The sequence below is a fragment of the Lotus japonicus genome, chromosome 2 (assembly GCF_012489685.1).
Source record: "Lotus japonicus ecotype B-129 chromosome 2, LjGifu_v1.2".
In the NCBI taxonomy this organism is placed as follows: Eukaryota; Viridiplantae; Streptophyta; class Magnoliopsida; order Fabales; family Fabaceae; genus Lotus; species Lotus japonicus.
The window spans coordinates 71,083,387-71,154,953 of record NC_080042.1 but is presented as its reverse complement, the minus strand read 5'-3'; the positions used below and the strand labels follow the sequence as shown (position 1 = coordinate 71,154,953).

General features: G+C 36.6%; 4 protein-coding genes, 1 long non-coding RNA gene and 1 pseudogene across 10 annotated transcripts in view; 2 read left to right on the top strand and 4 right to left on the bottom strand.

Moving 5' to 3' along the window:
* LOC130739222 (protease Do-like 1, chloroplastic) overlaps nucleotides 1–4,424 on the top strand; it is a 4,795-nt gene extending 371 nt beyond the window's left edge. Inside the window, exons 1-8 of the mRNA XM_057591473.1 lie at nucleotides 1–122; nucleotides 209–331; nucleotides 868–1,039; nucleotides 1,685–1,722; nucleotides 2,447–2,645; nucleotides 2,773–2,925; nucleotides 3,231–3,365; nucleotides 4,113–4,424. The exon at nucleotides 1–122 is cut by the window's left edge and continues 371 nt beyond it. Of these exons, the coding sequence (XP_057447456.1) occupies nucleotides 1–122; nucleotides 209–331; nucleotides 868–1,039; nucleotides 1,685–1,722; nucleotides 2,447–2,645; nucleotides 2,773–2,925; nucleotides 3,231–3,365; nucleotides 4,113–4,190 (1,020 nt within the window). The 3' untranslated portion in view covers nucleotides 4,191–4,424. The remainder of the gene's footprint in view (nucleotides 123–208; nucleotides 332–867; nucleotides 1,040–1,684; nucleotides 1,723–2,446; nucleotides 2,646–2,772; nucleotides 2,926–3,230; nucleotides 3,366–4,112) is intronic.
* A 14,548-nt stretch (nucleotides 4,425–18,972) lies between these two features.
* On the top strand, nucleotides 18,973–21,855 carry LOC130735629 (uncharacterized). 4 transcript variants are annotated; one of them, XR_009018520.1, is made up of 4 exons: nucleotides 18,973–19,241; nucleotides 19,582–20,455; nucleotides 20,554–20,833; nucleotides 21,388–21,855. It is a non-coding gene; the product is annotated as an uncharacterized LOC130735629 (long non-coding RNA). The 4 variants fall into 4 exon arrangements; XR_009018519.1 differs by having other exon boundaries at nucleotides 18,973–19,671; nucleotides 20,389–20,455; XR_009018521.1 differs by having other exon boundaries at nucleotides 18,973–20,248; nucleotides 20,389–20,455.
* A 1,758-nt stretch (nucleotides 21,856–23,613) lies between these two features.
* Nucleotides 23,614–24,045, bottom strand: LOC130736968 (60S ribosomal protein L26-1-like; annotated as a pseudogene).
* Nucleotides 24,046–27,318: 3,273 nt separating this feature from the next.
* Nucleotides 27,319–31,008, bottom strand: LOC130739221 (carbonic anhydrase, chloroplastic). Of its 3 annotated transcripts, none has more exons than XM_057591470.1 (10): nucleotides 30,727–31,008; nucleotides 29,765–29,817; nucleotides 29,445–29,594; nucleotides 29,307–29,355; nucleotides 28,842–28,958; nucleotides 28,691–28,744; nucleotides 28,511–28,596; nucleotides 28,035–28,140; nucleotides 27,743–27,901; nucleotides 27,319–27,516 (listed from the first exon to the last, which is right to left on the bottom strand). In XM_057591470.1, the coding sequence occupies exons 1-10, from the start codon at nucleotides 30,919–30,921 to the stop codon at nucleotides 27,478–27,480; spliced, it is 1,008 nt and encodes a 335-aa protein (XP_057447453.1). In that variant the 5' UTR covers nucleotides 30,922–31,008; the 3' UTR covers nucleotides 27,319–27,477. The 3 variants fall into 3 exon arrangements, with proteins under 3 accessions (XP_057447453.1, XP_057447454.1, XP_057447455.1); XM_057591471.1 differs by having other exon boundaries at nucleotides 27,702–27,901; nucleotides 30,727–31,007; XM_057591472.1 differs by lacking the exon at nucleotides 30,727–31,008 and adding an exon at nucleotides 30,028–30,149.
* Nucleotides 31,009–35,135: 4,127 nt separating this feature from the next.
* LOC130735628 (uncharacterized) lies at nucleotides 35,136–36,234 on the bottom strand. The gene is made up of 2 exons (XM_057587555.1): nucleotides 35,476–36,234; nucleotides 35,136–35,362 (listed from the first exon to the last, which is right to left on the bottom strand). Exons 1-2 carry the CDS (start codon nucleotides 36,007–36,009, stop codon nucleotides 35,195–35,197), a joined length of 702 nt encoding a protein of 233 aa, XP_057443538.1. The 5' UTR covers nucleotides 36,010–36,234; the 3' UTR covers nucleotides 35,136–35,194.
* Nucleotides 36,235–51,930: 15,696 nt separating this feature from the next.
* Nucleotides 51,931–54,242, bottom strand: LOC130736967 (aquaporin NIP1-2-like). The gene is made up of 4 exons (XM_057588741.1): nucleotides 54,152–54,242; nucleotides 53,123–53,211; nucleotides 52,656–52,880; nucleotides 51,931–52,241 (listed from the first exon to the last, which is right to left on the bottom strand). The coding sequence occupies exons 1-4, from the start codon at nucleotides 54,240–54,242 to the stop codon at nucleotides 52,215–52,217; spliced, it is 432 nt and encodes a 143-aa protein (XP_057444724.1). The 3' UTR covers nucleotides 51,931–52,214.
* Nucleotides 54,243–71,567: the final 17,325 nt, after the last annotated feature.

Here is a 71,567-nt window from a genome sequence, read left to right as displayed (position 1 = left end):
GATTCCGCCTCCGCCTTCGTCGTCACGCCGCCGAGGAAGTTGCAGTCCGATGAACTCGCCACTGTTCGTCTCTTCCAAGAGAATACTCCCTCTGTTGTCTACATCACCAACCTTGCTGTCAAGTAACATTTTCAGTGTTTATTGTTGCTGTTTTAGGATACCCTTTTGCTTTGTTTTGTGTTTTTGAATGTGGGTTTTTTGTGTTTAGGCAGGATGCGTTTACGTTGGATGTGTTGGAGGTTCCTCAAGGATCTGGGTCTGGATTTGTTTGGGATAAGGAAGGGAATATTGTGACCAATTATCACGTTATTCGGGGTGCTTCTGATCTCAGGTTGGTTGCTTCTGCATTAGACTTGTACTCTATGCATTTTGTTTCTAGTTTGACATGTCTGATTTTGAGTCATATGATGCTGGCAAGTGGTAACTTTTATGTTATGCACCTAAATCTGTACATGTTATATATAATGTAACTCATCTAATGTTAAATGGATGATGTAATTTAACTTATGAAACAAAAGGGAGTTGGTAATAATGTTGTATGGGAGCACAAACACTTCAAAATACTAGTTATGTCATAGCTATGTTAATACTTTTATTTTGTAAGACATTTGAAGGACACTTGTATTTTACAGTTTTTTCCTCTTTTTCTAAACTTCTATACCAAATAAGTGCAATACCACAGTATTTAGGTAAATTCTAGAATTTTGGGACTTGGGATGCCACAATAGTTAGATAAATGGCAGACTTTAACTGAATTCATTGAGGAGAAAGTTTGACAGTAGCTAGATACACATTTTGGGACTTGGGATGGCTTAAAATGTGAGCGAATTTATTTCTTTTGTTCAATGAGATGCTAGTTATGTGCAGGGTCACCCTTGCTGACCAGTCAACCTATGATGCAAAAGTTGTTGGTTTTGACCAAGACAAGGATGTTGCTGTGTTACGTGTTGACGCGCCAAAAGACAAGCTGAGGCCTATACCTGTTGGGGTCTCTGCAAACTTGCTTGTTGGTCAGAAAGTGTATGCTATTGGGAACCCGGTGAGATGTCCCTGCATATTGATGCATGTTGTATTGTAAACATGTATTCTCTATGATTTTTCCAATCTAGAGATGTGATGACAATCGTGTTTGAATTTACTATTAGTTAGAGCTTCAAAGAAAGTTAGAATTTTTATAATCAACGGGATTTCAAACTTTCCTAAATATTTTTTTAACAGTTCACTCGTTTGATCTAACATATAGTTTTTGTAATTATGTATTCATTTAGTCAGTGTAGCTTGCTTCTGTTGTAATTCCGCACTGTCTCTGCTAACATTTATGTTAAACAAATATTGGAGATCTTAGTTACTGATGCCTCTGATGGAAACCTAGATTTGTAGCCCTTTCTGTTCCTCAAAATCTGGATGAGTTCCGTTCTGCATCACTATCTAAAAGTATTGTGTGGGTTTCGCTTTTTTTTTAAATGAGGGACTCACCTACTAAGAGAGGGATGGATAAAAAACCAGAAAATATGGCTGGTACCTAGTTTTCTTTGGACCTTTTGCCTTGTGAATTGCTGCCATATGCTTTATGTAGATTTTAATCATTCCTGACTTGAATGCTATTTGTTGTTGTCTTGTTGATGATTGAATACAGCATTACTGACTACGTCATGAATATGACAATCTGATTCTTATATTGCAGTTTGGACTTGACCACACTCTTACAACTGGTGTCATCAGGTATGAATTGAAAACCTTGAAGTGAATATTTTAATGTAACTTTTCACCTCCTCATCATTCATCAACTATGAAAAGAGTTTCTACTTTGCTATTCCTTTTCCTTTTCTCATGTGGGTTATACATGCTAAAACATTTTATGTAGGTGTCTAAAAATAGCAATGATAGTCATCTTGTTCTCAATGCATTCCGAATATCAATTTTTCTAATTAGCAGCACTAGGGATGACGACCGGAAGACATTGACATTCATCATTTTCATTAACATCTGTCTGATGTTTATGCAAAATTTAAGTAAAATAATGATAAATGAGACTGCATCCATTGTACTAAAAATAAATAATGTGACTGCTTCAAGTTTCAATCTGCATACAATTACTCACAAATAAAATAAATGAGGGGGAGTAGGGTTCAAGAATTAGACAAAAAGACATTTCGTATTATAGAAACTCTTGTGAAAAATCGTATTGTTCTTCAAATGGTGCACCTCTAATCCCTTTGCTGAATTAAAGACAAGTCATAGTTCCTGCAACATCTTCTCTTCCTTTTCTTTGAAAGTTCAACTTTAAGCAAGACAAATCATATGGTAAATCCATATTGTTTTTTTAAACGTATGCATGTTAAACACATACTATACTTATGCTGAAAAACCCGGGTGAGAAATGTTTGATTTATTTTATTACAATTTTCCTTTTGTATTGATTGCATTTTTTGATACATCTCAATAGTGGACTTCGGCGAGAAATTAGTTCCGCTGCTACTGGTCGTCCAATTCAAGATGTTATACAGACAGATGCAGCTATTAATCCTGGTAACAGTGGAGGGCCACTCCTAGATAGTTCTGGAAACCTCATTGGGATAAATACAGCTATATACTCCCCATCTGGTGCATCCTCTGGTGTTGGATTTTCTATTCCAGTGGATACTGTGAGCTTTGAATCTTCTCTTTCTTTGCCTAATTCTTCCTTCACAAAGACATCTTTCCGTTTAAACACATCTTTCTTTTTTCATATTTTCTATAATAACTCACGTGCTTTTTATTTTATATATCTAGGTAAATGGCATTGTTGACCAGTTGGTGAAGTTTGGGAAGGTGACAAGACCTATTTTAGGTATCAAGTTTGCTCCAGATCAGTCTGTGGAGCAGTTAGGGGTAAGTGGAGTCCTCGTCTTGGATGCTCCTGCCAATGGTCCAGCCGGAAAAGCAGTAAGTTAATTCTTTATATCTGTAAATGATGAAGTTCATTCTTATTAGAGTCAAGCCAAAAGCTCTAATAGTAGCATGGATTACATATTAACATAAAAACATCCTATTTACTTCCACCAAACCCACTCAAGCTTGTCTCAAATACTGGTCCAAGGACCTATACAACACTCAATTTTTCTTATGTGAGCTTCATTTATATGGTGTCTTATTTTATGTCACTCTTTGAAATGGTTGAATTATTCTTTTACAATTTTCCAATGGTTAGGGATTTGGCTGATGGAGCTGGTCAAATTTCTATTTTGTAGGGCTTGCAATCAACAAAGCGTGATTCATATGGTAGACTCATTTTAGGAGACATCATAACATCTGTGAATGGTACGAAGGTTACTAATGGAAGTGATCTGTACAGAATTCTTGACCAGTGTAAAGTGGGTGATAAGGTATGGTGCTGATCCATTTTCTCTGTTACTCTTGTGTCTCTTTGGAATGTCTCATTTGTTAATTTCAATATAAGGTAGCTTTTTCCATTTGAAAAATTCTTATTAAAATCCTGGGGTTTCCCATAAAAAAATGGAACATGTTCAAATTTGATTGATCTTTATGTTTAAGGATATGGTTGACACAATAATCAGCAACAACAACAACCAAAGCCTCTTTTCCCATTAGGTGGGGTCAACTATATGGACAGCATTATGCCACAATGTCCTACCATGAATTAAGTCTAATGACAGGCTATGTCATTCTAAATCTCTCTTAATTGTTTAACCTACAACTTTTCTTGGTCTTCCTCTTGCTCTAGTTGTTAGATTATCTTTTATCTGGTCTACCTTCTTTACAGGTGCTCCTACATATCCAATCCATTGATGACCAAACCACCTAAAGACAAGACCGCTATCATCTTTTATACAATGAGAGCTACCCCAATTTCCTCTCTGATGATTTCATTCATAATCCCATTGTCCTGTGTGATCATTCCTCCATCAGATTATAACATTAGCCTTACTTTCTCGTTGGTTCTTTACCGTCCAATATTCTATCCGTGAAGATTTGTAGGGGTCTTATAGCAGTACAGTAAAAAAATTCTTTTAAATATGTAGTTATAGAAGTTCCTCTACATATTAAGTTACATTGCCCAATCTGAAGCTGATTAATTATCCTAGTTTGATACTTAAGATGTTAATATTCAGGTGACTGTGGAGGTTTTGCGAGGTGACCACAAGGAGAAGATCCCTGTCATCCTGGAGCCAAAGCCAGATGAATCATGATATGCAAGTCATTCAGCGTGTATATACACATTTCTTGTGCCAGGGAATGCAGCTGTTTTGTGTGTATTCTTAGGTTGTTTCCCTATAAAGGATCACCTAAATGTAAATATGTATGTACTACAGGACTGGCACCTGATCGATCTTCCATGAACTTTTTGATTACTGAACTTGTTGTAACTAGTCACGTCTATTTGCTCTAATACAAGTCCAGAGAAAGGGGAGCTTGATAAGAAACATCATGTTATTCAATCTATGCTCATTGCGGTTAAGATTAGTTCACTTACATGGAAAATGATTATGTTTGCTTTTTCTTTTAGGGTGAAATGATTATTTTTTCTTTCTGTTATCAAATTTTTAAAAGAGAATTCTAAAAAGATTTGTTTTGTTTCTGTATAATTGAAAGTAATAATTATGCCAAAATTGTGAAGCGCGCAATATAACGGCGCCACCTCACATTTTCTTTTTTAGCAAATTTTGCCACCTCAGACTTTAGAGTGACGTGTCAACATATCTTACCCTGCTTCATTTTACAATGTCTAACCTCGCTCCATCGACCCGTCATATCATTCCACTCCCTCGACCATTCCTAGCCTGCCCACAGAAAATCTACACAAAATTGACTGCTTACGACGTTTCTTTCCTCTGTGATTGCAATTCCTCCCAAATCTGTAACGGCCCAAGCATCCAATTCAGAAGCGAAGATGGAGACTCTGTTGGCATAGGCGCAAATGAGGCCTTTCCTCTCACAATTGACACACGCACCTCAGGCGACAACCATCATAATGTAGGGACATTGCGTTTCCCACACCTTCTTTCAACTCACGTGAAACCAGCACTTTTGATTTTGATGAACCACTCCAATTTCACTCCTTGCATACTGTTTCTGTCTGAGACACGATGGAGTACTCAGAAAACTCGGGCCTGAAAACTCAGTGAAGATACAACATAAGGTACACTACACTACCTACTAATACTGTATTTCTTTATGTAATCAGTGGTTCTTGGACTGAGTTAATTGTCTAAAAAGCTAATGCCATGCACGTAATTCCTCTTGCATTTGGCAGAAGAGGAAAATATCCTAAGGTTGATGAGTAACTCATTCCAAAAGCACGATCCAAGCCTTATTTTATTTTGATGGCTTTTTGTCCATAGGAGGTAATGGCTGATAAGGAATTTTTACATATAAGTTACAATCTTCTTTTAGCAGTTTTTCCCCATACTATTTTGGCCTTTTTCATCTCTTCTCTTAAGAATGTCTCTTATTGATTATACAATAAGAGTTAACACACTTATATATCTAAGAACAATCTGTTAATTCCTGGCATTCACTTAAATAGATATTGTGTTGTAATGTGTATCGATGTACATAGACATGCAAATTGAATTTACTTTCAATCCACATTTGTATTATTTCTCTTTGTTTGTTGTTGCACTACCATTTTTTTTTTCGTGAATCTGTCTATTGATACATTTATCCCCAATTTGAATATGACCTTTGTAGATTGAGGAGCAAGTTAGAGAGGTTAAAGAGGCGCATGCAGATGGTTGCAAATAAACCGGATACACAAACTGCACATATGGTAGAGATTCTTCCATGTCTCGGTGAGTTTAATTTCATTACGGAACCAACGTTTGGAGAGAGGTTCAAGCGAGGAGGAAATGAAGAAGTCGTGGAAGGGAGTCCAAAGAGAATAGAGCTGTTAGACCACACAAAATGATGTTGCTTCGAAAGATTCTATTTTTGAAGGCCCATCTCGGAAAGGATGCAGAATTGCTTGCTCACGCTTTCATTGGAAATGCTTCTTCTTCTGATGGTATGTTTTGAGACTTTTTTTTTTTTTACATTTGTTGCTTGATTTTGGAAATGGATTAAGTGTCTTCTTACAGCTAGCTATATTATATTGGATGTAGACTCTGTCACATGTTCTTGATGACAATTTATCAATGTCTTTTATTTTTGTGTTTTTGTATGATAACTATAGTGTGCGTGAATTTTTTTTTCCTGGTATTAACGAATAGAAACATTTCTCTCAAGTTCAGCTTCCTTAGAATCTTCTCCAGTCTGCTCCTCAATAAAAATCAAGTAAATCATATCTGGTATCATTTTCTACTTTTCCTCCGTTAGGATCCTCAGATTTATCTCACAGAAAATAACTTTTATCAAGGCAAGTCATTAAAAGGATATATATTAGAAAGGGCTAAAACAATGTCAATGTACATTTTCCTCAATGCTCATGGGGAACAGTCGACCAAGAAGCATGGAAAGAATATCATACCTGCAAATTTTTATATTCATCATAAAGGAAAATGACAAAAAGATCTAAGATTAACACTTTAACTGTGTCTAACCCTTTGGAAGACAGCTTCTCTATATCAGGAAATAAGACATCTGCAATACAATGTGCATGTACTCTTTAGTGGTTCACGATAAGTAAGTTTGTATTTGTAAAGGCGTTTTCTGTGGTGCCCGCAATTTTTTTATGGGTAGCGTACAGGAGTTTGACTGACCAATTACATTATTTCATTTGTTTTGATTTTTTTAAATCCTGGATAATAGTACCATATTTTCGTAAATCATGATTCTACCCCCTAACTTCATTTATTTTTAAGTTGGTCCTTAATCTGAGGTAAAAGAAAACAAAAACTGAGTTAAAAAAACCTTGCTAGATTTTACCAACTGTGTTCATGAAAGATTAGATTAGGTTTTATGCTAGAGGATTTGTTCTTGAATGGCAGATGGTTGAGGCTCTGGGCCATTTGCGTCACCGTCGCCGCCGAGTGTGCTTTGAAGCTTTAGAAGCCGCCGTCATCGTCGATGTGTTCACCGTTGCCTGAGTCTGTGTTCTTCAGGTGGTGCGCGGAACCTACAAGGGAAGAGAAGGGAACGTGACTCAGGTCTACAGGCGCAAGTGGCTGATCCACATCGATCGCAAGGCCAAGGGACGCCGCCGCCGCTGACAAGGAGAAGGGTACCCGAAGTGCTGCAAGTCTGGTTCGATCAGGTCAAATTTCACAAACAGACACCAGAATCTCGATTTCATACTCGATATGTTCAAATCAATGGCTATTCACGTTGAGCTTAATTAGGTTTTCAACAAACAAACATTCACTCACTTGAAAGATTAATTTAGGGTTTATGGTAGATGGCTGAACCTTGTTTTGTGTCAAATTAGCAGTCTTAAAACTCAGTCGTTTTCCTTTTTTTTGGTTTAGGGGTTTCTGTTGAATTCTTGATTTGTTGTTTCTGTTGAAGTAGCCTGTATGTGAGAGTAACCCATCACTCATTGCTCTATTCAATTTGTTCATAGCTTGTTAATTGAATTGCTTTCAAGTTAAAATAAAATGTGGATTCCTGATGCCATGAGTTTGGTTTCAATTGAGATCTATTAGCAGGGATCTTATTTTTGAGATATATAACATCATTATCATGTTCATATTTGCCAAGTATCTATGTTGTTTGGCCTTTTCTGATTTAACAGTGACTCACTCTTGTGAATTCAGCTACTTGCTTTAGACTCTAGAGGAGTTGAACTCAGGTAGTTGAGAGCTTTCTGGCATGACTCACTTGAATTAATATTTTTTGTCATTTCTTAATTTTTAATTTCTTAATTTGGTTACTCGCTGAAGTGTACTGAAAGGCATTAACTTATGTTATTTTGTATGCATAGTAATTCATGACCAATAACCTTTTGATTTGAAAGCATCATCTCAATTACTAGCTAGTGTGTGTCAATGCCAAAGGTGGTACTTCTTGCTCACCTTAATGGATTCATCAGAGACTCTACTCTCATATTTCTTCTTCACTTTTGTAGTAGTGTTGGTTCTCATTTAATGGTATCTATGCATGCTTAATTTGTTCCTGACCATCTTATGATAAATTAGTGAATTGAGTGTGAAGAGTTTACTTAAGGCTCTAACGTTGAAGAGGCACTTAAAGTAGCACCATGGTTTAGGTCTTGAACTGTTGAACACTTCATCAATTCTTTTATGTAAACCATGCTTACTGCATAAATCATAACAGGTTAGGAGATGATTCCCCTTCCTAGGTGCCTCACTTTAGCTTTCAATTGATGGCCCTTAGTTGAATTGCATTGCTGCTTGCATTTTCTGTTTGAAATTAGATAAGTTGCTAATGATGAGAAAACTGCATAATTTTTTTATGTTTATTCTCTTATTACTTGATTATCTTGCTAATGATGAAGAAATTGTTGAATGAATAGAAATAGGCCCGGTCAAAATTTGGTGCCAAATGCAGTCTTATTTCTTATCATTCTTATACATGTGCTAAGTAAAAGCTTGAGCATTTTCTTTTTTTTGCAGTACATGCTGGGTTTATATCAGAAATCTCTGGATTATAGTCCCTTCCGAGTTCCGAGAGACGCTGCTTGGAACAGTGTGAGAAGGAATGCTTGACATGGTATGGGAATTTAATCGACACGGAGAAACTAGTGATCAAGGCCAAGCACTTGTCCTTGATACTGTTCTAGGAAAATTGAGATGAGTTCACTTGTCTATGTTTATGACCTTACAATGTTCAAATGTCATCTAATGTTAACGTATTTCTGTTTGATCTGTTAAAATGAGAACGGATCCTCTCAAGTCTTTTCTCTCAATTTTCTGCAGTGGACATTTGTGGCGGTTTCAAACCGCCACAGATGTTGCCAATAATTCGCATCAACATTTGTGGCCGTCTTGCAACATTTTGTGGCAGCTAAAAACCGCCACAAATGTCCACGGCAGAAAATTGAGAAAAAACTTGAGAGAATCACCCATGGGGGTCTTTGTTGGCTAATTATAGTGTCCATATTGTATTGGTAATTATTGGACTACCTTATTTCGATGTTGTTACCACAGTATAATGTTTTTTGTATTCTCTAAAGTTCTACTTGTAGGAGTCCGAACCTCCCGCAAAATACAAGATTTTTCTCTGTAGTGTTAACAGTGGCGGAGGCACAGGGGTGACTTCCCCTGCTTAGTCACCCCTGGCTTTTTAGAATTTATCAAGCAGAAAAAATTGAGGCAGAAGAGGACAGTGCAGAACGCTGAACGCAGAAGAGAAAACAAGGACAACCAGAATCTGATTTTGTTATGAGAATTACTGATATGATATAAAAATATAACAACCCTCCCTGGTCATGTTTTGTATATATCTGTAAGTGAGAGTGTGAGACCAACCCCTTCTATGAGTTCTTTCTCTGCTAGGCGGCGCCCAACTTCTCCCCATCTTTCTTTTAGGTTTTATTTTTACTATTTCTTTTGCTTCTATATTAAAATATTATTATAAGAATTGGTCAATTTGAGATTTGGGCTATTAGCCCTTTTTGTCTCAGGGCCTTACGGCCTGGTGCTGTTCCACCCCTATTCTTTAAGAAATATTTTTTTTGGTAGGTATTCTTTAAGAAAGATAATAATAATAATAACTAATTACTATGTAAACTATTAATTATTTAATTAAAAATAAGAAGATGATAACAGTGCTTGTTTTGTTTCATCGTAAATATGGGATTCATGTGTCATGTAGTTACTTATTTTTTTTTATGTATTTCCATTATATAAATGTGTTCAATTCTTATTTTCATCAAATCTCAATAAAAACTACTCTTTTATTCAAATCTAAGGGTGGAGACTTCATACATATTTTTATTTATTTTTTGAGTTTTTCACCGTCCCACCTTGGACTCATGCTGCAACACTAAATATATGATACTTATTTTTAAATTGCTAATAGTAATTCAGTTTACAATAATTAGCCACCATTATTAAAAAGTTAATTAAAATTAAGTATAATGAAAAGAGGTATAAGGTACTTCAAACCAATATTTGCTACAAATTATTTCATCATTGAGAATACTCTTTGGTTTTCCTTTAATATTGCCAAGCTTGCTACAAATATATTATACATGTGGAAATTTGAATTTTTTTTAAGCAACATATCATTTGGTCTTTAGTCACCCCCACAATTATATTCTGGCTCCGCCCCTGAGTGTTAATACATATACCGACGGAAAACAAGCCGTAAGAATGTCTTAAAGTATTATTTATTTATGTCACTACAGGCTATAGTAATGACAATTATCCGTAGGTATAGTGACTTAAATTCTATAGAAGAAAATGTATACGGGGACACCTAACTACCAATTTTATGTTTAAATTTTTTAAAAATAATAAAAATAACGTTGATAACATGTTTGATTATATTTTTAAAAAATATATAATATTGAAAAAAAAAATATAGGCATAATAATGAAATATGATCAATACATAAAATAAAAATAGGCATATGTATCTCTTATTGGCACATTGAAGGTTTTTTTTTTGGACAGTTCTCATTGAAGGTTAATGATGCTTTAGGGTCACTTGAATTCTCTTATTAGGTCAAAGTAGCCCTTAATAGTCCATTGAAGCTTAAAGATACACTTGAGAAACTTGACTTTCCTCATTGGGTCTAAGCATCTCTTATTGGCTCATTTAAGCTTAGACGGCGAAGCCAGGATTTGGATATCGGGGGGGCCAATTAGATCAAACACAATTTTACCGAACGATAATCGAAACGGACTCCACAGTGCAAATCAATTGATATAATCAATTTTTATAAGTAGAAGAAATATATAATTAGTTTGAAATTGAAAATCTAAAATAAATAACAATCCAACAAATGTGTTATCATCTCAAAAAAGTGATGGATTCAAAGAGTAATTATATGTTTATAAATAAATTAAATCGTAATATGACCATAAAGGCTGTGCTTGGCTTAGTGGTAAATCAATTGAAAGTATTGTTGTGTGTCCGGGGTTCGAATCCTTGCCAAAACTTTTTTTCCGTATTATAAATTTTTTTTGTTAGAAATTTGAATTTTAAAATGTGGCAACTGGGATTCGAACACGGGACGAGTAGAGGGACGATCGACAAAAACTCCGCTACGACACTTTGCTTTTTTTGTATCAAACTACCTCGATATGTATATATTTAATTTCTTACGGGGGCCATAAGAAAAATTACATAGTATCATGATAAAAATCGAAAAGATGCACTTGAGACACTTGACTTTTCTTATTGGGCCTAAGCATCCCTTATTGGCACATCGAAGCTTAAGGATGCACTCGAGACACCGGACTTTTCTTATTGGGCCTAAGCATCCCTTATTGGGTCATTGAAGCTTACGGATGCGCTTGAGACACTTGACTATTCTTATTGGGCCTAAGCATCCCTTATTGGCCCATTGAAGCTTAAGGATGCACTTGAGACACATGACTTCTCTTATTGGGCCTAAGCATCCCTTATTGGCCCATTGAAGCTTAAGGATGCACTTGAGACACATGACTTCTCTTATTGGGCCTAAGCATCCCTTATTGGCCCATTGAAGCTTAAGGATGCACGTCAAACACTTGAATATTCTTATTGGACCTAAGCATTCCTTATTGGCCCATTGAAGCTTAAGAATGCACTCGAGACACTTGATTTTTCTTATTAGGCCTAAGCATCCCTTATTGGGCCATTGAAGCTTAAGGATGCACTTGAGAAACTTAACTTTTCTTATTGGGCCTAAGCATCCCTTATTGGGAAATTGAAGCTTAAGGATGCACTTGAGACACAAGTGATTTCTCTTATTGGGCCTAAGCATCCCTCATTGGCCCATTGAAGCTTAAGGATGCACTTGAGGCACATGACTTCTCTTATTGGGCCTAAGCATCCCTTATTGGCCCATTGAAGCTTAAGGATGCACTTGAGACACTTGACTATTCTTATTGGGCCTAAGCATCCCTTATTGACCCATTGAAACTTAAGGATGCACTTGAGACACATGACTTCTCTTATTGGGCCTAAGCATCCCTTATTAGCCCATTGAAGCTTAAAGATGCACTTGAGACACTTGACTATTCTTATTGGACCTAAGCCTCCCTTATTGGCCCATTGAAGCTTAAGAATGCACTCGAGACACTTGTTTTTTCTTATTAGGCCTAAGCATCCCTTATTGGCCCATTGAAGCTTAAGGATGCACTTGAGAAACTTGACTTTTCTTATTGGGCCTAAGCATCCCTTATTGGGAAATTGAAGCTTAAGGATGCACTTGAGACACAAGTGATTTCTCTTATTGGGCCTAAGCATCCCTCATTGGCCCATTGAAGCTTAAGGATGCACTTGAGGCACATGACTTCTCTTATTGGGCCTAAGCATCCCTTATTGGCCCATTGAAGCTTAAGGACGCACTTGAGACACTTGGCTATTCTTATTGGGCCTAAGCATCCCTTATTAACCCATTGAAACTTAAGGATGCACTTGAGACACATGACTTCTCTTATTGGGCCTAAGCATCCCTTATTAGCCCATTGAAGCTTAAAGATGCACTTGAGACACTTGACTATTCTTATTGGACCTAAGCATCCCTTATTGGCCCATTGAAGCTTAAGAATGCACTCGAGACACTTGTTTTTTCTTATTAGGCCTAAGCATCCCTTATTGGCCCATTGAAGCTTAAGGATGCACTTGAGACACATGACTTCTCTTATCGGGCCTAAGCATCCCTTATTGGCCCATTGAAGCTTAAGGATGCACTTGAGACACTTGACTATTCTTATTGGGCCTAAGCATCCCTTATTGACCCATTGAAACTTAAGGATGCACTTGAGACACATGACTTCTCTTATTGGGCCTAAGCATCCCTTATTGGCCCATTGAAGTTTAAAGATGCACTTGAGACACTTGACTATTCTTATTGGACCTAAGCATCCCTTATTGGCCCATTGAAGCTTAAGAATGAACTCGAGACACTTGTTTTTTCTTATTAGGCCTAAGCATCCCTTATTGGCCCATTGAAGCTTAAGGATGCACTTGAGACACATGACTTCTCTTATTGAGCCTAAGCATCCTTTATTGGCCCATTGAAGCTTAAGGATGCGCTTCAGACACTTGATTATTCTTATTGGACCTAAGCATCCCTTATTGGTCCATTGAAGCTTAAGAATGCACTCGAGACACTGGATTTTTCTTATTAGGCCTAAGCATCCCTTACTGGGCCATTGAAGCTTAAGGATGCACTTGAGACACTTGACTATTCTTATTGGACCTAAGCATCCCTTATTGGCCCATTGAAGCTTAAGAATGCACTCGAGACACTTGATTTTTCTTATTAGGCCTAAACATCCCTTATTGGCCCATTGAAGCTTATGGATGCACTTGGGACACCTGACTTTTCTTATTAGGCCTAAGCATCCCTTGTTGGCTCATTGAAGCTCGTTGAAGTTTAGATAGGATTAACACAAGAATAAGTATAACTCTTAGTTAGGATTGACCTAAAATACTTAGGGTATTAGTGAGGAATGTGCAGATCTCTTAGCTAGAGTTGACATAAAAACCTCTACTTTGAACCCTGATACGAAATGTCCTCATGCCGATGACTTCATATGAACCAAATAATGTAAATTCAAGATAATCATTACACAAAAATTGATCGAACAATAAGTAAATCGAGAGGGCTCGACCCTAGCCCATGTCCTACATGCTACCTCTTAGGTGTATGCTTAAAAGCATCCTTCGTGGGCTAGCTGTATGATGTCCGAGTCATATGGTTGAAGAGTCGATCGGAGCAAATCGTCAACATGAAATATGAAGTAATGAATTTTTAAAATAAGTAAATATTAATAAAAATAAATCGTCGACATGAAATAATAAGTAACTCATTTTCTAAATAATAATGTCGATCTTTTTTAAAAAAATATATGAGAATTTTGGCGGGACATTTTTTTTTTTTGAAACTGGCGGGACATGTTGGCGCTAACGTAATTTCAAAGTTTTGAAATCCATAATATATAGAAATAAGAATAGTTCAGGGTCTCACTATTTCAGGTGGCATCTCACAGGCCTTCTCCACCACTAATCCACGTGGCAGTTCAAGCAATTTTTTGACCTTTTTCGTTTTTTTACTTTTTCATTATCTCTTAACTTTTCCTCCGAAATCTCATCCTCAAATCACTACCTTCTCTCCCTCTCTATCTCCGGTTTTTCAAAATGACCCAATCACTCATTGATGGTGGTGGCATAAGTTTTGCGTTCCGTGACAGTGTTGAAGATGTCCGCCGATGATACCAGCAACGAGGAAGACAAGCCCACCGATCAGGGCGCACACATCGATCTCAAGGTCAAGGCCCAGGTTTGATCCCCTCAATTTCTACTGTTATCTTCCAATTCAGTGCAATTTATGGCCATGCCTTCTCCTCTGCTTATCCACCATTCACCGTCGTTTCTTCGCAGGTGGCTGGAAGCCCATTCACAGTTACGCGTTCATGCCTCAAACCGTGAATCTTAGCCATCATTCCCATCATCCCCTCCCTCCGTTTTGTTATTGTCGAAGCGTGCCATCTTAGGATTGTTTGTCATTCTCACGCACTGCCGCTGCTCTGAAGACCTAATTTTGAGAAGCTTAAAGATGAAATAATAAGGTATTATACAGCTGGAAAATGTTTGTTTTTTCTCTACATTGTCCTCTTTAAGAGGTTAGGGACCCTGGGAGTAGAGAGAGATTAGATTTCAAGTTTAGAACAAAAAATTCATCAAATGGATTTCCAAGCAAGTAATTTAGTGGACATGTTTCCATTATATGATTTGATGATTTGTGACTGAACATTTCCTTTCTTGCTGGTACTGATAAATTGTATGTGAGAGGTTTTAACCAAACACTTCAACTTGTGCAGGTACTGATAAATTGTAGAAATAACAACAAGCTTTTACACCGTGGTTTGATTTCTTCTCTCTTCTCTCACTGCTTCGATGCTTTTTTTTCTCTCTATGAGCACTCTAAACCCCCTTTTGTTATATTTTGATTTTTCAGATGCTTGCTTCAATTTTAGTCTTCACACCAATGCACTGCTGGATATATTCAAGTTTCATTTTTTGGACAATTTACAGCATGAACTATCAATAATGATGTTAGTGGCAAGGTAGTTATTTAACCTTTCAATTTAGAATTTTTCATAGCTTTGGATCCTTTGATTTTTCCACATCTGAATGTTTATAGGTTAGTTTTAGTTTGGATTTGCTGAAAAAATTTCTGTATATGGATCCTTGGATTTTTTCACATCTGAATGTTTATAGGTCTGTTTTCCAATACACAATTTGGTCGAATAAGGGAAGGATATGTGGAAAAAATTCTGTCTCTGGATCCATCTTGGTTTTCTTATTCTGCATATCAACTTGGTTTTCCTTATTATATGGACTTTTCTCATCCAGCATATCAAATTGGTTCTTATAATGTTGAAGATGAATGTGATTATTGAAGGTTTAATCATTGATTCTTCTTTACTGAGTGGTGTGGTACAAATTTTTACCCTTTAGAGAATAGATTTAAATTGGCATTAGTCTCATACATATCAATTGCTGATTTTTATGAGTCTTCTAGGAAACTTGCAATTTTAAGTAGTTTTGCAGTTTGACTTATGTCTATACTCAGTGACCTGATCACTGTACGGAGAAGAAATTTTCTCCATTTTTGTATTCACCAAAGTCCTTGAATACAACTAATCAAGGTTTTTTCTTCTTAACTCCTATCAACGTAGGGTAAGACATAAAAATTAGTATATATTTGTCCATATTTATCAAGCTGCTTTGTATTATCAAAATATAATTGCTATCTTTCTATCTTGGTTTGTACTTCTGTCCAAATCAGTTAAATGATGGGCTGTTACTTATCTTATTTATTTGTGTGTTGATCAAATACAGATTGATTTAGCAATGCTTAATGGATAGATTTTGTGCCAGGTATAATTAATTTGTTTATAACTATTTTTTTTTTGGTCCTTTGGACTGTTTTCTTTTCTAACATGAGGGCCAGAATACATATATAACTTTGCTTTGAATTTTCTGTAGCCAGATGCATTTCTTTGCTCTGTCAGTGACATGAAAGCCAGCAACACAGGGAGACAAAGGGGGCAAAATGTTATTGCTGGTCCTGAGGTGAGATGTTTCGAATTATAGCACATGATTTCTATGTTTCTGATTTTTTCCTTATGATTCTACATACACAAAATCACTGTAAAATTTGTTATAACCACTTCCCTATCAAAATTTGAATTTCAAAACTCCTTCAAATTAGGAATTTCAAACCTTGCCTATTTTAACCACTTCCCTGCTCCATCTCAGCCTCAGGAATCTTATTTGATAAACTATCTGAGTTAATTGTCACTTATTATTTTGATAAAATTACGTTTGACTAAATCACTAATAATTTAAATTTCCCTCTTTCCTACAAAAATCAAACCTTGCCTATTTTAAGTGAGAAATTTAAATTTTAAATTTCGAGATATTAGTATCAATTAGTAAATTACAATAACTAATTGTTCAGAAAAATAAGTCCGGAATTTCAAACCTTGCCCATTTTAACCACTTCCCTGCTCCATCTCAAGAATCTTATTTGATAAACTATCTGAGTTAATTGTCATTTATTATTTTGATAAAATTACGTTTGACTAAATCATTAATAATTTAAATTTCCCTCTTATCCTACGAAAATCAAACCTTGCCTATTTTAATCAAACATTTGACTACTGTACTTGATACAATAAAATTTCTTGCACTCTATACAGGTTTGATTTCATCTTCTCCTTCTTATGATTGCTGGAAATTTGGTCCACATGGTTCTCTCCTGCATTGCAATGACGTATTTAATTTACATTACAGGTGGGGCATTTAACATGATGAAAAACAATGGACTTGGATGGCCGCAACTTAAATTGATTGGTAACAACAAAGATCTCCATGTGCCTACTCTTCTGTCTTACTACATGTTGTGAGTTCCTTATCTTTTACTTGGGTTCTAATTATTAGAACATTCTAATTTCATTGTTACTTTCTTACCACCCGTGCATTTAGTGATTATTACGCAGCAAGCCATCTTATTGTTATCTAGCATTATAATTGTTCAGATCAGAGCATAGCCTAAATAGAATTCATAAATTAAATCATGATTCCAAATAGGTGATGATAGACTTCAAGCTCGCTCTAGCAATACCATAGTGGACTTATTTAAATGCATTTAGTGATTATTGAGATTAAAAGGGTCTTTTTACAAGACATTTGTGGTTCTATTTTCTTAGCAGAAAAATAAAACAAAAGAATGATTAAGTTCTGGGATATTCACAACTCTTCAGCAATTTAATGTTTATAGAATATCCTTTATCATTGATTAAGTTCTGGGATATTCACATCTCTTCAGCAATTGGCATATAAGATATGGCATTGCAAGCAAAAATCATACTCTTAAAATATTAATTGCCTATTCTGTTTCATCTTCATGTCATAGTGGTGTCAACTTAGTGAAGAATGAACTTTGCAAGTGCATGGCTGAGGATATCCAAGATTAATAATACACATGGAAACATGATATTTCTCATTTATCAGTCCAAGAACAAGAGTTTTAATTGGGGGGACAAAATTAACCATGTAGTCATAAATTAAAAACACAAATGATCACCTCAAGTTTGGCAAAACCATTAAACAACGAGAAGAACTAAACAAATAACACTGCATATATTATTTTAAATTAAGTGTAATGTGAGTTATATATTGAAAAGAAATGCAAGAGGAATTCATAATGTCCTAATTAGAACAACCATCTTCCATCATCAGATGCGTTCTAGACAGAAGAAATGCTGATTTAAAAACTTCAATCAGATCCATTCCAATAACTTAACCAGTTTAATATGCATTTTCTGGTTTTCTAACTTACCTCAAGTATTCAGTAACCTCATCCTAGGTGAACTGATAGGTTTATGATATGTATTGTTAATTGAGCATCTTGGATCATGTTTGTACTTCATACTGAACCTGGAATATGATCTTTTTGTAAATATAGATAAAGTCACAATGAAGTTTTGTACTCAACCTGGAATATGATCTTTTTGTAAATATAGATAAAGTCACAATGAAGTTTTGTTGTCACGAGCTGTGGTTGAGCTTGGTTTCCCCGAATCTATGACACGGGCAGGTCATCATGTTATTTTGTGATGAAATTGATGGTTCTGAAATTTTCAGGGAGAAGAAGTTGCCTGCTGTAGCTATTGACGCTAAATTATTAATCTTATACTACATAATAAAGACACAACATGGAAACTCTCTCTTACACAATCATTCTCTTATATATTTTTTCCAATCTATTATAGAGCTGTGTAGTAAGGATGAGCCGGCCACTGTCAAGTGATCATGTCAAACAACGTGAAATTCACAATGATGATGCTTTTGAAACATGTAGCAGAATGACCCTTTTTCTTTTAATTCATTATCAGACTATGAAAGCAAACATAGTTTTTTTTCTTGCTTATAAATGTGCATTGGTTTCAATATGATGACATATTTGGAATTAAACTTTGGAACGTGACAATGTGCTTAAATGGACCTATTATGGTGTCTTCTAATTTCAAGATCTTTAGATAATCCACGTGTCACATTTTATAGTATGTTTACAAAACAAGTCTTTCAAAAAGAGGATACTCATGTTTTAATGTACAAGAAATAGTCCATTAACCTTAACTTTTAATTTTAAAGACAAAATGTCTAATTAATACTAAAAGCTTAGATGTTGATAAGTGTATAATAACGTTTCCACTATTTCAGTTAAACTTGCATTTTTTTTTGAATAGTCATTGTTATCTACACTTAACTCCATTTACTTTATAATTTTTAAACCATATCAAAATAATACTAATATATACCAAATTTCACCCGTGAATGCACGGGTATAAAACTAGTTGTGAGGAAAATTCCAAATTCATTTAATTTTAGGGAAGAAACCTAGCAGCCCAATTCCATAACCTCCTTCCTATCCAGCGCCGCCACCCAAGTTGTTGCCCTCCCCCAGCCACATCCTCTTCACCTTCCTCAACCCCCAAACTCTTCTCCTTCTTTCCTCCTCCTTGCATTCGCTTCCTCCTTCAAATCACCACGAAATCGCCGCACCACCACTCATAGACCAGCGCTGTGCTCTTTCTCGTCCGTTTCTCTCTCTCTCGCCACCACCGTTGAGGGAGTGGATTTCACCGCCGTTATGGACAGAAGTAGCTATGGGTAGAGTCTCGTCCTCGATCTCCGCTGTCGCCCACTTCCACCACCATCCTCTTTACTCTTTTTTCACTTTTAATCTTTGTTTTCTCACTCTTTTTTTGTTTATTTAATCTCATTGTTTTAAAATCATTCTAATGAGCTATGTGCCTATGTCTACTATTGTATGTTGGTTGGTATTTGAGTTCTATTTTTTAAACCTGTTTCGAATGCTAATCTAATCGATAGTCAAATTATGGGTTTCAAGATGAGCATAAATTCAGGAAGAAAATCCATTGAACTTTGCAATATAGGGCAGCCAAATGCATCTGTAACCAAATATCTGACGATATCTTCACTTTTAAAGCAATTTGTGCAAACTGGGAGCCAGAGTACAGCGGCCATGATCAAGTGGTACTAGAAGGCATTCATGGGGCACCTTAACTTTGCTAGCATGGTACACTTCCACGCGCTTCAGTTTTGATACCAATATACACTATCTTATTCATGTTCATTGCATATAGTCTGAAATTGTATTGTATTAATGTAGATCTTTATCCCCACTAAGAGCATCTCCAATGGTAGGAACTTATTTTGGGACTTAACTCAATTCTTGTGGGCCCAAATTGCCACATAAGATTTAAGACACTCATAAGGTCTTCATGCACATTTCACTCTAGTGGTTGAGATCTTATTTTACTTTTGTCTGGACACACAGTACCCAATATATTTATATTATTAATTTTCTTCCCTAATTTTCACTCTGAGTATGGTATTGAAGGAGAGAAAAAAAATATTTTATTTAAGATCCCACATTTGAGAGTACCTGAGCTAAGGCACGGATCTTAGCTTTTGCTAAGATCTCATGCCATGTAGGATAGCTCCAATGGTGGGATCTAATAAGATCTGGATCTTATTTTAAGGTCCCAAAATAAGGACTACATTGGAGATGCTCTAATGACAACGGAAAGATCTAAGACTTCATTGTTTACCACTGTCATTCCAGATGGTATAGGTGTCCAGAGGAATGGATTGTAAGTTTCAATGTCTCTTTCTAATATATTAGAATGACGATATCTTAATTTTATCACCTTTTTAAGGGATGGATCATACCTTGCAACATGTCTATTTAACTTCATCACAATTAAGATTTGTTTTCTGTTTGTGTTTCTAGAAATAATTGTGGTGTTTGGGTGGCAAAGTGGATGATGGAAATGGGCAAGAATGGATATAGAATTGAGGTAAAATCAACTAATTTGGGATATTATAAGCTTTACATTTATCTTTAAAAATACTTTTTATAAGTCTACATGAACTGATAATTGATTATGCCTTTCAGGTTGACAACGGCACCAGATTGAGAGTTGCTCTGGACATCACACTGCACCCATACAACACCCACCTAAGTGCCATTATGTAGAAATCAGGGAAATATATGGACTTGTGCAAGGCTAATTGAACTGGCTTTTTTTTGGGTATATGTGGTCTGCTATGCAGACCATTTTTTTGTAAATCTGGTACAATTTTATTTTTTTATGATGCACAGGTTACTCAAATTGATGAAAGCATATGAAGAGCTCATATTTAATCTTCATGAGCATGTCTAGCCCATTCTTAAGGTCGGTTCATCTTTACCTCAAACTCAGCAGCTTTACATATAATCATGTTTTAGTATGCCAATTGGGTGACTTATCTTACTTTGCTCTATATATTTCCTTAAGTTCAATTTAAATTGATTTTTAGTATAAGTTCATTGGTGAAGTAACCACAATTACTTTTGGCATTACATAACTTATGAATTAACCTGTGTTGATACTTGATAGTTGATCCTATGGATAGAATTATTTTGGATGGGAGAATTATTTTGTTCTTTTCTCACATATATGGATAATTTGTTGGGGTGTGCACATGTGGGGCATTACATCATTTTTTGTTTCTCTTGACTGAAATGTGCCTTTGATTTTTTTAACTAATGATGTGATTCCGATTCACTCAATTTGATTAGTAGTACTATTGTACTTCAGTGTTGCTTATCACACATCAGAGCAAATATCAGAAGTGTTTTATGCTGATAGGCGCGATCAAAATTTGATGCCAAATGCAGTCTTATTTCTTATTTCTTATCATTCTTATACATGTGCTAATTAAAAGTTTGAGCATTTTTTTTTTGCAGTACATGCTGGGTTCATATCAGAAATCTCTAGATTATAGTCCCTTCCGAGTTTCGAGAGACGCTGCTTGGAACAATGTCAGAAGGAATGCTTAACTGCTCTCATACAACCCATACAGTTGCTGATGTGAGGAGTGGTGGAAGTGGGTGTTTGACATGGCATGGGAATTTAATCGACATGGAGAAACTAGTGATCAAGGCCGAGCACTTGTCTTTGATAGTGTTTTAGGAAAATTGAGATGAGTTCACTTGTCTATGTTTATGACCTTACAATGCTCAAATGTCATCTAATGTTACCGTAATTTATGTTTGATCTGTTTATAACATGTCTTTGTTGGCTAATTATATTGTCTATATTGTATTGCCAGTTATTGGATTACTTATTTCGATGTTGTTACCACAGTATAATGTTTTTTGTATTCTCTGAAGTTCTACTTGCAGGGGTTAGAAACGCCCGCAAAAAAAAAGAAAACCGCCGCAAATTACCAGATTTTTCTCTACATATACCGACAGAAGACAAGTCGTAAGAATATCTTGACGTATGGTTTATCAATAAAGATTTGTGGGCCACGCAACATCTCCTTTTGTGCTGGTTTTGAACCGCCACAAAATTGACCAAGTTGCTTTTCTGTCAATTTCCAATTTTGAGGCGGTAACTTTGGCGGTTCTCCACCGCCACAATTGTGCTTTTCTTTTTTGTAGTTTGTAAATCAGAATTAATTATTTAGGAAGACTAAAACACACTAGTCCCAGGATAAAAAAACAAAGATGGTTATACGTTTATCAAGATGAATCAACTTTTTTCTTCAAAAAAAAAAAAAATGAATCAACTTATATAAAAAACAAAGACTCATCAAGATGAAGCCTAACACAAATATAGATGGAATTCAGTAAATGTCATGATGATGTGTGACTGGAAGACATTTAATAAACCCAAAAAAAGATACCGATTTCTGTATTTCTGTTTGGAACTATCAGGGTGAATCTTAATCCTAAATATACATCAACCCAATAAGTAACGCTTTTAAAGGGGTAGGAGGGGATAATAAGAGTTAAACATCCTTTACTTTTTAGTTTTGAGACGTTTACGTTTTAGTCTCTTAAAAATAGCTTTGCTGTGCTTTGGTGACGTTAGCCAAATCATCATTTGGTGTGCAAGATCCACAAGAACCCTAACCACTGTCTTTCTGCTAGAGACCCTGATATGAAAATTCTATGCTAGAAGCAAAAGAACTTCTTCACATAAAGTATACACATCTATCTATTGTACTTTAAAAATAGATTAATCATCACATTGTTAACCAAAGAAAACTGTCAAATATCCAGTAATACAGTGTTAACCAACAGAAAACTATAAAATATCCTTTAACAGAAATGAACTGAAGATCAGATACCCGACATCTAGCATGGCAGACCAAGCCAACACACAAAAGTATACAGTAATGCAGAGTTAACCAAATCAGGTGCAAAACTCAAATTCCAAACATGTATCACCATGAGCAAACCAATGAAGAATCTTAACCAAACAATAAAACCTTTAAATTAACTTCAAACAATGTAAGACTCAACCTTTAGTTGAAAGCACAGAACAAGCCAATAGTAACGAAAAATCCCTAAACATGTGCATTGCTGCATTGCATCCAAAATGTTTTACGCAAGTCCACAAAAACAATATTGAGATAATTGGATTTCCCACAATACACTTGGACATCCATGCAGTTAAATTTCCACTACTGAAATCCATTGCAGAGAACACATTTCAGTATTTCACCACCCCTCATCTATAACCCTCACCCTCATCTATAAGGAAATGCAAGTATTCAAGTTCAGATAAATAAGTTGAAAACAACAATGGCCAGACAAAGGCACTCAAGTAACTGTAAAATTGTTAATCTCATCAGGCCAAAACAACAACAATTGAACACAGTTTTGATATGCAGCAAAACAAAATCACAGTAAACAGATTTGCATAATTAACTCCTCTACTAAAGTAACACAAGATGATCCACAATTGCAAACTAATAAAAAATAGGCTTCACTATCAAAATGGATCAGAACATCTCTAATTTAAAGGCTACAATTCACCCAAAATTACAGATTGAATACGGGTTATTCAGCATAATTGCAAGCTGTGAACAAATAAACAACTGGATTCATAAACGCATATGCAACAAAATTAAAATAAAAGCTAATGCTGATAATAGAAGTATCAAAAGGTTTGATTTAACATTAAAGCAAAAGATAATAACCCATAACGAATAGCTGAGACCCAAAAAGAGCATATAGATAGTTTTCTAATATCAAATGAAAACAAGAACAACACTCAGGAGCAAACTTGGTACTCTTCTCCTTATCAGCAGCGGCGCGTCCCTTGGCCTTGGGATCCTTGTCGAGCCTGGGCTTGGTGACCACCACCTTGGAAGGGTGGATCCCAACGTTGACGGTGGAGCCGTTCACCTTCTCACGGGTGATGCGCTCGATGTGGATCACCCACTTGCGCCTGTAGACCTGAGTCACCTTCCCTTCTCTTCCCGTTGTACTTGGAGCGCAGGTCGGCTGAGAGCGGTGCGCTCATGAGGACGCGCGCGGACGCTCGACGGCGCTGTGAAATGAGCCTTGCGGCTCTTTCGCCTGCTGCGCGAGACTAGGGTTGAACTTCATCTTCTTTTCCTTTTCCTTTTCCTTGACAAGTTTGTGGCTATTGTTGTTCCAACTTCCTTCAGAAGTTCTTTTAGAAATGGTACGTGAAAATTTACTGAGATAAGTGAAAATGACAATGGGATCATTAATTAAGAAACTAGATAGAAATGGGGTCGTTTCATAATTAATGAAAGTATAAGGATATATTAAAATACAATATAATTCATTTATTGTGCCTAACTATGATTGGTCTATGACATTCCTGTACCTACCCATGTTCAAAATTGTGGGCACCACAGCAAGCACCATTTGTAAAACTGTGATTTTGATTTGTTTATGCGAGTGTTGGAGTTTTACATGAACTTGGCTTGTCCTTACTTTTAGGGTCCGGCAAAAGTAGAGACGGAACCAATCCTCCATCCTATTTTGAAAGTGGAGTTTAAATTCAAAAGAGAGAATCATAAAGTTAACTTTCATTGTCCAAGGTTTTAATTTTCTTATTTGTATATCAACCATTTAAGTCACTTTATGATATAATTTTAAACAATCTTTCTACATGTGAGTAGCATTATACACATATTTTCAACACACTGGAAGCACTATGTGGTCATTGTTTATCTTTCACTAATTATACTATCTGTTTTTCCTTCATCTACTTATTATATTCTTTAACAGGAAAATGCTTTCTTTTCTGAACTAACAAATAAATGCAAGGAAAATTAAAAAAAGTAAACACTATACTCCCAAATCCTATATATACTCTACAGTTACATAATTTATCCAATATTAAATCTTGCATAGAAGATGAAATGCATAATTATGTCCTCAGTCTTTCCTAATTTGCTTCTATGTTAATTTCACTTTTTCAGGTACCAATATACTTGAAACCATTTAAAAAGCATGGTCTTTGGACTTCTCAGAGCTGCCAGGACAGGTACGAAATGAGTTTAAACATGAAAGTTTCAAATCTAACGGTGCTTATTTTTTTTTTGGTACATCGGAAATATAAATTGCACCTGCCAGGAATCGATCTCTAAACCTCCCCTACCCAACCCGTATGTCTCAAGCATCTAACAATCCTTATCAATATCTCTCCACTAATTTCCTTTCACTTAGTATTTGGTAAAATTAAACTGAGAAGGTACAAATATTTAGTCACATATTATGACAAATAAATGCCTTAATTAAAATCCATTACAAAAAATTACTAATGATCACTATTTAAAACAGGCATGTTACATTTTCATGCACCACAAAGGACATATACATTCTGGCCATAGTAAAATTATTATAAATAGTCAAACACAACACACTCACTATTCACAATAGAAATTCATGATCTTTACTTTCCCCATTTCAGGAAAAATACCCACAGAGAAAAGTACATATGGAGCACAATCTACTCGAAAATCTCACTCATGACTGGTTTGTTATAGTTCGATACCCACAAAACAATACCAAAGATAAACAACTCAACCATTTAATCATATTTAAATAATTGCTTCTATAATTTGAACTAAATACTAAATATATTTCCTTTGATTATAAAAGGAGCCCGTGTCTACACAACAAATATCATCTGATGATAAAGAAGAAGAACCATTGGTGTTTAAAAAGAAAACAAGGTAGCACCGACAAAGCTTACACAACGTGTATCATTTGATCATGAAGAAATCAACGCGATAGATGACATTACATCCTCTGATGAAGAACAAACTTCAATTCAAATCTACAAGACAAACACATCTAAGAGAACCACAGTTCGTAGTACGAACACCGCGAGGAAGCCAAAAAGACAGGAAAAGAATAAAAAGTGCAATTCTATGTAACGCTTACATTCTATTTCCTGCAATTTACATCATGTATTTGACCATTTTATTTCTAAATCAAAAGTTTATTTTATTTTCAATAAAATATTTTAAATCATGTAGTAATACATTTCCCCCCACTAATGCGCGATATGTAGTGATACATTTTGTATGTCCTAACAACGATCATTACTATGGTAAAGAGCTTTCGGGAAATTCACAATATATTGAGTCAGTTGTATTCGTCCGCGCATCGCGCGGGTCTTAGTCTAGTTGAAATTTAAGTCTAATCATTAAATTTACGGATTTGATTTTAAATGTTGGAATATTATAAAATAAAAAGGTAGAGGTCTTCTCTTTGTACATGTAACTTGAGAGGCAAGGCCCAAGCAAAAGAAAGACTAAAGGACTACACTAGGAAGAACAGAGACCCAAGTCACCCAACCCATATAGTCGTCCTGAATATTTAGTTTCTTTCATTTAATTGAATCTTTGAAATTGGCCAATTGCACAATGTCTGTGAGGATATTGTGGTCATGGTGCAGCAAAACCTATTATATCTTTCTTTTCTGAGAAGTTATAGTCAACTGGAAGTCTATGTTCTGATGCACCTTTGATCATATGGATCTTTGTAAATTAAGGGAGTTTGTCCAAAACTTCAAGCCTCAAAATGTTTTGGCATCGCTTTCCCTATTTATCCACCGCCTATTATATAGTAAGTAACTAAGTAGCTATAGATTGGTTCATTCTGTTTGCATATTTACTTATTTTATATATATATATGTATATATATATATATGTATTGAACCCAGTAGCTTACTTTTAAGTTGCTGCCCTGAAAATTCTGAGTTTGCATTCTCTTTTCTGCAGCAGAGCATTCACTGAGGTATGTCATTGTCTCCCATGTTTCTTTTATATTTAAAACTGCTTCCAGCATTGAAATTCCTACACATTGTGATTGTCTTATCTGATAGAGGAGAAAAGCTTGCCTAGGTATTTTTTAGTTTTATACCAAACATGTTAAAATATTAATGCTATGGGAACTTCTAACTCTAGTTGTTTATTGTATAAAACAATAGTTTTTTCTATGAGACACTTATGGGCAGGAAAGAGAATAGCTGCTTTTGCAGTTCTGGTCATGCCAAGTGTTGGTGGCATGCATGGCTTGAAAGGTGTTAAAGTCACAAGCTCCTTGATCTGTTCACATAAATTGTGATGAAGTAGAACTCTTGCAATCAGGAGGTTGACAATTAAGCTTTTTGTTTAGGCTTGATGAACCTTAATATCTTCAAAACATGCCCCTACTAATTATAAATGATAGAAAATTTACCTCTATTATTATTCTGTAAAATACCACCATTATTATTGGTTTGATTACCTTAGCACATTCAAGTGTTTTTTCTTTGTATCTTGTAAGAAAAGAAATCGTTGAGAATTGTTGAAATAAATCAGAAATATATTTAAAGGAAGTTGTGGTGTCGCCTGATAATGAAAATTTTGTCCCAATTGGATTTACAACTCTTATTCGAAGAAGACATACATGAACCCAGTTCATAGTTTCATACATATAGATAGATGATATATATGAATATCATAAGATGAAGGTAGCCTCTTCATTGCAGACACAGGATCTCTAAGCATGACCCTATAGCTTCCAATGCAGAATTGTGGCCACATCTTTTACCTAACAAACAAGAAAATTGCAGTGGTGAAAGACCATACATTATGATTACACAGTGCTCCTAATTTTCTTTGCACAAAAGGAACAACTTCAATATGGAAAGTGATGGAGAATCTCCATTTACATTTATTAGGAAATATAGCTTGTAAAGAGGGTAATCACAGAGTACATTTTAGAGAGGAGAATACTTAGGGAACCAAGATGAGGTCATTGATAATGGTTTTCATACGGAGAAAGAAGAAGCAAGGTCAAACTGGAGGCTCCAGAGCTCAAATGATCCCTTAACAAAGTCATAGTATCCTCCTTTCAGTGCCAAAGTTTTGTTCACAAGGCCCTCTCTCACAAATGGGTAGCTTAGCAGGTTTCCAAGGGAAACATTCACAGCTTCCTGCACAATATAATCCAACTTAACTTGTAAGTAAATTATCATGTATGTAGCTATTGTAGTTGAACATTATGTACAAATTAGTGAAAGATAATAGAAGATATGAATCAAGCTTGTGGCTTTTATTGTCTCATACCTTCTCACAGTGTGTGCAGAGCTCTCCAAAAGGTGCATCCCCATGTTTTGCCTTCACCTTGGCCTTTGCAGGTAAACCAATGCTGACCCAGTCCTCAATAAAATCACTGCACACAAAATCAGAGATAAAAGAGTTAAGTTTCTTAATGAATCATGTCGGGATATATATAGAATGTCTAGTTCTCTCTACCAGAACCAACTATTCTAAAAGTTTAAGCTGTTTATGATTCTATATTATGCTTCTAATACGCCATAACTCATTGGACTTGAAGCGTGACCAATGCGAAATTATACTTCGGCTGAAATTCAACTTTTTATTAGAATAATGAGAGCCAGTAAGGACTGAACTCTAAACCAATTGGTCAAAGAGGACCTGATACATTTTACCAGACACTCAAGAATTTGTGCTTCAATTATAATGTCAAGGTGTAAAAAATTGCTGAAGGAGTGTAATTTTTGTGCAAAGTAATGACTTACGTAGAGGTGGTTCCATCAAATGGGAAAGACAAAAGCCCCTTAATACCACCACAAGCACTGTGTCCAATGACTACAATGTTGGACACCTGAAGGAAAATCATTTGGGTTAAAAATTCTTGATAAATCCCAGAATCATCAATGTTGACAGTATGCTTGAGATTGTGTGCAGTTTTGATATACCTTGAGATGAAGAACTGCATACTCAATGGCAGCCCCAGATCCACTGAATTTTGCCTGTATAAAATGAAGAAAGTAAGCATTTTAGTGAATTGGATTAAGACAACTAAACAAGGCAAAAAAGGCACTTTTTTTGTATGTACTGAAAAAAGACCTGGTCATATGGTGGAACCATGTTAGCAACATTTCTGACCACAAAGGCCTCTCCAGGCTGGAAGTCCAGCACATGAGATGGGCAGACTCTTGAGTCTGAGCAAGCAAACACCATATACTACAAAGAAAACCAAGCAAAACAAAGTTAGGCTTCAAGAAATAAAAACTCTTCAATCTAATAGTTTGTTAGATTATGCGGTTGGAAGCTTCATAATCACTTCTAAAGAGAAACTACAAAGCATAGTAACTTCTGGGATTGACGTGCTTTGATTTAATTGTGTCCACCGCCAATCCAAACATACTATCAATGCATGTTTAGCTTTACAAGTTCTCAAAATCATGATTTAGGAAAAATTAACAGGTTATTGCTACTTTTGCCAAAACCATGGTTCTGAGAGGTCTCCAGTGCAAATTCAAATTTCAACAGAGTTCCATTGTGTAAACAATTCGTCACAAAGTTAAGTACCGGTGGGCTCTGGCCTTTGGCAAGTTCTCCATACAAAGCTGGATTTTTGCTGTGGAAAAATAATGAGAAAGAATGAGAAAGCTTAAGCCAAAAGAAAGATAGACTATTATGAAGGTAAGGTATAATATAATGACTTACTCATATTTCTCTTTCTTGAAGTAAAGGAAACCAGTTTTGATCCTGTCTGAGGCTTCAGATGATGGGATGCCATCAGATGATGTTGTCCCTAGCTGAGCTGTTATCTGTTCAACTTTTTCAGCTGCTGTGGCCTTCAACTCATTCTTCTCCCTACATTAGAACACAATGCAAATGAACTTAGCGCATGTTTAGAAATCTTTCTATAATTGATTTTGAAGTCAAAATTAATTCTCGAGAGAAGCTTGTGAGTAGCTTCTGTGTATCCGAATTGATTATGTGAAATGGTGCATGCTTCGAACTATAGAGTGCTTGAGGTTTACCTCAACAATTTCTGGAGTTCTTCAATAGCTTCCTCATAGTTCTTTCCCATATCCTAAAAGAAAAAGAAGTACATGTCAGTTCAGTTGAAACTAAAAAGTTACCCTGAAAAGGTAATGAGAAGTGAAAAGTAATTTTCTCATAAATATAGGGAAATTTTAGGACTATAATAAGTCTGTAACTATAATACATAAAAAAGAAAGGAAAACTGAAGGGTAATGCGATTTAGAATTCCACCAAGGAAATAAAAATAGTGTAAACTTACACAATTTATAAAAAGAAAATAGTATTTTTTACTGTGCCTGAGGATTAATTAGTTGCTAATTTGGTAAAATTGGTTTTGAATGGACCCTTTCTTCTAGTGATTTGCTGCTTTATTCGGCTAAGTATCCTCCAACTAACACAACTACCCATACATCCAAATTCATGTTATATATATAGTATTTATTTTTTGTATAAATTTTCTTCTTAACAAAAAATTGTTCAATTGTATGGTGCTGACTGGTGACACATACTAGTGCATGAAAATATTCATGCCACACACCTGTCACTCAAACCTAACTAATTAAGGTACCAATTTGATAGATCCCAAACAAAAATCAAATAGGGCTCCACGTGACAGCTCAACTTTAATTAGAAAAACCAATGAAACATGGACACTGATAGATTGGTAACCACCTGATGGCCAAAAGGAAAATGATTTATAGAAATTCACATAGTACATGCATTCGACGCACAAACACATTGTTAGGTGCAGACACCCGACACACAAATACACATTATTAAGTGTACATATTATTTGAGTGTGTAAGTATCATTTCTCACATAATTTATGGTAATTCAAACACACATTTGGATCCAAAAATGCAATTAATATCATGGTTTCTTAAGAAACAAACAAACGAAACGAGAAATATAATTTCAATTTGTAATTGATATATCAAGATGTGTTTGATATGTTTACCAAAGTGGGGATGATAGGAGCAGGGGCAGCAAAGACAGGCCTGTCTTGGATAAGAGAAGGGAAAGAAGAGGAAGATGAAGAAGAAGGAGAAGAAGCAGAAGCAACGACTAAGGGACGTAATGTGACCCTCTTGAGAGAAGTTTTGGCAGGGGAGATAGAAGAGAGGTAGAAGCCGTTTATGGTAGAGGTCGACATTGTGCAATGAAGACTCAAATGTCTACGCTATATAGCAATTGTATGTAGTAGCTATGTGTGTGACATGATCAAATGGCTATTCTATCCCCCATTTTTATGTGAATACAAGGTAGATAATGAAAATGAAAGTCAAGCCAAGGAGAGCTTCACTCCTATCCTTTTAGATGAGGTTTGGATGTTGGAGATTAACTACGAGAGAATGACCATAACTCAAATGTCAATTTGGATCAGGAATAGGATCACAACCCATATCTTGTCTTGTACCCTTTGTTTTTCTATCCCCCATTATTTACCTTCACACAAACATATAATCAAACTCTGCGCACATTAAATTTGATCTTTGAATTCTTGATACATTGTTGAATATGGACCATTCCCTTGTTTGTGTGGATATTATCTATGAGATTCACGTTAATTCTTATGTGAATTTAGATATAAAATAAGAAAGAAATTGTGGTAGTGAGTATTCCAAGGGAGTTAAGAGCTTTGGTTTATTATTGCTGTAGGGTATGGTTGTTTCCTTTCCTTTCAACTTGTGTGTCCATGACATACAATTGCACGCAATGCTGGTTTGCCACGTATTTGAAAATTAGTAATTAAATACAATCACTTACCCCCCAATTGAAAAGGACAAAACATTGCAGGGTATATTGCACTCTTGCAGTAACTGTATGTTCTATTCACTGCTTTTGCTACAAATTTGGAGGGTTCATCCATTCATAACATTTGTATATGCTCATGTCAGGTATAAAGCAATAGTGTGGCCAACACATTTTGGCTATCTTACTTTCTCTTAGTAGATTATATGTTCAATTTCCACCATTGATAATTTCCATTATTAATGAGAGCGTTGTATTAATGGACAATCTCTAAATATATCTCTAAGCGACCAATATATAAAGCAAATTCTAATTTAAGCGTAATATATTAAGGATATGCGGACCATAAGTTATAGAAAGTTATATCTTTAACTAATAGCAAATATATTAGTTGCTTCATTATATGGCTGAAATTAGATATATGCATCCTTTGGACAAAGAAAAGGGAGAAAAAAATAAAGAAAATAAAAATGAAGTACTAATGTTGAAAAATAAACTTGAGCATGACATGAGTAAAGAAAAAGGAAATGCTTTTTGATACCAACTTACCAAGGACATCTGAACCAAATGCAAGAAGAATATGAACCTGGCTTGTATTCCAACCCATCCTTTTATTGTTATTTTGCATTTTTATAAGTTGAGTAATTATACGTTAACATTCACTTTGACATACGTTTTAGTAATGATTTTTAATCATTATAAATATTAGCGGCAGTTAAAAATTATCGTCAAAAAGTGGATGTTTGGGTACCATTTTTGTTATTAATATTTATTTTTCAGAAAAAATAGAAGAGTTATTTGCCCCTTCTTGCCTAAATCATCCATACCAAATAGCATTACTGAAAGAAGAAAAATAACCATGGCATAATTATATATTTTTTAATTACAGTCTTCTAGTCATAGAATTATAAATTTTAAATAGGTATATGTAAGGCACAGATATAATGAATAATATACAGTTTCTTTCCATTTTTCTCTGTCTTTATCAAGCATTAAACTAATTAGTTAAAAAATCTAATGCCAAAATGGACAAATATATTTTAAAACAAAGTGTTTGAGGTAATTCACTGTTTAAGCATTAATTAAGTTGTAGATTCAACAAGAAAAATATTGATAATAATTGAATATAAAGCCTTGTCTATCCTCTACTAACCAATGGTTCATATGTGATGGACCTGACAAGCAATGGATAGATAAAACCTATCCTTAGAGCAGATAATTTGTGGCCCTGGGTCAATTTTTTGTCTTTGTGGCTCTCTTTGGATTTAAATTCTGCCAGTGTTGTTTGTGTTGGGCTTATATCTACACAAACAAGCTTCATGTATAGATTCATATGCAGCTCATTTTTCTAATATAGTCACTATTTCAGTTAGTCGTACTACTAGATAATTTTCACTATATAGGGGTAGACAACAAACTTTTCTAAACAAATTAATTCCCAATTGAACATGTGTTCATTCCGAGAATGTTAAATTAGTAATGGTTATTAATTCTGCCTTCCTTTTATTTTAATTCAAATAGCTAGTTTGATGACACATAGCATGGTGATATGTAAGTAAATTAGATAACTATGGTCCTGAATATTGTGCTCATCATAACAAACTACAAGAGAGAGAGAGACAGGGAAAGAGCTAGAGAAACATACATTCTGTTCCAAGGTTGCACCAGAACCAGTGGCCACTTGCCATGAGAGGAACACTTTTTGGTCATTGTAATAATTAAGAAGCAAGCCAAGTTGAAATTGCAGGTGTGGTCACGGTTACTGCTGGATTGCAGAATTACAGACAAGTGCGGGTTGATATGGCCGTAATTGTAATCCTCATGCTGAATCAGTGACTCCAAAATCCGTTACGCAATTGCAGCCACAATTCAGAACCATGGTAGAGATTAATGTCAACAAAACTGGAGTATCTGAGGAAAGGTTAGTGCTGCTGAGTGCTGAGTAGCTAGGAAGTGAAAGAGAGGAGGTGTGGTGTTGGGTTTTATGATGAGTGATGATCAACACTAGTTGTTATTGTGACAGTGGCATTTGATTTTGATGACAACATTCTATATACACTATGGTGTTATTATGTCAACACATTCTTGTCCTGTTTCGGGAATATAATTAGCTGGTGTCAATGAAAATAATAATAGTTTTAAGAGATTGTCTAACTTATATGAGGTTATAACCCATTTTAGATGAGTTATTTATAAAAGTTCAAGTATAAAGAAAGAGTAATGTAGTTCCTATCATGGAAACCATAATTTCAGATTGCAGATTTCTCGCATCCCCACATACATAATTTCTCTTTTAGTTCCTCCCGTAGACAGACAAATAATGTGCTCATACTTCATCTGTAAAAGCACAGTTTGGAATTTTCCATTTAGTTGTAAGTGGAATGACCCACCAGAGTGGTAAATTTTGATTTTGGCAGCTGATTTGCCTTGTATTCATTATCTTAATTAAATTGATTTTGAAATTTTGATCAGAGTGTGCAAGAGGGCAATTCCAAAGAGTTGAACTTTCAACGATATGATTTAAACAGTCACTTTTAACCACTGGGATTAGTAATTATTAGGTGTCTTACAGTCTAGTATTCATTCTTATTTCAATTAATAAAATCTATGTTGGTTTTTTAAAAAATACTATTCGTCCCACTTAGAAAGGGGTCATTTAACTAAATAGATTAAGTCACACAACTCCTAATTTTAAATACTTGAATACATATGATTTGCATATTTTTCTATCTTATATTTTTCTCATCACAAGTGAAAACATATGATTTTAACACGCTGCTTAATAACTGAATGACCACAATGATTTTATATGCCTATATCTAAGTTGACTTCATTTTGATAAAAGAAAAAGCATTATAGGTGGAAAATTATAAAAATATGTTATATTGGCTTTTTGGTTCAGCTGAGACCAAAAAGCAAGAGCATAAAGAAGGGATGCTTCCATATTGTTTTCTCATGTGTAACTTAACTCTTCTTCACCCTAGCACCTACAATCATATGCATCGCCATTATGATAGTAGTAACATGTCAATGTTAAGGCAAATTGGTGTAAAAATCACCACTTGTAAATTTGTTCAAAAATCCAGCAAATCATGTTTTTAGTAGCTATGGTTGATCTCATCTCAAACACACCACACATGCACCATGTAATTGCCTAGAATGGCCCTTTTAACTTTGAGTTTCCATTTAAAATTTGGAAAATGTCTGTTTTGAATTTTGACTTTGTGATAATTAGTTTTTTGGTACATCATAAAAGATAAATTACACAATAATTTAGATATTGGTTCTTGGACATTCCCCCAACTCATATGTAAATAAATCTTTCTGGAATTGATTCTTTCGTTGATGATAGTCATACCAAATTCTGAAATCTGGTATATATTTTCCCTTACTCCATAGTTAATTCCAATGATGTATTAATTGTTAGTATTAACATTACCAGATATTGAATTCCGGTATGCTTGAAAATCAATCTGAATTTTCATTCTGGTACCAAGACTTACATTATTAAGTATTAACCACAGTTTTGAAGTTTGAAAAGATATTGCTTCTTACTTATGAAGTTTATCAAGCATAATATAAATGTTGAGAAATTCTTGTGGACAATATATGATTAAAAGAATACATAAAGATTATACATTGGACAAATACAATGTTAAATTACAAATATTTAATTATTCGTAATGTCTACATCTTGACTTAAATTGTTTTCTTTCTACTTGCCATTTGAATTGTTGTATGCGTTTCAAATATGGTAACTCCCAATGACGAGCATGTGCATGACAATGAGTGTGCCATTTCGAGGCAATAGGGGGTATTGGGTGACCATCCTTTAAGTGAACCTATGTATGAAAACAGAAATTGTGTTAGTAAAATGTACCACAAGTAACTAAAGTAGTTTCAAAATAAAATAAAAATAAATTATTGTCGTATATGTAAATAAAATAAGTTATACCTGCACAAAGTGACAACTATTAACAAGTCCAACAGCAATAATTTTATGATTGCGCATAGGTGATGTGTGACCTCTGAGTGGGAAAAATGTTATACATCCACAATTTGATAGTACAAGAAAAACCAATTTAAACTTTGTAGCAATAAGATATCCCATATCTGGAAGAGACATCCATTTATCCGGTGTCACCAACATCCCAGGAATGGTGTAGAGTGAGTCAAGTAGTTGATTGACACGTTCAATGGAGCCATACAATGCAACATACTCATGATGAAATTCTTGGAGCTCTTTAGCCAAATCAATTCGAATCTGAGCCCAGTTGTGTTCCTCTTGACCTAGTAATGCAGCAAGAGCTCTAAATCCACAATTTCCATCCGGGACAACATCAATGATGTCATTAATGTAACAATGAAGCTCTGGCGGAAACTGGTTAATGTATGAGAAAACTTTAGTAGATGGAGCCTTTATGCGCTTAAATGTTGTGAAAGGAACATTGGTTGAAGGAATAGGTAGTTGAGAGGAAGAGACATACATTCTATGGTGCTGAATATTGTGCTTATAACAAACTACTATAGAGAAAGAGAAAAAACATACATTCTGTTCAAGGTTGCACCAGAATCAGTGGCTAGCTTGCTAACACTTTTTGGGTCATTGTAATAATCAAGAAGCAGGCCAAGTTGTAGAGATTAATGTGAACAAAACTGGAGCAATTAACTGATGAAGATTTTTGTTTTTTGAAGAGAATATTGGTGGGAAAGGTTAGTGCTGCTGACTAGCTAGGAAGTGAAACAGAGGAGGCGTGATGTTGGTTTTTATTATGAGTCACACTTGTTTGTTAATTGTTATTGTGTCGACATGCAGTGGCATTTGATTTTGATGACAACATTTTATGTACATTATAATGTTATAATGTCAACATAGTCTTGTTCTGTTTCGGCTTTATAATTGGCTAGTTATATATATATAATGTGTTTTCTTTGTTTCATTTATCTCAAAAGATTATAACTCACTGTTATTTATTTATAAAGTTTAAGCAAAAATTTAGTGGTACGTACATTGTTATTATAAAAAAATATGGAAAATGCTTTATTTTTGTTTTAACGTTAATTCTACCCTTTTTTAGATAAAAAGATTAAATGATAATGAGCTATAGTAATTTTTTTTGGTCAAATAGTAATTTCCTTTTAAATTATACTTCTTAGAGTTGGGCCAATTGGGCCAGCTGTCAGGCCCAGTGGTTCCTGCAGCAATTAGCTAGTTCCAGACTTCCAGTTTTTTTTTTCAGACAAAAAAAAAGAGACTTCCAGTTTTCACTTCTCATTGGAGAAAGCAGAATATATATAGGCCGGTTTTATTACTAGTTTCATTTTTCAGTAAGTTTTTTTTATATGCAAAGAATATATTGATTAAGCATAAGGGGTGCTAATCCATATACATTGAGAGGGAAGAAAAAAGAGAGAAAAGAAAGTAGCAAGCTAGTGTAAAGTTACACCAACCACAAAAATAGACAAGCCAAAATCCACCCTACAATGAAAACAAACTAATTCAGAATACCGTAACGGTGGGCGAATCCAGACCTTATATATCAGTATAGCTAAATATAAAAGAAATTATAAACTAAAATATATTGAAAATATTTTTTTTCGAAAAAGATAAATATTATAGAAAAAACCATGAGAAAAAGTTTCTCATGGAAATAGAAGAGATTACAATTCAAGAAGGACTAGGCTTACAACAAAATATAACAAAAGAAACAAAGTGAAAACAACAGTACAGTAAAGAAACAAGAACAATAAAACAGAGAAAATACAATATGAAAACAACAATCTATACTACACTAATAGTGAAGGTCGAAAAATAGGAGGTGCATGAGAAATCCACAACAGCACATAGCAGGTTACAACACTTATCAAAGCACAGAACACATGAGACTTGACAACAAAGTGTAACTTTACTAATTTGTGATCTTATTGGAAAGTTCTGCTTACACATACTGCTACCCACAAATACCAAACTCAAGCAAAACTGTCTATACAAGAAAAATAGAAGAAAACTAACGAACACAAGGAAATTGTGAATGTATAAGAAAAGACTAAAGAGAGCTATTGCAGTAACTTGATGTTTAAAACTTAAACAATAATTTCATAGTTTAGATATTTGTGAATGTACATATAGAGAAATTATATCTCTAAGTAATTTACAAACTCCTTAAACTATTTTAGAAAAATCTCCTGGTTTTATTAGGATTAGATGTTGGGTCGTCTCCTTTGGGTTATCTCTTAATTTCTCTTCTGTAAATTGTGATTTTTAATTGTGAGACGTTAAAAATAATTTGCAATTAGAGACATGAGTAAAATCAAAACAATAAACTTTAGATTGAAAAATAACTTGCAATTAGATGTTGGGTTTTCTTGTCAAACATATAATTTTTTTTTTTGAAAAAAGAAAAAAGAAAAACTGGCCACACCTAGCCTTCAAGTAGATCCGTCCATAACCGTAAGTAACCAAAGTAGCAAATTCCCCCCCCCCCCCCCCTCCTCTATGTGACTGACTATATTAAGAAAAACTATCTTAAGGTAAGAGGAGTGCTAGTAACACTATTTCTCTATTCTAATGCTTTCTGTTTAGCACTCCTTGCAACACTATTTCTCTATATATGTCTAGGCTTAATTGCACTTTTGGTCCCTCATGTATAACCATTGTGTGATTTGAATCCTTCATGTTTAAAACGAGCGATTTTGATCCCTCAAGTTTTAATTTGTGAAAATTAGATCATTCCGTTAGAAGGACATCCAATTGCTTACAGAATATGCTGACATGTCACTCACTAATGATGTGGATCTGATCACATATGCCACTGGATGCCATGTAAGTAAATAAATAAATTTTATAAAGAATTATAATTTATTTTACTTCAAATCATTAATCCCCATCTCCGTAAAAAAAAATCCCCATCTCCGTCAAGAACAACATGAACAAACCCATTATAGATTCAAAAGCAACAACACTTCCAGAAATTAAAAAATTGAATCATTTTCTTCAACCAATCAACAACCTGCACCCACCACAAAGAACCCATAAATCCGGCAAGGAATCCATAAATCCAGAAAGGGGTGAGGGTATAAAAATCCAAAAACCCATAAGTCTTGCTGTGAGAATCCTTGTGCAATTTTTCCTGTTTGGTAAATCACAATTTTATTGAAGGGATTCCCGTATAAAGGGGGAAGAAAGAAAAGGGGAAACGTGGAATATGCAGCAGATCTCCTTCCTTGTCTTCGATTCACCACCTCAACCTTTAATCCCAGTTTTGAGCCTTCCTCAATTAGATCTAGACCACACCCACCAAGCCACCACCATCGAAACCCAGTTCCCAGAGAAGAAGCGATGAAAGAAAATCAAGAACAAACTACGCACACTCAAACGCAACTAGTACAGGCCAGGGAGAGAATGTTCACTCATCTCAGATCTAAGGAGGAGAAAAAGAAGATAAGAGGTTGAGAAGAGAGTGGAGGTGGTACAGTCGTGGATTGATTGTGTTGGGTTTGTGCAATTAAGCCATATGTCTAATACTTTCTGTATATATGTTCCACTAAAAAAAACATTATCTTATTAATTAGTTGAAATATATGTGCATTATATTAATTTAGAAGTAAAACTCATATTTTTAGTGGACTTCACAAAAATTTCAACTAATTAATGAAAGTGTGTTGAAAAGAAAATCTTAAAAAAGTATTGCTACCTACCTGCCTTATTCTGCAAATTAAAGTTGTTGGGTGCTGGCATTCAATTGCTTTGTAATATGAAAAACTAGTGATTATACCCGTGCGATGCACGGGCTCTAAATCATTAATTTTGTTGAAATAATTGTGATTCATTTAATCCAACAATGGTTTATTATTTTATTATCATTTATTAGATCCCAACTACTTATATATTTACATTAATTATTTTTTCACAAAGTCAAAACTAAGTACACAAACAGGAAACATCAACACATACAATACACTAAGAAACATAAAATACGCTAAGAAACATTGAATCAAAGTTATTACATATTTCAATTGAAACTATTAAACCACCACACACTCAAGGGTTTCGAACAACTACAACTTGAAAAGTATCAGACACTTACAGCTTGAAAAATCTCAACTGATCGGTGAAATTGAATATGCTTGCCCTGCAATACTCATACCACCCGATGCCTATCATGCATTTAGGATACAAAAGAGAGTTCATTCCTGAGTTGACATGTACAAAAGGTGTTCTTACATACTTCTTATTTTGTTGAACCTGAAGGAAGGTGCATAAAATTCACATAATGTGCTTAGTCGCTTAAATTGCTTAGCTTAATGGAAAGGAAGGAAGACTTAAGGTGACTGTGGTTGTGTGCTTAGTTGCTTAAGGTATCATTTCCTCTTTTAGTTGCTTAGCTTAATGACAATGACCTTGAAAATCTCATGGATCAAGTCCTTGTAAAGTGAACACCGAATTCAGAGTTGTGTTAGTGCAACAATTCACCAATCTAAATATCAAAGATGAAACAGAAAAATATTCAAGTCTGCAACCAAAAAGAGCCTATGTTAGAAACCTATTGACAAATATGAATTTCAAATGCAAATGTGAAAAAAGAGACCTAACAACCCAAAATAAAGCAATAGCACAGAACTTTACGAAGCCTGATTTTTAAAAGCCAAAAACCAAACTCACTTTAGTAGTTATACCTCATGCTCCCAATGTGAGCTATTTAAACAAAATGCATATCATTTAATTTTTTGTCATATGAATGTGTGTTTATCATTTAGAAAGAAGATAAATAATTAAGAGTGGATTAGTGGTTAGAGCTTTAAAAAATTTGCAAGAAAACTTAGGTTTATAATAAGTTAAAGTATCGAACATAAAGCTAAAGTAAATATATCTGATGAGTATAAGGATGCAACTATGAGTACAACTAATACCTATGGATGTGACTTGGATAAGGATGTAGCTCCAAGACCATAACTCCATGTGTCTGTTTTTCACATGAAAATCAAGAAGAAAATTGAACTTATGAGTACATAGAATAATGAGAAAATCATTTAAAACTTAAAAAAAATTCCATAAGATTGACTCACCACCCAGTGCAAGGAAGCTTGAAGGTATGAAAAACGGTAGAAAGGGGGGGTTTGAATAACGTTTTCAGTATAAAACTTCCACCTTAAAGATTTTGACAAATCTTTCGAGAACTTAAGTGCTAAAGATAAGAGATAGAGAAGCACACAAGGATTTTATCCTGGTTCACTTGATGAATCACTCAAGCTACTCCAGTCCACCCGTTAAGGTGATTTCTTCCTTCTTAGAATGAAGGCAATCCACTAATCAGGTAAGAGTTACAACTGCACTTGAAACCTACAAGTGACTAACAATTACACTGACTTAGCTCACACTAAGATTCACTCTCTTAGTCTTCTCTAGGATCCGATCAACCTTGATCTCCTAAAGGAACTAAACAAACTGTTTATCAAAGAATTGTTTACAAGAGATTTGCTTCTAAAAAGCTAGTAGTAAACTCAATGAATTTCAGATGAAAGAAAGCTTAGAAGAATTTGAATATGTCTTGCGCGTATGTGAATGCTTCTCGCCGCTTCTTTCAGTCTTCAGCCTCTTTATATAATCCAAGGATTAGGGTTGAGCGTTGCATGGAAAATGCTACCGTTGGAGGGCAGTTCTGGAAAATCCAGCTTCTGCTATGTCTGAGACTGTTAGGTAGGTCGTCAGGAAGGTACAGTTGCTTTTGTACTTGGATAGCGACTTGACCTTTAAACCTAGGAGACTTCTGATCAGGGGAATGCTTCATATTGGAACTTGTGAAGCCGGTTGATCAGAGTCAGAGGGAAAGCCCAGATCCTCTGATCATTGTTTCTTCTGATTCTGAACTCAGAGGGAAGTACATGGTCTTCAGAGTATCTTGCTTCTGGACATCAGAACTTCACTAATCAGCTTCTGGATCTTCAGAGTCTTCTACACCATCAGAATATCTGAGCCTTCAGTGTTTCTTGGTTATCTGACTTTCTGGATCTTCAGAACTTCTAGTGACTGAGTCCACATCAGAGTTTGTATAACTTCAGAACTTCTGAAGCTTTTCCACTGTTCATACTGAACATGGTGAATGCGAAAGCGTTGCTTGGGTCGCTCTTTAACACAGTGCTTCTGATTTGTGTGAGATTGAGTTGAGGTCAGAGCCTGTAAATAGCACACTCAGAAAAACACGTTAGAGTACCACAATTGTTCATATCAAAAGATTAACTTGTAATCATCAAAACATAGAGTTGTACTACTAGATCAAAACTTGATCTTACAATCTCCCCCTTTTTGATGATGACAAAACTAAGATTTTTGATGAACAATTCTTAAACATTAAACTGAATTCACTCAGAGTTTAGAGATATAGAATAAGACTTATCCTGATGTGAATAGTTTATCTTGCTCATTCTGAATTCAAGTCACTTCTTGATTCTGAGCTTAGCTCCCCCTGAATCTAATACTTGATGAAAACATTAGTAAAGTCTAGATTCTGAGCTAAATGATATAAGAGTTCAGAGTGACAAACTTATGACATAGATGAAAATAGAGTAATCAGAGCGCATAAGTAATCAGAGTCAACGGACAAGGTATCAGAGTCTTGGGTATCAGAGTCAAACTAGAATCACTTCAGAAGAAGTGAAATGTATTCCTTGTATTTGCCCAGTGACACATCTATGGTCATAAAGGTGGAACTCTTAAATTCTCCAAAAGAAAAATAAATCACACTAACACATCTTACACATCAAAAACTGGGTTTACTCCCCCTTTTTGTCATAAGCAAAAAGCCTGGGGTGTGAAAAACTTAGCTTGAAGTACAAGGTACTCCCCCTTAGAGAAGGTCTAAGTTTAAAGAAAGGGAAAACGATGCAAGAATCAGAGTTAGGCGAAATAAATAGAAGAGTTAATGCAAGATAAGAATGTTTACCACCGGCCAAGGGAGTAAAGAGGAGGGTCAGTTACCAAGAACTTAACCTCGAGAAACTGTAGGAGCATTAACTGTCAGAGAGAAAGTGAAGCCTATATAAAGCGTTGGAGAGAGAGGTAAGCTTCACAACTCGAACAATTTTCAGTAAAAAAAATGGCATCATATATCGTAGCACTAGAGGAGCTGAGAAGGAAGGCCTTTGAGGAGGACTTGTTCCTGAACATCAGGCATCCAGAGGGTACTAGGACCATGTCAGAGCTAACACGGACACTGCTGGAAGAGGACCTGCATCCAGAGTTGAAGAGAGACCTGAGGGAATTTCTTGCTTTCGTGGAGGAGGTGCAAGAACTCAGCCAGCTTGAACTCAAGCTGCTGGAAGAAAAAGAGATTTTTGAAGAGAAGCTCAAGACTGCAGAAGAGATTCTGGAGAGGGATGAGCTAAAAGACAGGCTCAACAACATCCAGTATGCACTGGAGCGTCTGGAGAAGGATAGGTCAGAGCAGCGCCAGGAGTGCAGAAGAATGAGGAGGGATCCTCCATTCTAGACTTTAGGAAAAGAATGTATGATGTAAACATAAAGAAATTATGAATAAAAAGATTTTTGCAAGCATATGTGACAAAAATATATATAGATATGCATAGATGATCACAAACGAACAAAGTAGAATAAATAAAGAAAAAGAAACAGACGTTAACAAAATAAAACAAGGTTAAAGAAAAGGAAAGCGAAGAGATCCTAAAAACTAGGGTTTATCAGATCGACGCAGAAGTTCCATCATCATGTGCTTCATTTCAAGTAGCATGGATTCATGAGTGTCAAGACGCTGTTCCATGATGTCGAGTCTGGACGAGCTTGACTGAGTAGAACTGGAAGGAACATTCTAAGCAGCTTGAGGAGCTGGAATGGAAGCAGAAGCAGCAGGAGTAAACACTACTGGTGCAAGTGCTTGGCATCTAAGGGCTTCAGCCTCAGCTTCAAGTCGTTCTGCTTCTAATCTGGCTTGTTCAGCTTGAACTGCTGCTTGACGTGCAGCTTCTTCTGCTTGTTCTTTCTTTCTCTTAGCCTCTTCAATAGCTTCAAGTAGCTTATTTCTCTGTTCTTGTTCATGAAGAGCCACCCTTCTAGCAAACCTTTGCTTTGCAGCCTCGATCCTCTGACTTCCTTCTGCATGCAGGAGCTGCATCATAACTGGAACTTGAGCCACTAGCCAAGTGCCCAGATTGTTCCACTCATCAGCCACATGTTCAGCATTCTCGCTTAGGTCAGTCTGACCTTCAACATTGCGTAGCATCAAAGAGGCTTCATGATAGAAAATATTGATGCACTCAGAGAGAGATGTGGGTCGGAGGTGAGTGTAAGGAATTATGGAGAGGTTGGTTTCATGAGAGGCTGGGTGATTGCTGCTGTGAGCTTCAGAGGCACCTTGTGGAGAGCCAATGTTAAACATCTGAGCATTTGGTTCAGAGGTTCCAAGGTGAGGTTCTGAAGTTTCAACCAGAGGATGGGGTGATCTAACCGAGGATTGGTTAGACACAGATTGTTCTGGTTCAGGTTCTGGTTGAATAGGCTCTTGTTGGTCAGGGGCAGGGTGAGCTTGTGGAGCCAAAGGGTCTGCCTCATGTAAAGGATTGGCCAAGATAGGTTCATCTGGGTCAACTAGACGTTCCGGTCTAGGGCTAGGATATCTCCTAGGGCTTGGACAAGTGAGATAATACTCTTCTAAGGTAGACACCTTTTCTTTTCTGACCTCCATGAATTTTCTAATGGATTCAGAGTTATTGGAGGGAGAAGAGTCAGCAACATTGGTTGGGAAGGATACAGGTGTAAGGGCTGTGGAAGAGTCTGTATCCGTGGTTCTAAGAGCCAGACGTTCTGATACTCTTGGGACAGAGTGATCAGAGGTTCTGGGTCCAGGTTCTGTTTGGGTAGGCTCGGGTTGCTCATGAATGATGGGTTCAGAAGTTAATGGGTTGTACGGAATGGTAATGGGAGAGGTTGGTTCTTCTGACCTAGAGGGTTGGTTCTGGAGCAAATTCCAGAGAGATGCTTCAGTAGGAGAAGGTTGAAAAAATGAAGACCTTGGGGAATGTGGTGGAGAGGTGGTTTGTGCAGCTGGTTGGGACTCAGGAATAGGAGTGAGGGGATTTGAAGAGTGTTTGAGCATGGCTGATATGGGGAGTGCATCAAATAAATTCAAATCATCATCAGAAGCAACTGCAGACTTACTTGAATGTGCTGATGATCTTGTCACTCTGGCAGGAGGTTCAGTCCTTCTGATCACTTCAGCAGCAGGTTCCACCCGAGTAGGCTTCACCACAATTCTGACCTGCTTCTTCTTCTTCTTAGGAGGACCATCCTCATTATCACCATCATCACCATCATCAGGCTTGCTGGTTTCATCATGCTTTCTCTTGGATTGACCAGCCTTCTTCTTTTTGATCAGAGGGACATCTGATTCCTCAGAAGATTCTTCTAGGATCATCTTCCTCTGAGCTTTCTTCTTGATAGGAGAAGGAAACTCTGGAGCTGGCGGCAGTCTGCTGAAAAATTCATCGAGATCAATTTCAAAGCCTTGAGCCCTTAGGTCTTCAACATAGCACCTAATGGCTTCAGGATTGTCAGCCTGTGTCCACAGAGGGTAGTCATTTAGAGGCACCCTTCTACTTCTGATCTCAGAAGATGTGTCTTCATGGGCAGGAGCAATCTTCTTCTTGACTAGGCCCATTTTCTTTAGTGAATTTGCAGTGAAGACATCACTGACAATGGTGGTCAGATCCTCTGTGCATCCAGCATTTATCAGATCTTGAATGAGGCCACTCTCAATGAAGAGATCAGACAACAGTCTCCCGAAGGGAATATACTTGATTGCTGACTTGATAGAGGCAGTGGTACGAGACTTCCGGATACACTCCTTCAAGTAGGAGAACAGGAAGTAGGGAAGACAGATCTTCTTCTTGTCTTGGATGAAGAACAACATCGCCTTCTGGTTGAAGTTGATGTAGTCTGGGGAACTGCCCTTTGGTCTCTGGTTTATGCAGTGGAGCAAAATCTTGTGCCAGATCCTAAGCTTGGGATGAAGGTCCATCACTTTGTAATTCGTTTTGCCCGGTTTGTAATTGGTGTACAGGGCCTTGTTGGTCTCATCCTTCGTCTTGGGTTTCAGCTTCGATTCAGTGAATTGGAAACGATACCCAAAAGCAGTTTCTGCACCCAGCAGGTTCACGAAAGACTTCTCTGTGATGATGATCTTTCTTCCAAGAATGTGAGATACCACCTGAGTATCATCGCAGTCGGCGTGCTTCCAGAATTCCTTGATCAGTTTATCATACACCGGTCCTCGAAGCCTGTTGAAGTAATTTCCCCAACCTTGAACTTGGACTTCAGGACGAAGATCATACCCATTTGTAGCAAGGTTGTCGAGGTCGAATCTCCATTCTGCCAGGACTTGAAGTTCTTCAGGAGCATATACTCAGTGAACGGCACAGCCCCGTTCTGCAATCGGAATAATTTGCTCTTGAGCTTGACCTTGATCTTGAGTCGGATTCTCAGGACCCCTTTGACCCGTTGCTAGACCAACTACCATATGAGGGAACTGGGTTGCATCTGCAGTAGCTCTTCTGGTTTGACTCACCATTTTTGAAGCGGTTGAAGGTTTAGGCAGAAGATGAAGGTTGAAAGATGAAGAGAGATCGAGAGAGAAATCGAGGATAAGCGGTTTTGAGATAGCAAGAGAGAGAGAGTAAAAACCGAAAGTGAAGGAGATCGTGTGTGTATAGTGGGTTTTGACAAATAACTGTTGTTGATTCAAAAAGCAATTTAAGATCAACGGTTGAAAATTAAAGATAGATATTAACAGTAAATGCACCTATCACACACAGGAGAGAAGCACATCTACACGCAATCATGACAAACTGTCACACGGGCACAAGGAACTATGCATCAGAAAAACTGACACACGTGTTGCTGTCTCTCATTCAGAGTCAGTACCAATGGGTACACACACTCTGATTGAGTTACCTTCTGGACTAGACATCTTCTGATCAAGAAGTATCATAGTCAGAGGTTCTGATCCATCTTCACTCTGGACAAAAGTCCATGTTCAGATTTTTCAGAATAAAATTAAATCTATCCTCTGCTAAGGGCTTTGTAAAGATATCTGTCCATTGATGGTCAGTATCAACAAACTTCAGAAGAAGTACGCCCTTCTGTACATAATCTCTAATAAAGTGATACTTTACCTCAATGTGCTTTGCCCTTGAATGCAGGATAGGATTCTTACTCAATGAGATTGCAGCAGTGTTATCACAATAGATTGGGATATTGCTCTCAAGGATCTGATAATCCTCCAGCTAATGTTTCATCCAGAGCATCTGAGTGCTGCATATTGCTGCTGAGATATATTCTGCCTCTGCGGTTGATAGTGCAATGGTTGATTGCCTCTTGCTTGCCCATGAGACTAGATTGCTTCCCAGAAATTGACAATTTCCAGAAGTACTTTTTCTCTCTGTTCTATCTCCAGCATAATCAGCATCACAATAACCTGAAAGCTTATACTCTGATGTTTTCTTATACATCAAGCCAAGGTTAGTGGTGCCTTTCAGATACCTTAGGATCCTCTTAACAGCAGTTAAGTGGGTTTCCCTTGGATCTGATTGGAAACGAGCACATAAATGAACACTAAATAGTATGTCTGGCCTAGATGCAGTTAAGTATAGAAGTGAACCTATCATGCCACGATAGAGCTTCTGACATACTTTACCACTTTTATCTTCTTTCTCCAGAATGCATGTAGGATGCATTGGAGTCTTGGCCACTGTTGATTCCAGCATATTGAACTTCTTCAGAAGTTCTTTAGTGTACTTGCTCTGATGGATATATGTTCCTTCTAGTGTTTGATCAACTTGTATTCCCAGAAAGTACTTTAATTCTCCCATCATACTCATCTCAAATTCAGCCTGCATCATCTCAGAAAATTCTTTGCATAGAGATTGATTAGCAGAACCAAATATAATATCATCAACATAAATTTGCACAATTAAGATATCATCTTTATAAGTCTTGCAAAAGAGAGTTGTATCTACTTTACCCCTTACAAACTCATTCTCCAGAAGGAATGAGCTGAGTCTCTCATACCATGCTCTGGGAGCTTGCTTCAGACCATAGAGTGACTTCTTCAATTTGAACACATGGTCTGGTTTCTTCTCATCTTCAAAACCTGGGGGTTGATGAACATAGACTTCCTCTGAAATATAACCATTTAGGAAGGCACTTCACATTCTGAGCCTCCAACTCAGATAATCTGATCTTATAAATGTTGTTCTTCCTCTTGCTGTTAAACAGAACAGAGCCATCGATTTGACTTACAGCCCGGCAGGACTTTTGATTGAATATAACATCATAACCCTTGTCAGCTAATTGACTTATAGACAATAAGTTATGTGTTAAGCCGTCTACCAATAACACATTATCAATGCATGGATTACTATCTATACAAATAGTACCAGTACCAACAATTTTACCCTTTTCATTTCCTCCAAAGCCAACTTCGCCTCCAGGCTTAAGTTTCAGCTCTCGGAACATACGCCTTTCTCCCGTCATGTGACGCGAGCATCCACTTTCCAGATACCATGATTGGTGTTTCAGTGGAGCTATCAAGGATATCTGCAACATAGATAATCTTGTCCTTAGGTACCCACTTTCTGGGTCCTTTCTTGTTAGTTACCCCAGAGGTTCTGATCACCTTGGGTGTCTCAACATGATATTTTAAAGGAATATTTGCATGATATTTAGTCATAGAGAAGGATCCCTTTTTAAGAGGGTTTTTAGCAACTTTAGCAGGTACAGGATCAGGCAATATGGTACCAGAGGGAACAAAGCATTCATACAAGGATTTAGCTTTAGACACGGAGGGCTCATTTCTAATTGGTTTAGAATAGCCAATGCCATGCATTCCATTTCTGCTTACGCCATAGATCATTGAAGCCATTAAGCTTCTATCCACGCTTTTAGCTAGGAATCTTTGAAAAGACTTTTCATACTTAGATTCATTTCTACAATCAGAGGCATCACAGGCAACAATTTCTTCTAACTTAGCAATCTGGTTCTTAAGCACAGAGTTAGAATTGATCAAGGCATGATTATCATTTTTCAAATCAGAAATAATTTTCTCATGTTCAGAAGGAGTCTTGGAAACAGCAGATAAGTTCTTTTTCAGCTTCTTATGCTTAGACAATAAGGAGTTATACTTATCCATAATATCAGACAATGCATGTTTCAGTTCAGAGGTAGAGAAAGAAGCGAATACCTCATTTTCATCGTCTGAGTTAGGATTTCCTTCTGATTCTGAGTCAAAGTCAACAACTCTCTTTGACTCTGCTTCCTTGTCTTTGACAATAGCCATGAGTCCTTGAACTTCACCATCAGAGTCAACATCCTCTGACTCTGATTCATCAAATGTCACCATCAGACTCTTCTTTGTCTTGAAGTGCTTCTTTGGCTTCTTGTCCTTCTTCAATTTTGGACAGTCACTTTTGTAGTGCCCTGATTCTTTGCACTCAAAGCATGTGACTTCCTTAAGTGAGGACTTCTTCTAACCTGAGGATTCAGACTTTCCTCTTGCCTTTCCAGAGCCTTTGTATTTGCTCTGCCTGTGCTTCCAGATGCGATTGAGTCTCTTGGAGATCAGAGTCAGCTCATCTTCATCAGAATCTTCTGATGCTTCTTCAGATTCCCCTTCTTCAGCTTGAAGAGCTTTTGACTTCTCAGCCTTAGCCTTTTCAGATTTAGATTTCAAGGCTATGGACTTTTTCCTCATATCTTGCATCTCTGAGCGCTTCAGCTCATGACATTTCAAAATGCTGATGAGTTCTTCTAAACTCATATTCTCAACATCTCTCGTGAGCTCTATTGAAGTCACTAAAGGCATCCAACTTTCAGGAAGACACCTGATGACCCTTATGACATGATCTTTTGTTGTGTAGCTCTTGTTGAGAGGTCGTATGCCAGGTACAAGCAACTGAAATCTGGAGAACATTTCTTCAATGGACTCATTTGGCTCCATGATGAAGGATTCATACTTTTGGATCAAAGACAATGCCTTTGATTCTTTGACTTTCTTGTTTCCTTCATGAGACATCTTCAGAGATTCGAAAATGCCTTTCGCAAACTCACGATCTGTAATCTTCTGGTACTCTTCATAGGAAATAGCACTTAGAAGAATTGCTCTTGCTTTGTGATGTTGTGAGTACAACTTCTTTTGATCTGCAGTCATCTCTGACCTTGGGATCTTCTTGCCATCTGCATCAACTGGACGCTCGTAGCCATCCACAATAATATCCCAGAGATCTGCATCGAAACCCAGAAAGAAACTTTCCAGTCTATCTTTCCAATATTCGAACCTTTGACCGTCGAACATAGGAGGCTTTGCATTGTAACCATCTCTTTGAGTTTCACTGGTGGTGGCAGCCATTGTTTTTCACACCGGCCCGGATCACTGAACACTGTTAGGTGTGGTAATCAGAACTTGCGCTCTGATACCAATTGAAGGTATGAAAAACGGTAGAAAGGGGGGGTTTGAATAACGTTTTCAGTATAAAACTTCCACCTTAAAGATTTTGACAAATCTTTCGAGAACTTAAGTGCTAAAGATAAGAGATAGAGAAGCACACAAGGATTTTATCCTGGTTCACTTGATAAATCACTCAAGCTACTCCAGTCCACCCGTTAAGGTGATTTCTTCCTTCTTAGAATGAAGGCAATCCACTAATCAGGTAAGAGTTACAACTGCACTTGAAACCTACAAGTGACTAACAATTACACTGACTTAGCTCACACTAAGATTCACTCTCTTAGTCTTCTCTAGGATCCGATCAACCTTGATCTCCTAAAGGAACTAAACAAACTGTTTATCAAAGAATTGTTTACAAGAGATTTGCTTCTAAAAAGCTAGTAGTAAACTCAATGAATTTCAGATGAAAGAAAGCTTAGAAGAATTTGAATATGTCTTGCGCGTATGTGAATGCTTCTCGCCGCTTCTTTCAGTCTTCAGCCTCTTTATATACTCCAAGGATTAGGGTTGAGCGTTGCATGGAAAATGCTACCGTTGGAGGGCAGTTCTGGAAAATTCAGCTTCTGCTATGTCTGAGACTGTTAGGTAGGTCGTCAGGAAGGTACAGTTGCTTTTGTACTTGGATAGCGACTTGACCTTTAAACCTAGGAGACTTCTGATCAGGGGAATGCTTCATATTGGAACTTGTGAAGCCGGTTGATCAGAGTCAGAGGGAAAGCCCAGATCCTCTGATCATTGTTTCTTCTGATTCTGAACTCAGAGGGAAGTACATGGTCTTCAGAGTATCTTGCTTCTGGACATCAGAACTTCACTAATCAGCTTCTGGATCTTCAGAGTCTTCTACACCATCAGAATATCTGAGCCTTCAGTGTTTCTTGGTTATCAGACTTTCTGGATCTTCAGAACTTCTAGTGACTGAGTCCACATCAGAGTTTGTATAACTTCAGAACTTCTGAAGCTTTTCCACTGTTCATACTGAACATGATGAATGCGAAAGCGTTGCTTGGGTCGCTCTTTTAACACAGTGCTTCTGATTTGTGTGAGATTGAGTTGAGGTCAGAGCCTGTAAATAGCACACTCAGAAAAACACGTTAGAGTACCACAATTGTTCATATCAAAAGATTAACTTGTAATCATCAAAACATAGAGTTGTACTACTAGATCAAAACTTGATCTTACAAAGCTCTACTAACTAAAAGCGCCAGTGAAAACCTTTCGCACTCCCACCAACATGCTTGAACAATGGAAGTGGAAACACCTACTTAAGAATTCATATTGGAACAATATGTTCCATCAGTCCCCGTATTTGGCATTAAGCTTCAAAAAGTGAAAGAAAAAATTAAAGAATTGGAAACCAATAGTAAAAAACTAAAGACTACATGATGACAGCCACAATTATTAGAGTTAACATGAAAAAGAAGATACCAATTCAAGAAAGAAAAAGCAAAGAAAAAGGGTGTTATCAATTCTATTTGCTTGCAAGAAATCCAAGTGACATAGTCAAAAGTTTTCAGCAGAGAAGCCATAACTCATAAGCATAAGTGCATAACAGGATACAAAATGTATCAAAGTCAAATGCATATGAATATCAATCATAATTCACAGAGGAATCTAACCTACCAACACATTTGATAAAAAAAATTATACAACATAGTGTTTTTTCTTGCAGTTCAAGTTGGATCATGTCTTTCATTGGGTTTCTGAATTTCACCAGGGAAGTACTTTCCTTATACAAAAAAGGTCTTCCAGAATTAACCTACAATTCAATTTCTAAGACTTTATTTTCATAAAGAATGCTCTAAAACCCAAAAAAGTTCTGCCACAAAGCTCCAATATTTGCTAGAAATGAGGTAACATTGCTTTCAAGACAATAAAACAACCACAATGGCCACGTGGAAAAATAGAGAAATAGTTAATCTCTATAATATCACTCACTAATTGATAGAAAAAACTGATACAATGATAGTGAGTAGAGTCATCAAGTGTGCATACTGAATGAGAAAAACCTTATTATTAAAATCCATGGCCATTGAGGCAATTTCATATGAGATTGCTGCGATCAAACAGCATGAGAACAGATTACTGCTATATGATAAATCGAAACACATTTAGTATACAACTGAATTTTTTATGACATAAACAGGTTTTACATGTCGTTTCCCAAACTTGGATACCCCACCGGCACTTAACTCTTCATTCTTTTCCTCTGCCCCTGCGAAAACAAAATAAAACAATAGGCTGAATGAGTACCCTTCGTGCACCAAGTTCAAACGAAGCTATAGAAATTAGTACAATATTGTCTTAGCTCTTGCTTCTCTGCCAAAATAAGGTGCCTATTATGTATCAATACAAAAAGAAAATTACATTCTCCTATATAGCACTTTAAATAACCTAAGTGAAACCAGCAAACACATAGATCAAATGCCGCAAGAGTGCTTTAGTTTATGCAAATGTCAAGGTTCGGGTCTCTGTTGTGAATGCAACTACGTTAAATCTTGGTAAGGAGAGATTTGGTGTCCATAAGGGTCCACCAGACCAGCGCGAATATGATTGATCATCGGAGGATATTTGGTTCAATTAAAAAAAAACCAAAGTGAAAGTGGAAAAAAGGTTATATTTGGTTCACCTGCTTCACGGGAAAACTTTTGGTGGTAGCATGAGCAACAGTAACAGCTGGATTAAAATGTGCACCAGAGATGTGACCAATAGAGTAAACCAAAACCATAACAGCAAGTCCCCAAACAATTGCAATCCCAGGAAGTGTCACCACCTTATCATTATTAAGGTTCACCACCACCGAAGCACAACCTGCAAATATCAAGAAATATGTGCCCAACACCTCTGCTACCAACTGCATTCAACAATCAACAAAAGCATTACTTTGTTGTTGTAATTTCTAACCAAAATTTCCAGCTCCATATAATCAAAAACTGAATGCCAAAGAGACTACATTCTAAAAACTATTGGAATTTTATAATAGACATTAGACAATAATTTATGTTATGAAACCATATGTGTTGGGATTAATTGGGAAACATAGCATTTCAATTGTTGTTTTGTATGGAGAAGGAAAGAAAAGATTAGGAGAGGCACCTTCTGCAAAAGTGGCACACAGTCTTCCTCAATGCTATCACATTTTTTGGAGGTTTCATTGTTCACATTCAAAATCACCTCGTTGCTTCCTGAATAATCAGCCATTGCAGTCAAATGAGAATAAGTAAAAAGCTAATTAGAAATGGTGCAAGAAGAATGCTATAGAATAGGCTTTATCTCTTGAAGGTTAGAGCACAAGTGATATATGAAAAACTGAGAGCAACGCCAATTTATAAACACTCAAAAGTCCTAAAATAGCATAATGGAGATGGATATACAGAGATGGTACAACTATATCATCATCATCATGGGAAAATATAAAACAAATTATAGTTGAGCTTAACCATCAGCTGATGCTGCATATGATAACTATTCGACAACTATATGCCAGTTTTTCAGATTGCGGTTGTGGTTACATTCTGAAATTGTGATAAATGCTGCTGAGATGCGATGTACATGTGGTATGCATGCAATTAACCATTTAACTCACCTTGGCAGATGCACTGCTAGTATGCTTTCCCCTAGAACCTGGATGCTTCACTTCCTTTAATTGCTTCAATATTTTTTGGTTCTTCTCATCCAATATTATATTCTCCTCAAACAGTACTTTTACCTCCTCCTCATGCATTTTTAAAATAAAGTTCTCTTATTTGGCTTATAGATGTTAATGATGAAGCTGCTTCTATCTCCTCATGCATTTTTAACTATCCAGCCTTCCTCAGCAGCTGTAGAACCATTTCATAAACTTGCAGATTTGGTTTAGGCATTTTTCTTCAACCATCTCCTTCATCAACTTGTAGGCATTGTTCCAGTGTCCCTTTTCACAGAACATCAAAATCAAGGTGCGGTAAGGGTCTTCCCTTTCCTACATGAACAATATAGAACTCAACAACACTTTGAACTGCTTAAATAAAAATGGAGAAGATACCAGAAAATAAAAACACATAAGTGGAACTAAGTTAGTCAAACAAATGGATTCAGCACACAAAAATAACAAATCTAAACAGAAAGAAGAAATAGATCACAGACCCAAAGGTATAATCTTCTTGAGCGTGTCAACCTCAATTTCCCCAAATACTGGTTGCCCATCAGAAGAAGCAGCAGCTTCAGCCCTGCACATGAACAAAGTCTTGTCCTTTTTGCCAAAGGTGTTAGCTTTTGATGCCAGGCTATGGAGTTTTGAGAATCCATTGGTGGTTGGTTAGAGAAGACCCACCAAGGGTTTGGGGTTTTAGTGAAATCAGCCACTACTCCTTGTCAGAGCTTGCGGGAACCTCAGCGACCTCTGCACATCCTCTCATGGCGTGTGCTCTGATAGCGAGAAATCGAGGGTGGCGGAAGAAGGGGTGGGCGGCAGTTGACGACGTGTAGTGGCTCTCGGAGGCAGAGGTAGCGGTGGTTGTAGGATGTTGCCAGAGACCCGATGAGGCTTGTTGGGTTTATTGTTTGTGATGAAAAAAAGAAGAAAGAAACTGAAGAGGATTTGGTTCAAAGAGAGAATCTTGAGGCTATGCATGTGCAGATGGTAGGAGTGGAAGAAGATTTGGTGTAGAGAGAGGATCAGAGGAAAAGATTGGTCGTACCTGTTCTACTGGTAGCTGTTTCAGATCTTCTGAATAGGCACCGGAAAAACCGCTCCAAGATCCGACCCGTGACCCGGCTCTTGCGGGTTTTCTCTTATGAACAGTAGCCAATTCCCTCTAGCTTTAGTTAGTTATAGATGTAACTATACCAATTGTATTGTACGAGTGGAGACATGGAAGAAGAGTATAATCTACAATACTTTCAATAAGGTATTTCAAACCTCATTTTATTGATTCAAAACTAATGTATCCAATACACTAAAAAAAATTTGTTTTTAGTGGTACTATATTTGTGGCATTTACCAAAAAAGTGTCGCAAATATATAATATTCTGGCACTTAAGTAGAATGCCACCAATTTAAAAACGCATTCCAAGCTAATTAGCAACTATTTAATAGCAATTTTCTGAAGTGACAATTTAAAAGATGCCAGTAGTAATTTGTGGCATTGAAAAGATGTCAGTAGCAATTTGTGGCATACAAAACCGGTATTTAAGCAAAAAATGCCACAAAACCAGTTGTGGTACCTAGGATAGTGACACTTAAGGTGAATGTCAGTAATAACACTTATGATATTTATTAAATGCCACAATTTAACAATATCAATGCCACTAAAAATACATTTTCTGTAGTTAATAGAAATTGAGCATAAAACAAGCAAGCTCTTAAGACATATAATAAGACAGTGAGGGTCACAAACATTTTATTTATGCTTTACTTAGATGCTGAAATAAAAATAATGAGAGATAAATAGAGAGAATTTCTTTTTGATGCTTAGATAAATAGAGAGAATGAAAACATAAAGAAAAAAAAAGAACAAAAATGGATAATTTTTAATATATTCTTTTAATGAAAAGAGAAGAAAAGAGCCAACAAAGTGTAGGTCTAGTGGTAAACAAATTAGACTCATATAATGATAAACGCACAAGTTTAAATTTCAGGAAATACATTTGTTATAAGAGACATACAACCGTTTCTTGAACACATGACGATATGAGATATCTGTCAAAAAGATAAAAACAAATTAAGGCTTAGTTCTACTTTTGATTGTGTGCAAAAATGAGGACAAAGAAAATATTGCATGAATAGATTTAAAGTTCTTTAGTTATTGACTAATACATATCACGTGAAACTGAATTCTTCAACATCATTTTTCAATATAATTCTTCTTCAACATCTCAATTCAATTACTTATCACTATACTACTATTTTACCCCAAACTAAGTTCAAACTCAAACTTTATGAAATGCTAAATTCAATTTCTTTAACCTTCTTATCCCAAAATTTCTTCTACATTTTCATCCCAGAAACCCAACAACCGAAACACAACAATAATGTGATTTAGCTGCGACAAGGGAACCTATGCACCACCAATTAAATCTCGCCTCAAACTCAAATCTCTCTCTCTCTCTCTCTCTCAAAACTCTTAAAATTGAAGCTTCATCCTAGTTCATTTTTTTTTTTGCCGTAAGATATGGGATGCTAGATCTTGTGTCTTCTTCTTGTACTTTGTCATGTCTTCTTCTATCACTCTTCCATCCTTCTTCCTTGGCAAGGGTCGAAAAGAGTGCGAGAAGCAAACAAGCTTCAATGTTTGCCTCTTTTGGTTCAGAGGTTATGGGTTTGAACGACATCGTGTTTCAGATCCAGATTATGACTCAATGACAGAAACTTCATTCTATCTCTCTCCTCAGATTCGGATCCAAAAATTCAATACCCAGATTATCTGAAGGGATGGCTTTTTTGTGGTTGTGGATTTGAAGGATGTATTTTTTCTAAAAAAGGTAGTGTATTGGGAGAGGGTGTGAGAGAAGAGGGTGGGTGAGAAGTATAATGAAATATCCCTACTTCCACACTAAGCACGAGAAATAAAGATGAAGAACACCATATTCAAAATCATAAGTCTTAATCCCTTGTGTTGTGCGAGAAGCATTTGATCATAAGGTTGTGTTTTCAATATCTTAGTCTTGATTTTTTTTGCTTTTGGTGGCATTGTTTGGTTCTCATAATCTTTGAGTATTTATGGGTTGATGAATATGAAGAACACCATAGATGAAGAGAGATTAAAGATTAAAAATTTTGATTAAAATTTTTTAATTAAAATATTTGGATTAGGTCCCACTTTTTCAAAAAAATTGGTTTTGGTCCCTGAATGAAACACGTGGTGTGCCATGTTAGCGTCGTTGTACACCCGACAAGTCACCAGAGTTCGATTTTCCCAAAAAGGACCAATCTCATCTATTTCCCAAAGTCTGAGGGCGTATGTCGAAAGATTTTCCGGCGAAAGGTGAAAATCAAAACTCGCTCAAATTTCAGAGACAAAAAACTTATTTAGCTCTTCACTTTTGTAGTCTATATTACATCATATAAATCTCATATCATCACCCTTTGCATAGATCATGATTCGTGACAATTTTTGCCTATTAAGATTTAAGAAGACAACCAATTAAAAAGGAAAAACAAAACTATCCAATTTGACTCTCATTTTTTCAACTTGTTTGAGTGAAAGTTTTTCTGTTTTTACTTTTTAGGTTTAAATACTCTTTTGGTTTCCTAGAATTGTAAAGGGAATCAACCCTAGTCCTTGTAATATTTTCGCATCAAATTAAGTTTCTAATAAAAAAATTAATTTAATTAAGGACAAAGTGTGTCTAATGCTGAAGTGGCTAACAGACATGATATTTCCACTTGGCTTTTAAAACCTAATAATTCCAATACATTGAGAAAAAACTTAATCTTAATAAAAAAAATTAACAAAAAGATAAAAAATTTAGAGCTCTACTATACAGTACGAATACTGTCAGTAAAAAAATGTAAGAATGCTTCCGCGTCTACAATGTAATATTTGTTTTTGACCGAAATTACTTTGGATCAAATGGTTATTCTTTTTGTTTCTTACAATTCGTGTCGTTCTAATAATCTTTTCCCTGAAATTCAAAAAAAAAAAAAATCTTTTCCCAATTTCTTATATTTTCTTTTAATGGAAAGAGAAGAAAAGAACGAACGAGGTGTTCATCTAGTCGTAAGTAAATTAGACTTATATAAGAATAAAAACACAAGTTTGAATTCTGGAAAAGAGATTTATTGAAGGAATATACAACCGTTTTTGGCACACGTGAAGACATTTGTGAAAGGATAAAAAAAAGAAAAAAAAATCTCTAGATCAAATAATTTTTTATTGTGTGCAAAAATAGGACAAAGAAAATATAGTATGAATAGATTTAAACTTATTTAGTTATTGATTAATACATATTACATGAAAGTGATGAAACTGTATGACCCAATAGATTAGAAAAAATAGCATTAGTCTTAGTCCATGTCCTCTATTGAAAAACGAAAAATGATGAGCCTGCACCTCTGTGTCTACCTTGGGGGAGAAGAGAGAAATAGGAGGATAAGAGAGGAATGTTTTTTTTTTTTTTGTAAGATATGAATATGACAGATGGTGTAATCTGAAATGAAGAAAGGGATGGACATAGTGAATCTCACTCAAAGCATTTTCCCTTTAAGAAAATAAAAAAGCTTTTTGGTCAATGATTCATTTTTCTAGTCTACATTACATCATATAATTCGCATATCATCATCACCCTTTAAAATTACATAGATCATGATTCCAAAGCCTAACCTATTTGGGCCCCTTGGCCTGGCCCATTAGGTCTACTTCTTTAAATACCTGGTCGTTGCTGCAATTGGCGCCAAGAAAAGAAAGCTTAAAATATCCTAGATTCTTAATTTTTTTTTTGATAAGCCAAAATTAAATTGAAGAGAAGTACAAGGGGTACTTCAACCCAATACAAAGAATAGGGATCAAGAAAGAGAATGTAAATACATACAAAAACCTCAAAGAACAACCCAACGCGAAGGAGAAAGACTTGATAAGGTATGCCTCATTAAAACCTTACTAGGAAAACCCCCTTGGGAAAAACCTAGAAGGAAAAAGAGTACATACAGTATCAAACCAAAAAGTTTCCACAAAAAATAAATACAAAAACCACTGATTGTGCTCCACAAAAGCTCCACCTCCACATACCAGTAGCAAAAGCACCCAATTTAAGGCCAAGCTAACCAATTCATCTCTTGGACACATGAACTAAAACTCCACCAAAGCAAAATATAATGAAGAAGGATTGTGCCATTTAGTACAGAAGAACAAATCTGCCTCCCTAAGCAACTCGGCAATAACGCAGCAAAGGATATCATTAGTGCAGCATAGCAATACATTCCTTAGGATTATTTTCCCATTCATAGAAAGAAGAGATGAAATTCCTATCATGAGTTCTCAACCAAAGCCAAACTTTGTACTTCACTAGCTCTACTATTCTAACAACCTCAACCCCCACACCACTGAATACCGAGCCATTCCTAGTCTGCCAAATTGAATTCACCACAGCAATCCAGATTAAGTTCATGATCTTACCATCTTTCATTTTGCAAGAAATCAGATTTTCATGAAGGAAAAAATGAGATTCTGCCTGACATGAAAAAGCTGTGTGTACTCCTAACCAGAAACATATCTCCATCCACACTTTCCAAGACACTCCACAGGTGAAGAAAAGATGCTTGCAGCTCTCCTCCTCAACTGCACACAACCCACATGACAAACTAGTATTCACAGGAAGTGCATTTCTCCTAGCCAAGTCAATTTTGGTCTGCACTTTTCCTATAAGAACTCTCCAAGCCAAAGCTAGCAATTCAGAAGGAGCTTTAGCTTTCCATAGACGCCTGAACACTAACCTTTCCTCCAAAACTAGATCACCCTGCAACATCTCATATGCAGAACAAACGCTATAAGTCCCTAAACCTTCTTTCACCCAACACCAAGAATCCTTGAAAGTTTCCTTTGGAGAAAAACTTCCAATTTTACTTTTCAATTCCTCAACTCTAACCTCTTCCCTGCTCAATAATCCCCTATGCCACTCAAACTTCCAAATCCATCTTCCAAACCTTCTAATAGTAATAATCAACTCTTAATATCATTTTTTTCTTTCTTTCAGGTTCATAGAGGAGGACGAGCTTTCTTAGCCCAACGCCATTTCTTTTTTTTCTTTTTAATACAAAAATCAATAATGTTTTTCAAGATTAAGAAGTCTCAACTTGATTTTCTCCTAAAAAAAAGGAACAAAATGCATATGCACGCCCCCTCAACTCATGTTTGCATTTGACATGCATACTTAGGTTGAAACTCCTAAGTCATTTTGGCGTTAACGCTCAATAACTTAGTGAAACTCTAGTCCAAAATCGTTGAATCGAATTTTTTCAAATACCTTTTTTTTCCAACATTCAAACCTAACAACTGGTTTGCCGCTTGAATTCTTTAAGTAGATGTAGACATCTTTCAGTGCCAACACTTATCATGATTCTAAAAATATAACTTGAGTATCACTTGGAACAATGATTTAGTATATATTTGTTTGTTTTGACTCTTAAAATTCCGTTTTACTCTCTTTCAGTCATAATCTGTCTTCTACAGTATAACGCGGACAAGAAGAAAACTATGAACCATTATAATTTTAAAAAAAGATTTGACATTTAAGTAAAAACTTCACATTAAATAGAGTGTTTAAAAATATTAATTTTTATACTTAATTATAATCATTTTCATCCATGCATCACACAGATTTTAATACTAGTATAAATTACAATAAAGTTAACTAAATATATTTTTAATTAGTCCCGGTAAAAAAAGGTGAATTGGGGTTGTTCTCTAAAGGCTTAAATAAGTTTTTGGTCCCTAACCTTTACCATATGTTTGTCATTGGTCCCTCACCGGAGTAAAGGTGGACTTTAGTCCCTAACCTTTGTCAAAAGGTTTGGTTTTGGTCACTCCAGAGCTTTAGGTCAATGTCGGAGCTCCGGTGGCAGATCTGCGAGCCTAAGGAGCCCTACCGCATCGTCGCACCATCACCGGAGTAAAGGTGGGCTTCGTTGACGCCGGAACAGAAGCGAATCTCGTGGAAAAACCGCCATAACTGTAAACGTCTTCTTCTCCGTCGTCAAAGTTGAGGGCGTAGCTGAGCGAATCGTAGTGGAAGGAGCCTTTCTTGTCGTACGAAGCGGCGCCAACGCGGTTGTTGTTCCTGTTGAAGCGTCGAATGAAGGTCTTCCACTTGGGTCCGACGATGATTTCCGACCACTCGCGGACCTTGTTCCAGCCATGAGCCCACCACCACTCCTTATTCTCCGGCGACCGTACCCGCTCCCACCATGACAGTGATGTTTCGGATGATGAGGAACAAGGGATTAAGTAGCAGATGCAGGCTTGCTTGGCGAAGAGGACCTCTTGCATGTTGTCGTCGTCGCCGGCGTCGATTGGCTACGACGGCGGCAACGGTGACATTTTGGCCAGAGAGATTGGGAAGAGGAGGGTGAGAAAGAGGGGTTTGGATTAGAAGTTCACTTTCAAAAAAAAATTACAGAGGTTAATTTCCTTTTTTTTAGAATTTAAATGAAAAAACAAATTTCATCTAGCCTCATTAATCCCACGTGGCCACAACACATGAGCCACCGGAGCTCTAGCGTTGTCCCAAAGCTCCGGAGGGACCAAAACCAAACTTTTTGACAAAGGTTAGGGACTAAAGCCCACTTTTACTCTGGTGAGGGACCAATGCCAAACATATGGTAAAGGTTAGGGATCAAAAACTTATTTAAACCTTCTCTAAATAAATACATTAAAAAGAGATGATGTGACCGCATGAGCATCATCATTAAGCATAATAGAGTTTCAGCGCCTAATCGCCGAGTCTACCGTTTCTTTCTTCTTCTTTCTCTTCGCTTCGCCTCGCCTCTTCTCTTCCGCAATCGAAGTTAGCACCTTTACCGTTCACGATCTTGCACTTTCAAAGCACAGCGCTTCTGCCATGGCAGGTAATCTTGATATATCTTGACATTACATTCTGGGTGTAGCTATCTTTTACCAATATACTTGTTGATTATTTTGCTCAAGATCAGTTCATCTAAACTTTGAAAGATAGATTATGCCCTCAAGAATCAACCTTCTAACTGTGCAAACCGAGTAGGAGAAAAAGATGTATGAGTAGTTTGTATTTTTTTATGTCATCTAAACTTTTATTTATGAGCATTGTATGCTTTTTTGCTATGCATGCTCTCTCTCTAGTTCAAGAATCAACCTTCTATTTGTGCATTATGTCATCTAAACTTTGAAAGATATAGATTATGCCCTCAAGAATCAAGCTTCTATTTGTGCAAACCGAGTAGGAGAAAAGGATGTATGAGTAGTTTGCATTTTTTTATGTCATCTAAACTTTTATTTATGAGCATGGTATGCTTTTTTGCTTTTTTGCTCTGCATGCTCGATTCTATTTGTGCAAGAAACCGAGTATCACTAGTTTGCATGTTTTTATGTCATCTAAACTTTGAAAGATAGATTATGCCCTAAAGAATCAACCTTCTATTTGTGCAAACCGAGTAGGAGAAAATGATGTATGAGTAGTTTGCATTTTTTTATGTCATCTAAACTTTTATTTATGAGCATGGTATGCTTTTTTGCTCTGCATGCTCGATTCTATTTGTGCAAGAAACCGAGTATCACTAGTTTGCATGTTTTTATGTCATCTAAACTTGAAAGATAGATTATGCCCTCAAGAATCAACCTTCTATTTGTGCAAACCGAGTAGGAGAAAAGGATGTATGAGTAGTTTGCATTTTTTTATGTCATCTAAACTTTTATTTATGAGCATGGTATGCTTTTTTGTTCTGCATGCTGGTGTACTAGATTTGAGTTGCAATGTGTGTGACAACATTCTGTGTTATCTTAAAGGTAAATCTTAAAAATGTACACCTATTTCAGGTAATGAGGATGGGGATCCTTGGATTGCAGCGAATATTTACCTGAGTTTAAGGGATTCATTTGCCCAAATAGTACAGGTGATGACTGAATTAGCAAGATCTTCAAGCTTCGTGACAGAAACTCTAATGAATCTCAGGCTTGTTTCGAATCAGATCCTGGCATTTGCTCAGGATCTGGAATTCGGTGCGAACAGCAATGTTATGCTCAGACTGAGCGAATCCAGAGATACCATCAATGAAGCCAATCAGACATATCAGCTCGTTTCTGAAGCGTATGAGGTGGCAGGGAATATACTGATAGAACTGCAATATATGCATATGTTGATCAACATAGCGCATATAACTGACTATGATTCCCTATTTGATCCAGTGTTGATTAAAACAACTAACCTGATGACACGAGTAGCCAAATCTGGTACTTGTATGATAGGTGTTATTGACAAGTTAAGTGTTGGGGTGGACCAACTCCTCAAAACTGCTGTGAATTTGGGGTTTACCTTAGAAAACGACTCAATTATGCATCAACTCAATGGAGGCATCAGAACAATTGTGGAAGCAAGTGTGGCCTATATTAAAGCTGCTAGAGAGTATGATTTGGCACGAAACCTGATGGTGTTAGCCCAGTATGGACTGATTATGCTGCTTCATGGGAAAGAGGTAGCTGCTGCACATGCTGAACATCTGTTTGAAGGGAATGAAGAGGCTATAGAAGCTGCCCGTAATCATCTTGCTTCTGGAGCGGCTAATTCTCATCTTTTAGATGAGGATGCACATGCTGCTATGGCCTATCATGGTTTTAGAATTGCTAGCCATCCATTATTTCATCATGCTGATAAGCCTCTACCCGCTCATCTGGTTGATCATCCATTTGGGTTTATACTTGCTCTGGGAGAAGCAGCTCTGGCTCCGGCAGCTCTGGCTCCGGCACAGAATCTTGAGCAGTTGATCAGATGGAAGCTCAAGGGAAGATGCTGATGCTGATGCTGATGCTGAGGAAGATGAGGCTGATGCCTAGAGATGTAATATGTTGCTGTTTTTTTAGTTTGAAAGGGATATAGAGATAGATAGAAATACCATAAAATTTTGATTTCAAACAACAACAAAAAAAATATAGAGATAGAAATAGAGCATTACTTTCTGCTGTTTTAATTCAATGAATATGGCATCGTTCTGCAGAGCAGCATTTTTCTTCCTTTGCGGTTCTGACTATCATATTGTGTATAAGATTCTGAGGAGGAAGGCAAAAGGCTTGTAGTTGTATAATAAGGAGGCAGAATCCAAGTTATTGGGACTCCCATAAAGATGAACTGTGAAACTTTGACTGTCTTCGACCCAAAATTTGAAAGTTCACATGAGAATGACACAACAACATTGGTCTTGCCTTCCATGCAAGACGTTAATAAAGCCAAAGTCATTCTCATCAAAGTAACCAGTAACTTGACTTTCTTCTGAAGCTGTAAACTGGATGCCATATTTATCAACATGCAAGCTCTCTGTTACCTTGAAACTCAACACCTTTTCATCTTCAATAGAGAACTAAACACCAATCACGGTTTGACTCAGTCAACAATTACCCTTCTACCAAATCCGTGTGTGGTAGAGGGTTGCATGCTTAATGAGCTTCTATAGCTACATCATTTATGGGCCTCAAGTTACTAGGCCAAATATAATTAGTTAATATTATTTCTATGTTTATTTCTAGTTTGTTATTTAGATCATGTTCTAGAGTATTCTACTTTCTATGATGGTGCCACATGTAAGGTCACCTTTCATCCCTTAGAGTGGATAGTTAGTATAAGTTGTATGGTTTCCATTATGAAATATTAACAAGAAAATTGACAAAGTTTTATTTTATCTTCTTTTCTTAGTTTTCTTTTGATTTTCTTCCTTTGATTTTACTTGGTAGAGTTTCTCTCTACCAATTTGGTGCTTTCATTCATGATCTCTATGCCTCCTGTTAGAGATTCACCGGTTATGCCCACTGTGCTTGATGCCATAGACGCTTAACTTGCTTCCATGGCCACCAAGTTACAGGTCGACTTTGATACTCGACTTTCTGCCATCTCAGGGCTCATTGATCAGGTATCGTTTCTAAATGGCCACCTTCGCTCCATCCCACCACAACCTCCACCTATCTACCACCACAACCCAGCTCCATATCACAATTATCCATCCCAGACGCAACATTCTGCACTCTCATCGCCCCCATTGAAACTTATCAAGTTCTCTGGATCCGATCCTACTTTTTGGCTATTGAACACTGAAGTGTTTTTCCTGCAGCATCCATGGCCACTGGAACTTCGGTTTCAGTTCATTGCCCTGTATCTAGAGGGACAAGCCTTAACATGGTTCAATTTATGGCGCCACCAGCTTGACTCATGGGAGAAATTTCGCGAGGTGTTCAAATTGCAGTTTATACAATTCAGATCTGAGCACATTGCAGCATCAAGTGGGATTGTGCTTGAGAAAACAATAGTTGTTGTGCCTCCACGAAAAGGTGTGACAGTTTACCATGACGAATCGGAGACAACGGCAGACCCACAACAGAAACCTCAGGTTTTATCTGATGCTAAGCCTCACACCCCAACATCTATGGCTCTTTCTTCTCCGGTTTCTACTCAGAAGGTATCAGCTGGAATTATTCACATAGAACACTTTTGCCCAACAGTTTTTGAGACACCACCAACAAAGAGGCCTCTGGATATTTCTACTCACTGTTCCCAGGTTATCTCCACACCTCCACAGATCAGGTCTGATTGTATTATCAATTCATTTACCCCTGATGCAGTTTTCTCAAAAAAATACTATGTTTCTACACGCCCTCCCCAACTGTTTGATAAAATGCATGAGAGAAAACTATTTGACAACATGCATGAGTCTGAAGATGAAGAGAAACAAGTTGACTCTACTTATGCTCTTGACTCTCTGTTATTTAAGTTCTTGGCTAAACCTGGCTTATTCATAATCTCTTTTGATCCTGGAATTTGTACTCACACTCCTAAGCTAGCATATAGGGCCTTGACTAAATGTGTTGCTGGAGACTTCATATTAAGCCACCATGTGTTTGACAATAGCTCTGAGCGGATTTATAAAGAGCAGCAGGTTAACATTGAACAATTTCTAATGCATTCCATCATGCCTAGGACTCCTAACCTTGATTCATTGGTTCTTGCATCTTTAATTGGAACTTCTCTACCTGCTTTACTTGGCTTCATTATTACTTCCTTTGATCCTGGGATTTGCAATGCTATTTTTTCTCTATCCTATGGTGACTTCTCTAAATGTGTTTATGGAGATTCAAGGTTGAGTTACCTAGGTCTTATTCTGTTGCTAACTGTTGCTAAGTATGCTACACATAAAGAGCTGAAATGCAATGCTACAATTGCACTATCATGGTACAATTGCATGCACCAACAGTTTCATACTCGGGAGAAATTTAAGGAGGAATTCAGATTGCAGTTTGTAGCATCTAGATCTGCCACACTTGAAGTGAAGAGCACTGACATCTTATCTGTAAACTCTGTTGGAGCACAGTTTGAAACTTCAATAGTGGTGGAAACCCCATTCAGATCTCAAGAAATTGCTATACCAGAAATTGGTTTGCACAGTGAAACTACCATGGTGGTAGGATCTGAATCAAGGGATATACAGAACTGCGTTGCTGCTCATTTTGACATGTTGTTAGAAAAGTGCTTCAACCTCAGTTTACTAGAATGGAAGATGATGAGACCTGTGATTTTATTTTCAGAAATTAAACTGTCTCAGTTATATGGAAAAGTAATTTCCCTTTTTGATCCTGGTATTCTAGCTGCTACATCTATTCTATCATATGGTAACTTTTCTATGCAGTGTATAGGAGATTCATGTTTGAGTTTCCTAGGTTATGTTATAGTGGCCTGTGAAGATCATTACCACTCTACTTTATCTAGTTCAGCCCTGAGTCTTCAAACATCGCACCAAAGGTCCTCCTTTGTCACGGCTGCAAGAGCTCTTTTGGTCATGCCCTACTTCTGTCACTCCTCAGATGGTACTTCTCCTAGAATACAAACCATCAAGGACTCAGTGAGTATGGGAAACTGCAACAAGATACAAGAGGCTGTTATGTGTCCGTTTACAAGTCAGAATTCAAAGCTAGATACAACAGCAAAGTTCTATGCTACTATTGCTCATGTTTTACAGCAATATGAATCTCAACAATTTGGCCTAGGCCACCTATATTTATGGATCATGGATTATTATTCTGATGGATTGGGTCCTTCTTCACTACAGCTCTTTCTCCAACAAAGCTTGCTAGCGTGGCATTGGGTCAACACATATATGGTCTCTCTTGGGCAATGTCATCCTACTGGAAATAGCTTTTTATGGCATAGCATTGTTGATGACAAGTTCATTAGAGCACCTTTGGCAATAGGACGTGGCATTGGGACTTGTTTCTCTGAAATGGAATTAGACAATACATATTGAGTTTGTTCCATGCCAGAGTTCACTTCACAGACTTTGTACTCCTTTCATGGGCTTTGGCATAGCACTACACTTCTTGAGTGGATTCTTATTATTGCTTGGATAGTCTATTTCTCATCCTTGAGGACAAGGATGTTTTCAAGGGGATGGTAATGGTAGAGGGTTGCATGCTTAATGAGCTTCTATAGCTACATCATTTATGAGCCTCAAGTTACTAGGCCAAATATAATTAGTTAATATTATTTCTATGTTTATTTCTAGTTTGTTATTTAGATCATGTTCTAGAGTATTCTACTTTCTATGATGGTGCCACATGTAAGGTCACCTTTCATCCCTTAGAGTGGATAGTTAGTATAAGTTGTATGGTTTCCATTATGAAATATTAACAAGAAAATTGACAAAGTTTTATTTTATCTTCTTTTCTTAGTTTTCTTTTGATTTTCTTCCTTTGATTTTACTTGATAGAGTTTCTCTCTACCAGTGTGTTATGCTGATTTCAAAGATTCACCTCAACAATAATTTCACTCTTTTTGGTTCTCACTAATTTAAATTAACTACACATTGATCATATTCAAATTTCAAAAGATAGTTATCTAAAAATGTAATTTAAAATGAAAAGTTAAAAAAAAAAAGGTAACATGGTAATTCAATCCCTCAATTTAAGGGTTCGATTTTAAAATACGGTTTAAAATATCACTTTATAACTCCATTGTTAAAAAATCAAACCCTTCATTCAATTCGACATTACCCACTTAACAAACTGGATTACCCATATTATTTGAACATGGTTAACCACATTGGATCAGGTTGAAAATATGCTCCTATGCCACGGGCATCTAGAAAAATGGAAGTGATAACCCAACCATTGAGATGAAACCAGGTAAGTGCTTCCTACAATATTAGCTAAAACATACACATCAATAACCAATGAATTGAACAGGGTTAACCACAGTGGAGCAGGTTGCTAATTTGTCCCTAAGCTACCAACGTTAGCCACCAAGTAAGCGTAATTAACCACATTGCATAAAAGGGTTAACCAGAAATATGAGTGACGATTGAACATTCAGAAATATGAGTGACGATTGAACATTCATTTTCTTGTCATTAGCAGTCATAATAAAAGGGGGATTGATATCGGTGAACTCCAACAAATATCTTAATATAGCTGAAGACTTTGTTTTACGCTATTGATGAGACGATGGCTACACTAGTAACTATACTTTCTAACTCTTTCGCAACATGAAAAAGTCCAAAAGTTGAAGAATTTTTTGGGAACCCTACAACAGCCAATTGTTTTTTTTTTTCTTTGACAGATGGTCATCAGAACTTCATCTAGGTTTGAATTCTACTGAAAGGTCCACTGGAGATAAAATATTGTTGAAGAAAGAACAATTCATGTGGCAGGTTCATGAGTTGCGCCGCAATTGGCAGGTTTCTATGCACCATATCCCTCTGGAACGAAACGCAGTTACAGATTATTTAGCAAGATATGCTACCCGAGTGTGTTTCCAGTTGACTCTATGGAGGCTTCCACCTACGATCGCTAAATGTTCAGGAGTTCCTCTATTCAATCCTTTTCCTTCTTGTTGCTGGATATCTCAACCATCTCCCCTTTTTTTGTCGAATGGTTTTTTTTTTATTCTTCAACATACTCCATCATGATCACGTTAGGCTCTTGAAGTCTCTTTGATGCGAACATGTGAGCTTTCTAGTGAGTGTTTCTAGAGTTGAGTTGGGAACCCTTTTTTCTGACTAATCTCATCCTATTTATAGTACTTCATTGCTGCACACGTCCTTGGCAGTTTTTCCTCTGATGAGTGGGTTAGTGGGTTTTGAATGTTTGGCGCCACACCCACGATCTCTTGCTTGTTATGGAAACTTCTTGCACACGTTCCATAACCGCTTGCTTACCACGTGATGGATATGACATCGTGGGCAAAGACGCTCCCCTTTTCAACTGCTCCTTGCGTCGTGGGCAAAAGCACGTGTTGGTAACTGCCCACTACTTTGTAACTGCTTCATGCATTGATCTTGTCGAAATATCCGGATATCGTTTTTGCCATTTTAACTTAGCATTTTGCATCGTTTTCCTATGGACTTACCAGATCTCGACAATCTTCGAAAACGTATTTTGATGAGGTTAATGTCGATAAACCTGCCTCTGATAAAATTGGGTTAACAGTATCAGAGCCTATCCTATATTCATTTGTTGTTTGTTGTGGAGACCTCCCATAATTGGGGCACCCGTTGTTGTTGATCCCACGTTCCAGGTTGTTCAGTCCTGGACGTGAGAGGGTGTGTTAGAAATCCCACATTGGCTAGAGATAGAGCATAGATAGCCTTTATAAGGGAAGTGCAAACCTTAACTCTTGAGCTAGCTTTTGTGGTTGAGTATAGGCCTCCTAATTTCTAATAAAAATAGAGGGAAGAAGATAGAAGCTTATAAAGGGCTATTTACCTTTTACCGTCATTGAAATATTCCAATCAATGATCAAACATGCATAAATTCTGTTTTGCTTACTTGTAGATTCTAAATAGTACATGAAGGTTGCATTTTGGGTTAAACTATGTGGCCCTTACCTTATGTTGAATCACTTGATCTATCTCAGCCTCAACTTTTAACTAGCAAAAATTGTGATGCAGTCACATGCTTCCTCTGCACTTGCTTTTTCACTGTCCAAAATGTTTATGAATCTATCTTTAACTTGTTTGGATTTAGATCCTTTAGGGCCCGTTTGGTACATTGTATAGTATAAGGCCTGATAGTATAAGACCTGATTGTATTAGACCTGATAGGATAAGGCCTGATAAAATTTTAATATTATACAGCGTTTGGTCATACACTGTATAATTTGGTGGCGACACTGGTGGTGTGGTAGTGGTGGTATTGGAAGGTGATGATAGTGGCAGTGGTGGTGGATGGTGGTGGCGGCGACGGTGGTGGTGGTAGTGGCAATGGTGGTGACGGTGGTGGTGGATGGTGGTGTTGGTGGCGGTGGAGGGTGGGGGCGGTGGCAGTGATGGTTGTGGTGGCAGTGATGGTAGAGGGTGGGGGCGGCGGTAGTGGCGACGGTGATGGTGGAGGGTGGTGGCAGCAATGGTGGTAGAGGGTGGTGATAAAGTCAATAACGATGACTAGAGCTTGTTGGTGGTGGCGGTGAAGGTAGTGGTGGAGGCGGTGGTTGTGGTGGTGGCGGCAACGGTGGTGGTGGCGCGCGGCGATGATGGTGGTGGCGTGGAGGTGGTGGTGGTGGAGGGTGGTGGCAGCGGTGGTGGTGGTGGTGGTGATAGTGATGGTTGTGGTGGAGGTGGAGGCGGTGGTGGTGGATGGTGATGGCGGTAGTGGTGGTGGAGGGTGGTTGTGGTGGCAACAACGGTGGTGGTTCCGACGACAGTGGTGGTGGTGCCGACGACGACGGTGGTGGTAGTGGTGGAGGCAGTGGTGGTGGAGGGTGATTGTTGTGGCTATTGATTAAATATATTGAATTAGCTTATACATTGTACTTTTATCATGCCTTATCCATCATCTATAGGGTGGATTAAATAATCCATCATTTTGATGTATAAGAGGAGATTGATGTATAAGCTTTATACAATACAATGTGAGCACCAAACAATGGATAAGTCCATAATATATTGTATAAGCTTATATTATCATGCCTAATACGGCGCACCAAACGAGCCCTTAGAGTTAGTAAATAACTGCACCATCCTGCAATTGTAATCAAATGGTCCAAATCTAAATAAATCACAATTTTAATGTTTTTTCATGATATGTCAAAATATTTTTATATGGCTAAGATGATTGTGGTTAACATATGTAACTGCAAAGGATATATGATACAACTTGTTTAGTTGACAAAGTCAGAAGGCTCACGAGAGTCCCATAGTACATTGGTTCCTTGGTGAAATTGTCTAAAAAGTATCTCTTATTAAAAATTATAAGTCTTAACTCAACATGTCTTGTATTATATGTAAATTGCGAAAATAAACATCAACTCTTATGTTCATTTACTTTATATTGAATTCAAAATAGAAAAATGAGTAAATATGGACAAGGGTTTAAGGTGCAATACTAGTTAAGTATTGTCCTGTGTAACACATGTTTTAGCATTGTAACAAGACCAAGTTTGGTAACTGGCAACTAGTTCCCCGTATATTTTATTTTATTTTTTATACTTAAATGTCCTTTAGTTTGTAATCTGAAATGGATCTTCATTTGTTCCCATTCTTCAAAATCAGGGTCACCTTCACCCAGATTTGCCCACTAACACTTTGTCTTGCTTCGTACACAGAGGGATAGAGAAAGAGAGCGCACCACAGGGCTATAGACATCATCAACGGCCACCAGCCCACCACTAAAGTTTACGTTGTGTAAGTCATTCTTCCTTTTTCTTTGCAACTTATTTTTCTGATTGACAAGTTTCAAGCAGAATATTGGATCATCTTTCTTTTAAATTTTCCCCCTTGCTTTTCATTTTTATGTGGATCATCATAATTATGTATGTGGTTAGTTTTTTTTCGATGATTTGGGCGGGCTCAGAAGCCCCAACTACAAGCCTCTAAATTCACTGTAGAAGCACTATCAGACATAAA

What these genes read in the sequence shown, in the direction of transcription:
- LOC130739221 (XM_057591470.1), bottom strand. Translation starts at nt 30,921, where the DNA reads ATGTCGACCTCTACCATAAACGGCTTCTACCTCTCTTCTATCTCCCCT. An exon ending in GAACTCCAGAAATTGTTGAG is followed by an intron (nt 29,595 to 29,764) that starts GTAAACCTCAAG and finishes GTTCTAATGTAG; the next exon opens with GGAGAAGAATGAGTTGAAGG. An exon ending in CCAAAGGCCAGAGCCCACCG is followed by an intron (nt 28,959 to 29,306) that starts GTACTTAACTTT and finishes TTTTCTTTGTAG; the next exon opens with TATATGGTGTTTGCTTGCTC.
- LOC130735628 (XM_057587555.1), bottom strand. Translation starts at nt 36,009, where the DNA reads ATGTATGTCTCTTCCTCTCAACTACCTATTCCTTCAACCAATGTTCCT. An exon ending in ATAGTTGTCACTTTGTGCAG is followed by an intron (nt 35,363 to 35,475) that starts GTATAACTTATT and finishes TTTCATACATAG; the next exon opens with GTTCACTTAAAGGATGGTCA.
- LOC130736967 (XM_057588741.1), bottom strand. Translation starts at nt 54,242, where the DNA reads ATGTGCAGGGCTGAAGCTGCTGCTTCTTCTGATGGGCAACCAGTATTT. An exon ending in CAAGAAGATTATACCTTTGG is followed by an intron (nt 53,212 to 54,151) that starts GTCTGTGATCTA and finishes CTGATTATTCAG; the next exon opens with GAAGCAACGAGGTGATTTTG. An exon ending in AAAGTTTTCCCGTGAAGCAG is followed by an intron (nt 52,242 to 52,655) that starts GTGAACCAAATA and finishes TTGTTTTCGCAG; the next exon opens with GGGCAGAGGAAAAGAATGAA.